Genomic DNA, 70,880 nt, shown 5'->3' on the forward strand with positions numbered 1-70,880 from the left:
AAAACCTGTCTCAAGCGACTAACCAAAGGACCAGCCAAAATCAATCAGCTAGTAAAAGTGAATCATTAGCTGGAAGTCAAGACCTCAGTAAATACTGGCAGGCCTGCTGTACTAGTGAGAGAACGGGAGGATTGTTTCGTAATCAGGTTGGATAGGCTGGTCTCCTGCACTGGTGCATACATATGTAGATATAAACATACACATGGTACATGATCACCATCCGTGGGGAGCGCTAAGAGATCATCGCCTCAGCTGAGCACCAACAGATTCGACACAGATTAAACCATCACCTCCCCTCCACCAGGAAGATGATGGGTGTTTTTGTGCTCCTTACTCTTACAACATGGTGCTGTTCAGGTGAGTAATTCTTTGCTGTACTGCAACAAGCCCTATGTCACAGTCAGAGTCCTGGCCAGCTTCAAAAATATTAAGGTGTCTTCAAAGTGGAACACAGTCTCATTCTTAGAAGAGCTGTTTTCTCTTCAAAAGATGGAACTGAAAAGACTTGACCTCCAGGGTCTAATGTCAGTACAGCCTTTAATGGGCTAACTATTTCTGCACCCTCAGTGTTGTGGGTAGAAGTAACTGCAGGTTCAGTTTCACACCTGTAATTAGTTGTGGGCACCGTGAAGGCCATTAAGGACATAAGGGCCTGATACGAGGGCCCAATCAGCTGTTAAGACATCTATTATTTATACTGAAGTACGTTTGCTGTGATATCCTGTAGCTCTCCATTTGGATCACGAAACACAGCGTGCAAAAAGGAAAAGAAAATCCCAACAAAACACAGTGTTACATTAAAAACAAGATTCCTTATCCTCAGTTACCAGCATGGCACCCAAATTTCACACATGGTTTGTTTAATTTAAGAATCTGTTCACAGATAGTCACCTGGTTAGAAACTGCATGGAATTATTCCACGAAAGAGATTCACACACTTAGAATCTGTTCCTGTCAATGGTTTGGCTTTGTTTCATGTTTCTATCTGTGATTTTCTTTCAGCTGTTGCCCTGGGCAGTGAGGTGAGTGGCAGATCTTTCTATTTATTCTCTGTCACTGTCTCCCGATCTCTGACCCAAGATAAATGGTTGGTGACCCCACTGTGGCTGAGTGAATGAAAAACACTGCAACCTGCAGCTGTTTGTACAATGGTCACCAAAGACATTGCTAGAGGATTATTGCCTTTTTATCAGATAATTTCAACAAATATTTTTGTCATCCCCAGACAATTCTAGAACTGAACGATATGTTACATAAACAATGTGATGAATCTAAGCAATAGACACATAAGTTAGTGAAAGAAGTGTTCTAGGTACTTGACCAGCTCTGTAACAGTGAGAATAATTGGGTGGTTCATCGAGCTGCATAGTTACCCCAGTGCTTTATATCTGAAGGAGGAAAGCCTTGAAATTCAGATATTCTGTTTCCAAACAGTCAGACTGATGGAATTTTATTCTTATTTTTATTATTTTACCTGCTACAACCTCTGCTTAGACCTTGTGAGGTACTTAGAACAACACGTAGCCGCAACGTTGGAGAAACGATGAAAAAAACACAATGAGGGACCAGATCTTCAGTAAATTGATGTCTATTGATGTTGTCAGGGACGGCTCTAGGTTTTTTGCTGCCCCAAGCAAAAAATGTTTTGGCTGCCCCCCTACCTGAGCCCTGGGCTCTCACTCCGCCACGCACCAGTTTCCTCCCCCACCCGCATGCCCTGCTGCCCCAGTCCTGGGCTCCCCCCCACCAGTGCTGACTCTGCCCGCTTCCCCCTCGCCTCCAGCCGGTCCGGCACTGGCAGGGTAGGGGTAAGCAGCGGGGCTCCCGGGCCACACCTCAGCCCAGGGTTCCTCCAGCCGGGGCTCTCGCCTCCAAGACTGGCCGGGACCCAGGACAGCAGAGCTGCGGGACCGCCATAGCAGGGGGCTCAGGAGCTGGGGCAGGGTAGCCCCAGAGGGAGCGGAGCTCTGGAGAGCGGAATGTGGGCCCCACTCAGCAGCGCCCCACCCTCTATGGCCCCACTGCTGCTGCTGCTGCTTCTGGCCGCCCTGCCGCAGTCCCTGGGCAGCTCAGGCCACTTCACCCAGCCCCGACTGTGGCGCTGGGGGGTGGCCACCCTGCAGCACCTGCAGGCAGCTCCTTGTGCCCCACGGGACGGCTCCCAGCCCCAGTGTGCCCCCCTAGGAGCCTGCCTGGCCCAGCCGCTGGTGCGGGCGCTGCTCCTCCACAGCGTGAACCACAGCGGCCCCAGAGCACCCCCGCACATGATGCCCTGCTACTGCCAGGGCTGCCTCTAGGCTTTTGCTGCCTGAAGCAAAATAGAAAAAAAAGGTGTACGGAATTCTTCCCCTGAAAATGTGCCATCCCAAGCACGTGCTTGGTTTCTGGGTGCCTAGAGCCGGCCCTGGCTTTTGTTACAGCTACATTGATTTACACAAGCAGGGAATCTGGACTAAGGGTTGTTTTTTTTATATTGCACACATTGGAACAATAAGATTTGGTAGCATCTCTCTCTGCACACGTTGCACATGCTGAAACATTTCTAGCCTCATTGAACCCTCTGGAGAGCATATTTCAAAAATTCATTAGATTTTGAAGCTTCAGGTTAAGGCTCCATTTGTAATAACTCCTTAGTTTCAGTAGGGCATGGTTGCTTCCCACAGAATGCAGGTCTGAGTGAATGATTCTTTGTCCAGCTGTGCATTCCTTCCGCCAGCATGAGAGAAATCTACCGCAGAACAGACTCATCCCATTTTTAATGGAAGAATAAGGTTAAAATATAACCCTACTTTGCCTTACGGCAGAAGCTAAAAAGGCTGGAGGCACAGAGCAGGGAGATTACTCATGGGCACTATTTCAAACTGAAACGGCTGCACCAATTCTATTGCTTGGCATTGTTGTTACAGGCGGATTGTAGTAAGTACCCCCGGGGTACTGCGGAGGATGGCAAAGTACTGACAGCCTGCCCACTCATCCTGGCTGAAGTCTGTGGCACAGATGGTATCACTTACCCCAGTGAATGTGGACTGTGTGCACACAATTTGTAAGTAATGCGCAGAGAACCTTCCTTTTGAGTAATTAACAATGGACAGAGGGTCTGATGGCAGCCTTTAGCAATCCCATTATTTCTTCAGGCCTGTTCCTGTGAGTCTCTTACGCTCTGTCCCTATCTTTTTGTCCTGCTAGACTACCATGAGTTTCCTCTCCTTCTCCCTATATGTGCTCAGCTGGGGGCTCATGGAAGAGCCAGACAACAGCATCCTCAGGGAGCTGTGTGGTGACAGAGCAGAGGAAAGAATGGGCCATGGTGTTATGCTAAATGATATACTATAAGAAGATGTCACATGTCCAGTAACTAAAAAAATGATACGGTGTGGTGGTGTTGTAACCGTGTCGGACCCAGGACATTAGAGAGACAAGGTGGGTGAGGTCGTGTCGTCTATTGGACCAATTTCTCTGGTGAGAGAGACAAGCTTTTGAGTTTAAGCAAAGAGCTGCTTCTTCTGCAGACCTGAAGAGCAGCTTGGTGCAGTGCGCAAGCTTGTCTCTCTCACCAACAGAAGTTGTTCCAATAAAAGATATTGCCACACCCACCTTGTCTCTAGAACTAGCCAGTGATGCTAATACTGCCCCACAGAAGGTACTAAATTAACTCAAAAAGACACCTCCTGTATCCCACGCAGTGCATGTGAATTTGGTCTGTTTTACCAGCACCTTGACTGTAATGTGGAGAGTTACTTACTGAGCTCCTTAACCCCAATCTCCCTCTTCCAGTGAGCATGGGACCAACGTTAGCAAAAAGCATGATGGAAAATGCCAACAGAAAATTGTGCCGGTAAGTGTAACCTGATGTACAGTAGGGGCCAGTTCCTACTCCCAGTAATGTCAACAGAAAGAGTCCTTTTGCCCTCAGTCAGTGCGAGATGGTTTGGGCACTAAACAGATGGACCTAAGTGGTACCTAGACTATGGTCTGTCCTTTTTCATAGGGGTGATCTTCAACCTAAATGTACAAAATGGCCATTTTCCATCTATTACACTCTAACGTCATAAGAAAGGGCGAGAGAAGAGGAACAGGGCACTAGACAAGAAGCAGAAATATCCCAGTGCTGCAGAATTGTGCACACAATTCCTGTTCCCATAGCTGTCTCTTCTCACAGTACCAGTAAAAGCCCCAAGCCACCTGACTTAGGGCTATAGGAAGAGGAGATACATGACTCCTGTATATATCAGCAGCAAAGAGTCCTGTGGCACCTTATAGACTAACAGACGTTTTGGAGCATGAGCTTTCGTGGGTGAATACCCACTTCGTCAGATGCATCCGACGAAGTGGGTATTCACCCACGAAAGCTCATGCTCCAAAACGTCTGTTAGTCTATAAGGAGCCACAGGACTCTTTGCTGCTTTTACAGATCCAGACTAACATGGCTACCCCTTTGATACTGCATATATCAGTGCATTGACTTCTTTGGATTCTGGAATTTTCCAAGATCATATATTGGGAAGGCTGGAAAACACCCCATTTTCTGATCACAGGCAGGGTGTTCAAAATACCCTTACTTCTCTCCCCGAACTCAGAAATAATTTCATGAAAATGAGTCATAAGCAGACATGTTATTTGGTTAATTTATTTGTTTGCATATTTGACTAGCTCTAAACCAATGGAAATAGTCTGGACCATCAAGAAGTAAAACTACCCCAGGGCCATATATTGGAGAAGGTAAAACCCTGGGATTCAGATGCTTCATTTCTATCCAGTCAGTCTGATAAAATTCAATCTTCAGTTCACCTGATACAATCTGTGCTTAGCCTGCGTGAGATACAGAAGGCACAACCCTGGAGAAACTATGCAAAAATAACTGAGGGGGCTTATCATGAGCTAGTGTAAATTGACCTCCATCGATATCGTAGAAGCACAAGTAATTACAGCAGCTGAGACTAGAGGGTCAGGTTTTTCATATTTTACACACAGATGGTACCAGACTGTGCGGCTTTGCCACATGGCTCAAGGAGTTACAGTGCTGCCCAGGTTTGGCCCTCTATCATGCTGGAGGGATGACTGGGCCAGACCAAAGCAGGACTGAGAGCCCCTGAGCCAGGCCCAGAGCCACAGGACCAGAGCCACTCCTGCGGAGTGAGCGTGGGTGGGCTCGCACTCAATGCCCTTCCCCCCCTGGTCATTTTTTGGAAGGGTGGGGGGCCTCAGTTTCACATTTTGCCCCAGGCCTACAAAAACCTCTGCGTGGCCCTGCAAGTCTGAGGACCTGATTCTTTCTCCCATCCATGCCTTCCTTCCCCTCCAGAATGAGAGAACACGAGGAAACTCCTGCAGAACAATTCCCCCCATGACCAAGGGAAGAAACATGTATGTTTAAAATAGAGGCCTTGTGCGTATGATGGCTGAAGGGATAGAGGGTGAAGGCCCTGGGTGGGGGAGTCACTCTTAAGCACTATTTCACGCAACAGCGGCTGCACCTGCGCTTTTTCTGTGTTGTTTTACAGCTTGATTGCAGTCTGTACCCCAGTACTGAAACTGAGGATGGCCAAGTCCTGACAGGCTGCCCAAGGATCCTGGCTGAGGTCTGTGGCACAGATGGCGTCACTTACCCCAATGATTGTATGCTGTGTGCCCATAACTCGTAAGTACTGTACATCACCCATTCTTTCTGAGTAATTAACAATGGGCAGAGCTGCTGATCACAGCCTTTATAAATATCCTCATTTCTCCATAGTCGTAGTTCTATAATTCCCTATACAAGGACCTCCTCTCTGCCCATCCGGTGTACTCTGAGTTTCCTCCCCTTCAGGGCTGGTGCAAGGAAGTTTCACGCCCTAGGCGAAACCTCCACCTTGCGCCATACCTGACCCAGCTAACCCCGCCCCCCCCATGGCAGCTAACCCAGCCCCCCACCTGGGAAGCCCACCACTCCCCCTGCCCAGGGAGACCCCCCCTCCCTCGTGGCAGCTAACCCCGACCGGGGAGACTCCCCTCTGCCCCTGCTGCAACAGCTAACCCCGCCCGGGGAGACCTCCCCAGCTCACCTTGGCTGCGCCTCCTCCACTGAGCACGCCGGCGCTGCTCTAATTCTCCTGCCCGCCCAGGCTTGTGGTGCTGATTGGAGGAGACTTAGAACGGGGGGCTGTGTGTTCAGCGGAGGAGGCAGAGTGGAGGTGAGCTGGGGCAGGGAGTTGTTCCCCTGTGCACCCCCACCCCCTTGCACCAGCTCACCTCCACTCCACCTCCTCACCTGAGCTGCTTTTTAGGTGCCCTCAACCACTGGGCACCCTACGTGGCCACCTAGTTTGCCTAAATGGTTGCACCGGCCCTGCTCCCCTTGTCCCTGTCTGTGCTCAGTGGGGCTATCATGGAAGGGCAAGACCACAACCCCCAGAATTCAGTAGCGGGCTGACTGGTGCTTGGCCATTCAGGAAAGAATGGGCCAGAATATTATTCCAAACGATATACCAATAGGAGGCATCATGTGTCTGCTAACCAATAGCATTACACCAGTCAGAGATGCAGGTACTGCCCTGTAGCCAGTGATAATCTAACGATGGCAAAGTGCTGGTAGTCTGCCCCAGGATCCTGCACACAGCATGTGGCACAGATGGTGTCACTTATGCCAGTGAATGTGAGATGTGTAGCCACAGCCTGTAAGTACTGTACAGAGAGCATTTCTGCTGAGTGATTAACAAAGGGCTGAGAGCCTGAAAACAGCCTTTATAAATATCTTTCATAGCCTGTTTCTGGAGGTCTTGTAGCCCTTGGCCCTACTTCTTTGCCCGTTTAGTCTTCTCCCCTGACCCTGCATTGGTTCACTGGGAAAACATGGAACAGCCAAATTACAGCCCCCAGAATGCAGCAGGGGGCTAAGTGATGATTGAACAAAGGAAAGAACGGGCCAGAATGTTCCTCCAAATGATACGATATAAAGAGACGTCACATGTCCGGTAAGGAACAGGATTATACTGGACTCAGTGCTGCTGGTACTGCCTTGTAGAAAGGATAAACTAATTCAATCAGATGCCTCCTGTACCCCCCACAATCTATGGGCGATGAATTCGTTCTACCACTGCCTGAGTGGAGCAGGGAGAGTTACCCACTGAGCTCCCTAATTCCAGTCTCTTTCTCTTCCAGAGAACATGGGACCAACGTCAGCAAAAAGCACGATGGAAGATGCAAACGGGAAGTTCTGCTGGTAAGCGTAACCTGATGCAAGACAAGGGCCAAACCCAACTCCCAGTAATGTCAGTGGAAATACACCTCCTAACCTCATGTGAGATGGTTCAGACACAATATGCATGGGTTCAAGTGGTGCCTAGAGCTTGTAGGGATCTTCTGCAAGGGGGTGAATTCACCCTAACTATATGCAATGGCCATTATTTATATATATCAACACACTGCCAGAAGAAAGAAAGAGGACTACAAGAGGAATGGGCTTTGAGACAAGTAGCAGAAATGACCCTCTGCTCTGGAAATATGAACAGATATCCCATTCCTATAGCAGTCTCTTCTCACAGTACCAGGTGAAGCACTGAGCTGCCAGTTTTAGGACTACAGGAAGGGGAGACACAAGTCCCCGGTATAGATCAGTGCATTCCTCTTTGGATACTGGGATTTCTAAGAAAATAAACTGGACAGGCAAAAAAGTCCCTGTGTTCTGATCAGTGTCATGGTATCCTACATGCAGGGGAATGAACAAATACAGAAATCATTTTATGAACTTGACCACTAATAATAAAAAATGATTGGACTGATTTATTTTGTGTGTCTGACCAGCTGTAAACATGGCAACAGTTTGGCCATCAAGAACCAAAACACCTCCAGTGCTATATATTTGACGAAGTAAAACCCTGGGATTCAGATACTCCATTTCTATACAGTCAGACTGATGGAATTTTTTTTCCTGGTACAGTCAGTGCCTAGATGGTGTGAGATACACAGAGTAACAGGCAGATACCTTGTTGGAGAAACTATGAAAATATAACAACAAAACACTCCATCAATTTACACTAGCTGAGGCTCTGCCCTGAGGGTTTTTTATATTTTACAGAATGAAACAAGATTGGGTAGCATATTTCTCTCTCCCTGTTTTACATGGGCAGAAGCAATTTCTTAGCCTCATTTAACCCTCTGGAGAATGGATCATCAATGAAAACTCATTAGATTTTTGAGGCTTTGGTTTAAAGCTGCACTTCTGATTCCTGTTTAAGTTCAACAGGGCCTGGGTGTAGGGTGCCCAGACAGTAAATGTGAAAAATCGGGATGGGGGTGGGGGGTTATAGGAGCCTATATAAGAAAAAAATCCAAAAATCAGGACTGTCCCTGTAAAATCAGGACATCTGGTCACCCTGCCTGGGTGTGAGACTGAGTGATCCTTTCTCCCAGCTGGGCATTCCTTACTCTCCAGCATGAGAGAAAGGGATAGAACTACTCACACCATGTCCAATGGAAGAAGAAGGTTAAAGCATAGCCCTAGTTTGTCGTTCAGTAGAAGCTACAACACCTGGAGGCTCAGAGGGGGGAGGTGACTCAAGGGCACTACTGTGATTGCTTGACTTTGTTGTTCCAGGTGGATTGTAGTAAGTACCGCCGGATAACGACTGAGGATGGCAAAGTTCTGACAGCCTGCCCATTAATCCTGGAGGAGGTCTGCGGCACAGATGGCATTACTTACCCCAGTGAATGTGGGCTGTGTGCCCATAACTTGTAAGTACTGTGCAGAGAATATTCCTTCTGAGTAACTCACAGTGAGCGGAGCTCTGGCTAGCAGCCTTAATAAAAACCAGAATTTCTTCATAGACCTATTTCTGCAGATCTCTTAGCCCCTGGTCCTCTTCTTTGCCTCTCCAGTCTATTCTGAGTTTTCTCCCCCACCCCTTGCATGCATTCAGTTGGGCTATCATGGAGGACACAGATTACCACCCCCAGAGATCAATGGGGGCGGGGGCGGGCTGAGTGGTGATTGAGCAGAGGAAAGAATGGGCCAGTGTGTTATTCAAATGATATACTGTAAGGAGACGTCACATGTCTAGTATCAGAGGGGTAGCTGTGTTAGTCTGGATCTGTAAAAGCAGCAAAGATTCCTGTGGCACTTTATAGACTAACAGACATTTTGGAGCATGAGCTTTCGTGGGTGAATACCCACTTCGTCAGATGCATGTAGTGGAAATTTCCAGGGGCAGGTATATATATGCAGGCAAGCTAGAGATAATGAGGTTAGTTCAATCAGGGAGGATGAGGCCCTGTTCTAGCAGTTGAGGTGTGAAAACCAAGGGAGGAAAAACTGGTAGAACTGGGCCTCATCCTCCCTGATTGAACTAACCTCATTATCTCTAGCTTGCCTGCATATATATACCTGCCCATGGAAATTTCCACTACATGCATCTGACGAAGTGGGTATTCACCCACGAAAGCTCATGCTCCAAAATGTCTGTTAGTCTATAAGGTGCCACAGGATTCTTTGCTGCTGTCAAATGTCTAGTAACAGATAGGAATATACTGGTAAGAGATGCTTATCCTTCCTTGTCACAGGTGATAAACTATCTCAGTCAGGTGCCTTCTGAATTCCAGACAGTCTATGTGAGTTTGTGTCATTTTATCAGCAGCAACTGTGTAACACGATGAGCCTAAGCTCCTAACTTCAGTCTCTCCCTCTTCCAGCAAACATGGAACCAATGTTACCAAGAAACACAATGGGAAATGCAAACCGGAAACTGAAGCAGTAAGTGAAACCAGATGCAAAAGAGGGGCCAGATCCTACTTCCATGGATGGTCCCCTTAACTTCAGTGAGAGATGGTTCAGTCACTATCCGCGTTGACCTTGTGTAGAGAAAGTAGATAAGTAGATGCCTCTGAGATGCTCATGCTATATGATGCAGGTTCGGAAGCATCTCTTAGACCAGTCTGTACCCCTATGATCACCCCTTTTCCAAGACTATGATACATTTTGTACAAAGTATGAAAACTCATAATGTGCTGAACATTGTTGTCCTGCTAAATATGTTAGGCAACATTGTATGTAAAGTTATAAGATTCTACTGTATAAGACATGTCTCCAGTCTGGGGAAACAACCCTAAACCAGTGTCAAAAGACAAACTGATGCCTCAGCCAGGTCTCAACATAATCAAACAGACCATCTCATGGTTACATGGCCATTCTTTGGCAGGAAAAAATTGTGAGCGAGAAATTTACTTGTTGGCAAAGGAACACCTGGTGGTTCCCGTCCCCACAAACTTTCTGTTGCATCAACCGCAGCTGGAGATGATGCTCAAAGAAGAGGGGAAAATATAAGAATGGGGAACAAATGGCCCACGTTACTCCTCCCTTTCTCTGTCCCCACGACATCACCAACACCTGAAGGACAAGGAAAGTAATGCGGGACTGGGAGAGGGGTCCTGGTGGAAAAGACAGCCAGTAAGATTGCTGAAGCATTTTGTGAGAGAGACCTTTCACTTTGAATTCACTTAGCTTGATAAGTCAGGCATTAGTGATGTTCTGCTTTTATTTTCTCATAGCCAATTCTGACTTTGATGCCTTGTTACTTGTAATCACTTAAAATCCATCTTTCTTTAGTTAAGAAACTTGTTTTATCTAAATCAGTGTGTTTGGATTGAAGTGTTTGGAAAACTCCATTTGCAACAATAGGATTTGTGCATTTCATTTTCTATTAATAAGACGACAGACTTTATATGAGCTTGTATTGTCCAGGAGGGGCTGGGCAGTACAAAACACACATTTCTGGGGGAAAGTCTGGGACTGGAAGTTTGCTGGTGTTTCACTGCAGTGTAATTCAAGAGTGGCTGGCTAAAGCACTCATACCATACAGCTCAGGGTAATTTACATGCTGGAAGCTGTGTGTGAGCAGGAACAGGAGTGGTTGCTTTCATAGCAAAGCAGTGTAAAAGGCATCCCAGGTTGGAGAACTGAGGAGACACAGCTGTTCTTCAGTCCAGATTGTACCCTGGGTAATGTCAGATTAGCATCTGATGCCTGTGGAGATGCCCCTTCGCTCACAGAGCATGTGCCGTGGGTTCAGAAACGTCTCTTACACTAGGGAGAAGGACTCAGCTCCTCCTGGCAGCAAGAGGGGAACTGGGAAGTCGGCTAATCAGAACGTCAGTAGAGACAAGGGACAGGATTAGGTACTGCGAGCTCCCAGGGTCCTCTGTGTTCAGAGAATGCCCAGCCCCTTGGACGAATGGGGGCGTCGGGGCACTACTGAAATGCAGACAATAACTCTAACAGCAATACTAATGTTCTTCGTAGGGTTTCTGCAGTGAGTACGAGGAGCCTCCAGAAATATGCATCATGGAATACGACCCTGTTTGTGGCACTGATGGGAAAACATACAGCAACAAATGTGAATTTTGCAAAGCAGTCTAGTAAGTAACAGAATAAATGACCCATTAACAAAAACTAAAATACAATTATGAGTTAATTAAAGGCCTTGCCTGTGCTCATGTCTTTACCTCCTAGAGTAGTGGTTCCCAAACTGGGGTTCATGGATCTCTGGGGGTTCATGAAATGTTACAGGGGTTTCTCAGGAAAAAAATCCCTAATGGCAGACAGAGCTGTCCCTAGGGACGCCAGGCAGCATGGTGCCAGCAGCCCGGAGCCCCCGGACTTCCAAGAGCTAAGCAGATCAAAGCAAGCATCTCTATCACCCTGAAGAGATTTAAATTTCAAGACTTCCTTGAAATGGAAAGGGAGGTGGATATTTTTTTCTGTTTTTTAAATTAAATAGGCAGCTAGTATTATTTTGAAAATTATTATGAAGAACAAGTTTAAACTTTGTTGTAACGTGTGTTGTTTGCCTGGACTCCTCAAGACCTGAATGCTTGTGGAGGAGGAACTCTTTGAGTTGGCTTCTTAAATCCCTTCATGCTGTTTGACATCTGATACTTCTTGGTGAAACACAGGAGCCTTGTCTTCTAACAGGTTTATTCAAAGTGATATAAGCTATGAAAGTGAGATCTTAGAAGAGTGTTGCCGTTTTCATAATGTAATAAAAATACTGTAAAGATAAATAATAATTAATAATAATGTGTAATAAGCATGTCATAAAAACAAATTATATATTTCCCAAATCACTGCTTTTATAATGTATACTCAGGTAAAGGAGAAAATCCCTGGAAATATTCATTTTTAGGAGGGGGTTCACGAGACTTGACATTTTATTGAAAGGGGTTCACAGGTCGTTAAAGTTAGGGAACCACTGTCCTAGAGGCTGGGTCAACTATCTCAGTGTATATTTTCCTGTCAGGGGATAAGCTCGGTTAATGTGACATACTGGGGCCTTGACAGATGCTTTGCTCTCATTAGCCATAAGGTTGCAGCACTGAGTTCTGTATCTCTCTCTTTCCCTCTAGTAAATACCTTGGAAGTCTTTGTTTTGAGCATGATGGAGAATGCAATTCGCATGACGAGGCCAAGCAAAAACAATTAGCATTTAGTTCCCACTAGCAAATCCCTTCATGGAGCCATCTTCTCATCTCATCTGCCAGTTTCAGGCCTCTAGGAGCATTGCTAACTACCCACCTGTCTGGGCAATAAAGCAAATTCAGCAGAATTCGTTACCTTGGTGAATTTTTTCCCCTTTCCACGGGGGAACTCTGCTCTCCCATGTCTCACATGGACTCTCCCCAGCTTACAGACCGGAGTTAAGGAGAACACAAAGTGAAGTACCAAGTCACAGACATTAAGGGAGCCACAGACTGGCAATTATTCTATCACCTCCTGCCATGGCTTTTCCTACAGGATAAATCAATACACAAACCCCAAACACGTGCCGTGTAGCTGACTCCCTTCCAGACCTGTGTGTTCTCCATGGACCAGATCATAAGACCATGAGCAAAGCCCCAGTAAAAAGCCTTTGCCTGGGAGAACACCAAGGGGTGAGGGGGATGGGCTCCCCAACCCAGACATGGGGCCCAGGGCTACTAGCCGGGGTGGGAGGTATAAAGGGCTTGTGGGCATGTGGATCCATGCTGTGTGCCACACCCTACACACCAGCAAACCCTTGATCCTTCCAATACACCCCCGTACCCCAGAGACTTACAAGTGCACCGTCCATCCATCTCCTCCAGGGCACACAGGGGACTTCTGACTCCCTCTGACTGGAGTCTGAGCTACACTGATGCCCTATGCAGCAAACCAATAACCTGCCACATTTGGCTCTTCACTTACATGGAAGCTACCTCACTTCTGGGCTGCCTTGGGGGAGCCTGACAGATCTCTGACCATGCTGGTGCTGGCTGTAAGGCAGCGACCTGTCCCAGTGACTCGGGATCATGTGGGAGTGGGGAGATGCCAGAGACAAATAACAGGGAGGTTGGTACAAAGGGGCAGTCTGAAAGGACTTGAGCTAGCAAACAGGAGCGGCTAACTGGGGAGATTTGTGAGGGAGTTACAGGGGGAGTGGGAGAGTGGGGGGCTAGATACACGTTACATTCCTTAAACTTAAACTTAAACTTCTTTAAACTTAAGCCCAAAACACCCCCTGATAAAAACAAAACCTCAAGAAAGGAACGAGCTGCAGGAGTAAAAAGAGAGTGCAGGCAGAAGTCCAGCAACAGAGTGGGAGCTACCCAGTTTATTGCACCCAATGCAGCATGTATGATTACCTGCCCTGTGGGCTAGTGGCATATGTGTGCATCTGGTGAAAGGAGCTCCTGGCCCTCAGAGACTGTGCATGGGCTTTGGAGACCAGAGTGGCTGAACTGGAGGAGCAAAGGGAGACAGAGAGGTACACAGCTGAGACTTTCAATGGACCCATCCCCGGTCTGACAGTCTGTGCGCTGTTGAGAAGTTGCCTCTGAGGAAGGGAACTTCAGTTATTAAGAAGAGACAGGTAATAGTAATGGGCAATTTGATCATTAGAAACATAGCTAGCTGGGTTTGTGATGATCGGGAGAACCACATGGTGACATGCCTGCCTGGTGCGAAGGTTGTGGATCTCTCAAGACATCTAGGTAGACTTATGCATAGTGCTGGGGAGGAGCCGGTGGTCGTGGTACAGGTAGGTACCAATGACATAGGGAAGGGTAGGAAAGATATCCTAGAGGCCAAATTTAGGCTGCTAGGTAAGAGATTAAAGTCCAGGACCTCCATGGTAGCATTCTCTGAGATGCTCCCAGTTCCACACGTAGGGCCTGTTAGACAGGCAGAGCTGCAGGGTCTCAATGCGTGGATGAGACAATGGTGTAGGGAGGAGGGGTTTAGATTTATTAGGAACTGGGGAAAATTTGGGGACAGGGGGAAACTATACAGGAAGGATGGGCTCCACCTAAACCAAAATGGAACCAGATTGCTGCCACTTAAAATTAGAAAGATCGTAGAGCAGTTTTTAAACTAAGAGCTGGGGGAAAGTGGACAGGTGAGGAGGAGCACATGGTTTGGACAGAGACATCCCTTATGGGAAGATCTACTAATGGAGATTGTTTATGTCATAGTAAGGAGGAGAGCACGGAAGATGATAAAATACAGGTAGGATCTGATGAGGAACAGTCTAATGAAAAAAGTCTCATTTAATTACATCACGTAAAGGGAGACAGCTACAAAATGACAAGTTTTTAAAGTGCTTATAAACCAATGCTAGAAGTCTAAATAATAAGATGGGTGAACTAGACTGCCTCGTATTAAATGAGGATATGGATATAATAGACATCACAGAAACTTGGTGAAATGAGGATAATCAATGAATGGGACACAGTAATACCAAGGAACAAAATATATTGAAAGGACAGAACAGGTCGTGCTGGTCGGGGAGTGACACTACATGTGAAAGAAAGTGTAGAATCAAAAGAAGTAAAAATCTTAAATGAACCAAACTGTATCATGGAATTCCTATGGATAGGAATTCCATGCTCGAATAATAATATAACAGTAGAAATATATAACCGACCACCTGACCAGGATGGTGATGGTGACTGTGAAATGCTCAGGGAGATTAGAGAGGCTATGAAAATAAAAAACTCAATAATAATGGGGGATTTCAACTCTTCCCCATATTGACTGGGCACATGTCACTTTAGGATGAGATGCAAAGGTAAAGTTTCTTGATGCCTTACATGACTGCTTCTTGGAGCAGATAGTCCTGGAACCCACAAGACGAGAAGCAATTCTTGATTTAGTCCTAAGTGGAGCACAGGATCAGGTCCAAGAGGTGAATATAATGGGACCGCTTGGTAACAGTGACCATAATATAATTAAATTTGACATCCCTGTGGTGGGGAAAACACCACAGCATCCCAACCCTGTAGCATTTAATTTCAGAAAAGGGAACTACACAAAAATGAGGGGGTTAGTTAAACAGAAATTAAAAGGTACAGCACCAAAAGTGAAATCCCTGCAAGCTGCATGGAAACTTTCTAAAGACACCATAATAGAGGCTCAACATAAATCTATACCTCAAATTAAAAAACATAGTTAGAGAACCAAAAAAGAGCCACCGTGGCTAAACAACAAAGTAAGAGAAGCAGTGACAGGTAAAAAGGCAACCTTCAAAAAGTGGAAGTTAAATCCTAGTGAGGAAAATAGAAAGGAGCATAAACTCTGGCAAATAAAGTGTAAAAATACAATTAGGAAGGCCAAAAAAGAATTTGAAGAACAGCCAGCCAAAGACTTAAAAAGTAATAGCAAACATTTTTCTAAGTACATCAGAAGTAGGAAGCCTGCTAAACAATCAGTGAGGCTACTCGATGATCGAGATGCTAAAGGAGCACTCAAGGACAATGAGGCCATTGCGGAGAAACTAAGTGAATTCTTTGCATCTGTCTTCACGGTTGTGGATGTGAGGGAGATTCCCAAACCTGAGCCATTCTTTTTAGGGACAAATCTGAGGAACTGTCTCAGATTGAGGTGTCATTAGAAGAGGTTTTGGAACAAATTGATAAACTAAACAGTAATAAGTCACCAGGACCAGACGGTATCACCCAAGAGTTCTGAAGGAATTCAGATGTGAAATTGCAGGACTACTAACTATGGTCTGTAACTTATTATTTAAATCAGCTTCTGTACCAAATGACTGGAGGATAGCTAATGTGGTGCCAATTTTTTAAAAGGGCTCGAGAGGTGATCCTGGCAATGACAGGCCTGTAAGCCTGACTTCAGTACCAGGCAAACTGGTTGAATCTACAGTAAAGAACAAAACTGTCAGAAACGTAGATGAACATAAGTTGCTGGGGAAGCATCAACATGGTTTTTGTAAAGGGAAATCATGCCTCACCAATCTACTAGAATTCTTTGACGGGGTCACCAACTATGTGGGCAAGGGGGATCCAGTGGATATAGTGAATTTAGATTTTTAGAAAACCTTTGACAAGGTTCCTCACCAAAGGCTCTTATGCAAAGTAAGCTGTCATGGGATAATAAGGAAGGTTCTCTCATGGATTGGTAACTGGCTAAAAGAGAGGAAACAAAGGGTAAGAATAAATGGTCAGTTTTCAAAATAGAGACAAGTAAATAGTGGTGTCCTCCAGGGGACTATACTGGGCCCAGTCCTATTCGACATGTTCATAAATGATCTGGAAAAAGGGATAAATAGTGAGGTGGCAAAATTTGCATATGATACAAAACTATTCAAGATAGTTAAGTCTCAGGCAGACTGCGAAGAGCTACAAAAGGGATCTCACAAAACTAAGTGATTGAGCAACAAAATGGCAGATGAAATTCAATGTTGATAAATGCACATTGGAAAACATAATCCCAACTATATATATAAAATGATGGCGTCTAAATTAGCTGTTACCACTCAAGAAAGAGATCTTGGGGTTATTGTGAATGGTTCTCTGAAAACATCCACTCAGTTTGCAGCGGCAGTCAAAAAAGCAAACAGAATGTTAGGAATCATTAGGAAAGGGATAGATAATAGGACAGAAAATATCATATTGCCTCTATGTAAATCCATGGTACGCCCACACCTTGAATACTGTGTGCAGATGTGGTCACCTCATCTCAAAAAAGATACAATGGAATTGGAAAAGGTTCAGAAAAGGACAACAAAAATGAAGAGAGATTTATAATACTTGGACTTTACAGGCTGGAAAAGAGACGGCTATGGGGAGATATGATTGAGGTCTATAAATCATGACTGGTGTAGAGAAAGTAGATCAAGAAGTGTTGTTTACTACTTCTCATAACACAAGAACTAGGGGTCACCAAATGAAATTAATAGGCAGCAGGTTTAAACAAATAAAAGGAAGTATATCTTCACTCAACACAGAGTCAACCTGTGGAATTCCTTGCAAGAGGATGTTGTGAAGGCCAAGACCATAACAGGGTTCAAAAAAGAACTAGATAAATTCTTGGAGAATAGGTCCATCAATGGCTATTAGCCAGGATGGGCAGGAATGGTGTACCTAGCCTCCATTTGCCAGAAGCTGGGAATGAGCGACAGGGGATGGATCACTTGATGATTCCCTGTTCTGTTCATTCCCTCTGGGGAACCTGGCACTGGCCACTGTCAGAAGACAGGAGACTGGGCTAGATGCACCTTTGGTCTGACCCAGTCTGGCCGCTCTTATGTTCTTAATTTTAGCACAGACTTAAATGAGTTATTAGTTTTGCACTCTCAGTTTTGTGGGTACAAATAACTGCAGGTGCAGTACCACACCTGTAATTAGTTGTTGGCACAATCATAGAGTTATAGGACTATAAGGGACCTCAAGAGGTCATCTAGTCCATTCCCTTGCACTCCTGGCAGGACTAAGTAGACCATCCCTGACAGGTGATTGTTTAACTTTCTCTTAAAAATTTCCAATGATGGAGATTCCACAACCTCTTTGGGCAATTTATTCCAGTACTTAACCACCCTGACAGGAACTGGGTATCTAGGTGCTGGAGACAGGAGCACTTCTTAAGCTGTTTTCAGTTTAGTCTGCAGCTTTGGAGGACAGGGTTCGGACCTGGGTCTGTGTTTGCAGCAGGCTAGCTTGTCTGGCTTAACAAGGCAGGATTCTGAAGTCCCAAGCTGGCAGGGAAAATGGGCTCAGAAGTAGTCTCAGCACATCAGGTGGCAGTCTCAAGGGGTCTCTGTGACTGAACCCATCGCAGCCTCATTTAACCATCTGGAGAGTGAAGAATAATGGAAAACTCATTAGATCTTGAGTTGTGATTTCAATCTAGCAAGTTTCAATAGTGTCTGGGTATCTCAGACAGAATACCAGTCTGAGGGAATGGTCCTTCCTCCCAGCGCAGCATTCGTTGCTCTCCCACAGGATAAAAGGAGAGAGTATGCTGCGTGTCCATAACTTGTAAATTCTGTTTATAGAATATCCTAAATCTACTGAGGCCCAGTCCTGTGCTTTCACTGCAAGACCCTCCTTCCTCATTAGGACCCAGAAAAATATTCATTCTATCCCTCCTCTCTGCCAGGCAATGAACCCTCACTTCCCCTTTCCTCAGAGCCCCAGGGAGCAATTTGCACACCTAGCCCATTGTCCTTACCAGATAGAAGTTAGAGCCTGGAGTAGTTTGCAGATAAACATTTCCTTGTCCGTCACTGAGCAGGAAGCATTCCTTAGCGCTTGGGGGCAGCCTCACCTCCAGCCATTGCTGCTCCCCAGCTCCAAAAACGACTGCAGAGGATGTCTTCACAATCACAGTGGCCGGTATATATGTGTGGGTGTGAGCTCGGTTGGTGTGCATTGTTAAGGCACATGCAACTCTAACAGACTGAACACTGGGCCAGCCAGCCACCTCCACCATGAAAATCGCAGGTGTCTTTGTCCTCCTCACTCTGGCACTTCCGTGCTGCTTCTCAGGTGAGTTGCTTTCACTGTAGCTGCTGGAAAGTCCTGTGCGACGCTCTGAACACTGGAAATCACCACTGATAAAGGCAAAGGCTCAGTGTCACCAGGGTATTCAATTATATTATTCATTAACCATCACTGACATCCTGGCAGCCTTTGCAAGGCACAGGCTTGAAACCAAGTATTTACCAGTCTTAATGGGCCCTGGTCCCTTGATAAGGATTGGGAAGTTAGTAGAATTGGAGAAGCGGCTCAGTCTAATGGGATCCAATTTCTTCTTAAGAGCTATTACTGCCAACCCCGGACAGATGACTCCCTGCACTGTAATGTCCCTGAGTTGTGCCCGTTGACCTAGTGGTGGGGGAACTCTGGTACTTGCACTTTGAAAGGAAATTCCAGCAGCATAAGCAGCTTTCCATGATTAGAGGGGACTGAGAAAGTGGGGATGGTGCTGGCTCTGTAGGCTCCCAGGGGCATTGTGGGGTAGCGCTGGGTCTGGCTGCTCCGACAGTCACTGTCCCCGATGGAGTAGGCAGAGTAAAGGAATGCCATCCCAGTTAGCGCACACTGCTCAGGAGGCCTCTCCATGATCCAGACCTCCCTGGCAGGCTGTTTCAGGGCGAGGAAGATGAGCAAGCTGGGGAGGAGGACACTTGAAGCCAGGCTGTCAGGGGAGTTGAAGGGCCTGGGAAGCAGGACAAAGGTGCAAGTATCCAAAGATCAGCACAGACCTCAAACTCCCCATGTCATTTCCACTGAGCAGGGCAAAGCATGGGGCAATTCCAATGAAAGTCTGTGAGTGGAAACTCCTGGGGCCGGATTTTGCTCTTCAGTCCCACGGTCTGTGCAGTTACCCAGCTGTCAATGAGAGCAGAGCCTGGCTCTCTGGAGGTTTCTCCCATAGGAGGGGTGACCTGCTCCTCAGATTTCAGACATGCCAATACTTTTTTGAAATGTCTTGTTTGAAATGCATTTTGTTTGCTGATCAATAAGACCTATGATATCTGCTTCACTAAATCATCAAAAGTTCTTTTGCTATTCACTAATCTAGCTCCCTCCAGAGCCACTAGCACAGGAAACGTTCTGTCTGTCTGGGCATTTTATGCCACAGTCATCACAATGCTAGCTTGTCTATCATTCCCTAATATTTCCCAAGTTAGAAAACTCCATTCAGTTATTCTGCGAACCAGTTAGCACATGATATGTAATTATCTCAGTCATTCTGCATCCTTTTATATTTCTGCTTCTGCTTTTGTTCCAGGTATTGCTAGCCAAAATAGGAATCAGGTTAGTCCAGTTCTTTCTGTTCATTTCTTGTCACTTTACTCCAGGGGTTCGCAACCTTTCAGAAGTGCTGTGCCGAGTCTTCATTTTCACTCTAATTTAAGGTTTGGCGTGCCAGTAATCCATGAACGTTTTTAGGAGGTCTCTTTCTACAAGTCTATAATATATAACTAAACTATTGTTGTATGTAAAGTAAATAAGGTTTTAAAAATGTTTAAGAAGCTTCATTTAAAATTAAATGAAAATGCAGAGCCCCCCAAACTGGTGGCCAGGATCCGGGCAGTGGGAGTGCCCCTGAAAATCAGCTCGTGTGCTTCCTTCGGTACACGTGCCATTGGTTGCCTACCCCTGCTTTATTCTGATGTTTTATTATGGATAAATGGTTCCTAACATTGCTCCCAAGATTTAGGTGTTGGAAAAATCAATGGCAAAAGGAAAATTGCTTCAAGCCCTTATGGTTAAGAGTCAGGCATAGCAAAAACCAGAGCCACTTCAGTAATACAGCACATAGAGAGTAAACCTCTGAGATTCAGACTGAGTCATGCTGATTTTACTGGCTGAGGATCTGGCCCCTGGTTTCCAGACAGCCAGACTAAACAACTCCAGACATCCTTGCATGATGTGGCATAGTCTGTGGTTAGATTGTGTGAGATACAGACAGCAACATGGCAGCTAAACGGTGCTGAACAAATATTGTGCAAAGGTGTGCTTGTGCAGCATTAAAATAGCTTTGACTTGCCCTATATTCTTAGTGAAGTTTCCCAAGACAAGGGTAGTTTTGCCCCCTAGTGCATATGTCCAGAGCACATTTCATCACATGATTTTGCAACCCTGCGCAATATGACATATTGTGCAGCAAATGCTACAGGGTAAGGTACTGGAAAGGAAATGCATTTTGTAAAATACACACAGTTTACAAAGTACACTGGTGTGCAGCACTTTGTAAGTCACTTGCTGACTGTGCTGTGTTATGTTATCATATCGTCTAGAAGCACTGTCAGAAATATTGGCATTGGAATATTATAGGCTGGCAATGTACGGCCATGCAATCATCGCTATTATTTCAAACCTGCTTTTATTTCCAGACATCTCAAAAGCATATATCTTCTCTGAGGGGTGTGAGTCTCTTGCAACTTTGAAATTTTAAAATGAGGAGGGTTGAGTTTTCCAAGAGCAAATAAAGTGTTTGAAAAATTTCTTATTGGGTGAAAAATGCTTATTTTTACCTTCTGAGAACTTAAATGAGCTGTACAGGTTTCTATGAAACTTTCAAAAACTAAACAATTCCTTTCTGCTGTGAGATCGGCCATGAAAAAGTCAGTTGCCAAAGGTATTTTATTTAGAAATGTATTATACACCTGAAAATAAGGGGTTGGAGTGAAAATGATACCAAAAATGTAGACATCGTAGAATTCAGAAATGGTGGGTACTTTTACAGCCACAATTAGCTGGGATGGTTCTCCCAGTATCTACCTCACATCTTCACTTAACCCTCCAGAAGTTGCCACATAATGGTGTTGAGCTCCTAGCGCTCCAGGATGCAGATCTAATACTCAGTAATGCTCAGTATGGAATATCTCTGTCCCGACGACTGCTGTGTCCCAGATTACTTGGTGCTACTTATGGAGTGAATAGATTTAAGGTGAAAAATGTTGAAATTTTTCAATGTCAGTGACCGATCTGTGCAAGTCACGGGCTTCTCCTCCCCATGGCACATATGGGCAGTGCTAACCCGTATCAACACCCGACATGGAAAATGCCCATATTCACTCCATAGATGGAAAGTGAGGGAGCAACCAAACTGCGACTATGACGTAGTGCTAACTGCTGGACACAACACAGATGAATGCCCACTCCATGCTCATCCTGGAGATGTCACAGCCATTCACATGCTATGGACTAGACAAGAGACCTTAAGAGGCAACTGTAGTCACACTGTTGCTTTTCCTGTTCCAGTATTGCCATACAAAAGAAGAATGCTAAAAAAGGACGTATTTTGCAAAAGTGCTTCCCAATTTCCACCAGCTCTAATAGCAAGACACATAACTGTGGAACTTAACAGCCACATCTGGCTGTGTGAGAATTCACACAGCGCTGACACAGCTCCCAGCATGCACTGGACTCAGTGAAACACCTGGGATGGCTTCTCACAGCACTCACTCTCCTTCAGGCGACCTGAATTGCTGGTCAGGAATCTGGAGGGGACATCTTGAAGACATGATGCTGACCACAGCAAGGAATGGTTGTAAGGGAGTCTCCCATGCCTGACGATTGCTGCATTGTCCTTTCCCATCAACCCCGAAGAACGGGAGAAGACTCCTGCTGACCACCTCCCCATTCAGACTGCAGCAAACTATTGTAGATGTAGGCCCCAAGTGACTTATCCTCTATGATAGAGAGAAGAGTCCAGGTGAGGAATGTAGGGGCGGGACGATTACTCCCTACAATAAAGGCCATACTCATTTTATTTGATTACTTCTGCAGCTTGACTGCACCCAGTACAACCAAGAACCGTTTGTGTATGATGGCGAGTTACTATGCCCAGAAGTGGTTATCTTTGTCTGCGACACGGATGGTGTCACCTACTGGCACGAATGCGAGATCTGTAGGCTAATCTACACCTCCCTCCTCAGGGCCGAGCTGCAAACAGATTTTGCAGGAAGCATTTTTCTCAAAGAAGGAGAATAATGGGCTAGTTTTCCTTAGAATCACAGCCTCTCACTATCCTCTGAGATCCTCCCACATCCCTCAACACCCTTGCAGAGCCCCTCACAACACTTCAGTTCACAGGGGTGCACTCTCCAAAAAGAGCCAGACTACACATCCCAGCATGTCCAGTTCAGACAGACGAGGCAGCTTTATCGGGGGGAATGAGCACCACTTAGCCAATACTAATTGCTCAGGAATGCTGGTACCAGCGGGTAGTTGGCAGCAAATATTCCCTACCAGATAGATCCCTTCCCTATTGGATGTACAGGGATTTTTGATTAAACATGTTGGTAGTTTCTAAACAATGTACTGAAGTGAACTGATCTCCTATAGCAATCAGTGGTTTTCACTAACTGCTCTCTCTCTTTTTCTCTCTTTCTCTAGAAAAGGAGTTGATGTTAACAAGGAACATGAGGGAACGTGCGGGGTAAATCCAGTTTTTATTAATTAGATAGATTTTAAGGCCAGAAGGGACCATCATGATCAACTAGTCAGACCCATGCACATCGCAAGCCACTGAACCTGGCCCACCCACTCCTGCAATAGACCCCTAACCTCCGACTGAGTTACTAACATCCTCAAATCATGATTTAAAGACTTCAAGTTACTGATAATCTGCCATTTACACCAGTTTAAACCTGCAAGTGAGCTGCAGAGGAAGGTGAACCCTCCCCATACCCTTCCACCACCAGGGTTTCTGCCAATCTGACCTTAGGGAAAATTCCTTCCCAACCCCCAATATGGCTCTCAGATAGACCCTAAGCATGTGGGCAAGACCCACCAGCCCAGATACCTTTATTTATTTCAATTTTGGCACAGAAAGACAGAAGGATGTTCCAATCCTAGGCTTCCTTGCCATCATAATTCATCACACACAGTCCAGCTTGAACTCAAATACTAGCAGCAAATTGACAAGCATTCTCCCCGTAAAAGAAGCCAGTCTTCAAACGAACATTTTCCCCATCTCAGTCCCTAAAAAAACCTAATCCCCTAAATAAAAATCAAAAGTGTTCTGAGGATGGCTCTGCCTTACGCTCCGTGCTCAGGAGTGAGTGTGGGCTACCTAACGGCTATATATGTTTTTTCTTCTCAGATGTCCACGTTGGTGCCTTTCTCTCCAGCTGAGGTTATAGACCCAGAAACATAGACTGGAATGGTTCTTTCAGCTCTGTGTCCATGGAAACATTGATATCACTCATTCTGGCAGAGGAGACCAGGAAATCTGTACCTCAGTTTCCTCAAGATGGGAGAAAGATGATACCTGGCTGACCTGCTGACATACACAGCGTATTCGCCTCCCTGCACATTTCTTCAGCTTTGAGGTCTTTCCAGTTGGTTCTAAAATTAGAGGAAATCCTTCCCAAGAAATCCCAGGGTCATCGCCTTACCGTCATCCAAACTGCATCCCAAAGTGAACCTCAGTCACTGTAAAACTACTCACTCATGGTCCCAAAGAGTGAGGGCTGGAGACCGTTGTAATGATAGTCATTGCAAATGTTTTCACTTTTACCTCCACTAATTATCTGGGAATCATTTTCTCTGGGGTGTGATTGAAGGGTGATGAATAGCCCTATAGGAGAATTAGGTATTATGATCATTATGCATTGATTTTAAGACAGAAGGGGCCACTGTCCATGTCTGCTCTGACCTCTTATTAGCACAAGCCATAAAAAGTCACCCAGGAAATCCTGTAGTGGAGGGAATTTCTCCTGCCTGGATTTAGTCCCCAAACGGGGGTCAGCTCACCCTGTTGGGTTGTTGTATCATGACGCTATGCTACCCCACACCCTGCAGGCTCCGCCCACTGGCACAGGCTGCCTGGCTCTCTCATAGACTTGCACAATGCCTGTCCCTCAGCTGCTGAATGGTTTAGACACTCAGACTAGTGCACTTGGCTTGCTTGTCTGGGTAGATGCAATCACAAGACAATATACTCCCTACTCTGAAACACTGGTGTCTTACTGGGCCGGAGTCTGCCTTGCATGAAGTGTCTTAGCCTCAAAAATAAACATCATAAAACCCTTTGTGATTATTTTTTGGCTTCCTGTTTCACGAATGCAAGTCCTTTCCAGCGAGCTCAGGAGAGATTATGCCAGACAGTGATATTTCCAACAAAACTACAGATAAAAGGACCAAATCCAGAATAGGTTCCTCATTCTGACTCAGGCAAAACTCTTGCTGGAGCCAGTGAGTCAAAGCCTGAAGTCTTTACCCGGCAGCTAGAATCATTCTGCCCTTTCAGGGTATGTCTGCACTGCTGAGTGAGGTGCATTTGCAGTTCGGGTTGACATTCCCCTGCTGGCATGGCCAGGGGCGGCTCCAGGCACCAGCATGCCAAGCGCGTGCCTGGGGCAGCAAGCCACGGAGGGTGCTCTGCCGGTCACCGTGAGGGCAGCAAGCAGGTTGCCTTCAGCAGCATGCCTGCGGAGGGTCCGCTGGTCCCGCAGCTTTGGCGGACCTCCTGCAGGCTGCTGCCAAATCCGCAGGTCCGGGGACCTCCCACAGGCAAGCCGCTGAAGACAGCCTGCCTGCCACGTTTTGGGCAGCAAAATACCTACAGCCGCCCCTGGGCATGGCTAAAAGTAGCAGGATAGAATGCAGCACAGTCTTTAGCAGGGGCTGCCTCTGCCCCCCAGGACCCTAGGTAAGTACCCGCATTGCTAGTCGGTGTTGAAGCCTGTCCTGCCCCATCTACACTGTCATTATTAGCAATGGGACAGACTACTGTGGGTATGCTACCCACGCAGCAGTCACCCCTCGGATTGCCATGGGACACCCGCAGTGACCAGCAATGATAACCTGCCCACCTAGGTCAAGCGTCAGCAGCATCTCCCAGGATAATAAGAAAGATGTTTCCGATTTTCTGTTTAAAACCTCAGGGTCCCTTTAATTCACTCCCTGCCCATTTGCAGGTGGGATGTGGTCTCTAAAGATGAAATAGGCTGTATTGTCTCTCATTTGCCTACATGACCTCCTTAGTACAAAGGATCTCTTGTATGCTGTGTCTATATTTGCTTTTCAGTCTTCATGGCAGTACATGTGACATTTAATTATGGCTTATTCTGTTGCAAGGGCCCTACCCTCATCATTAACACTTTAAGGAAGCTTATACTTGACTCACAGACTTCAAGGCCAGATGAGACCGTCATAATCATCTAGTCTGAGCTCCCACACATCGCAGGCCACAGAATCTCACCCACCCACGCTTGCAGTGGGTCCACAACCTCTGGCTAATTTATTGACATCCTCAAATCGTCATTTAAGGACCTGATGTTACAGAAAATGTAGCTCAAACCAGCAAGTAACTTGTGCCCCACAGTGCAAAGGAAGGCAAAACCTCCCAGGGTCTCTGCCAATCTGACGTGGGGAAAAATGCCTTCCCAACCCCAGATATGGTGATCAGCTCAACCCTGAGCATGTGGGGGAGACCCATTAGCCAGACATCTGAGAAAGAATTCTCTGTAGTAGCTCATAACCCTCCCCATCTAGTGTCCCAACTCCAGCTGTTGGAAATACAGCAGAACCCCTTTATCCAATCTAACTGAGACCATGGCTAGACAGAATAATGAAAAAATTGGATAATCCAGAGAATGGGACAATGCAAGGCTGCATCGCCATCTAGTGGCCACAAGAGAGATTGGCCACTTCTGGACCCGGAATCCTGATTGTTCGGTTAATATAGAGAGTCAGAAAATGGAGGGTTGGATAAATGGAGTTCTACTGTATTTCCTAATAGAAGTTGTGTCCTATGCCATTGTAGGCAATCTCGGTAAGCATCCCCTCCATAAACTTCTCAAATTCAGTCTTGAAACAAGACTGTTCCCCTTGGAAGGCTGTTTCAGAATTTCACTCCTCTGATTATTAGAAAATTGCATATTCTTTGGCACAGAATTCACCCCACCAAACATATGTTAAACTGTACGCATTGTTTTCAAACCCAGACTTCCAGCTGAGGTCCTAGCTGATCATCTGTCAGTGAGAAACTAGCACTGCACGAAAACCCTGGAGAGGATGGAGAAGGACAGTATGGCAAGTCCCCAAACCTCCCTAAGCGTCCGTAGAATGCGTGGGTAATCTGCAGAGGTCCAGCTTCAGGCCTCTTTAAAGTCCCATGTAAACCCTATATTTGTCACCCCAAACAACTGATTCAAAAGCTGCTGCACCCTGGAATATCTTACAACATACGTAATGCAGTATGCAATCTGAATACCAGTGAATGTAACAACTTAACAGCTAGTCCCATCCACATTATCAGGTTCCTCCCTGCAATTTCATAGCTTCCACTGCACACACAATGTGCTCATTGTCCAGAAAAAGCAAAGGGCCGACTGTATAGCAAGCACCTTTGTTAACAAACTGGGTGCCGCCTGTATGTTTATTGCATTCTCCTGGGCATCTCGCTGATAAGAAAATATTCTTTACAGCTCAGTACAAGCCTCAATACAAATCCGCCAGCTTCCAGAGCAAACAATGACTTTAGGGTGATGATGTCAGAGTCAAGTTTGGGGACACCTGCACATTATATATACAGTGAGCGCTGGCAGTGGAGTCTGAGAAACATCATCTTCTCGGCAGAGCACCTCCAGACTTGACTCTCACGCAACCATCACCTCCACCATGAAGATAAGTGGTGTCTTTGGGCTGCTCGGTCTGGCGCTTTTCAGCTATTTTTCCGGTGAGTTAATTTTGTTGTAGGCTATGTGATGCCCTTGGGCAGATATCTCTAGCCCTCTTGAAGCCAAGCCTATGTATGGATGAAGTCAGTGATATATGCACATCCTTGAAGAGGTATCCCTGAGCTAGTGGCTTGTGCTGGGAAAAGTTCCAAGACAGTGGGGTTGGTATGGGATTTCTCCTTGGATGAAATCCATTCCTGTGCAGAGAGCTCCTACAAGACCTCTATACCACCTCAGTCCTACTTGAACCTATAGGATGTTACCAGGACTCCTGAGTCACAGCAGCGAAGTTCACATTGAATTTCATCATTAAGAAGCAACTAAAAATTCTGTTTTTATTTAAAAAACTCAAAAAATTCCAGCCATGAACATTATCTGATGTTTGCTCAGAGAAGATGTAATATTATCTGTGGCCATCAATACAGCAAAGAACAGTTGGTTTCCAGGGTTAAGATAGTGTATTTGGTTGTTCTTTAGGATTAATGTTTCCTAATGGATGTTTATCAAAGATGCTGCTTTGTTTTTATCTTTTTTGTCTCTGCTTTTTGTTTCAGGTGTTGCCACTGAGGCAGGTCAGGTGAGTTTCAGATCTTCTTTGTCATTTTCCCGTGATCCCTAGGTCAATCACAGATAGGTACATATGGAAAAACACTAAACAGCAATGAAAGAATAGAGGTGCCTCAAAAAGTGAAATGACTCCCTTGCCGTAGAATTGAGACAATGAATCTCTGGGAGTTGGAGCCATTGTTTCGACATGGGTGCAACTGATAAAAATAAACAATAACTACTAATAATACAGGGTGAAATTTACCCTAGCATGGAGGGCCAATGCAAGGCCAATGTACCCCTTAAAGCCCACTTAAGCCCTAGTGCAGAGGGGTCAATTTCATCCATAATGCATTTGTCAAGGTGCCTTGTTAATATAATATACTCCATGTGCTTTTTAGTTCAAATACAATTCCATAATAGTGTCACATGTGATCAAGTATTCCTTACATTTTGTTTTAAAAGCTACACAAAATTTCAGCCATCTGAATATAATTAAAGGAGTTCAGTGAATAAAAGTGACTGATTCCAAGAAAATCTCTTCATTTTCTAGTTTCTAATTTTCCACCGCAGAATACATTTTACCTGAATGTTTTGGCTATGTGAGAATATTTGCTGCATGAGGGTGATAGCCATCATAGAAACCTACACAAATCTATAGGTGGTGATTTTCAAAAGAGCCTAAGGAGGTTTTCTCCCAAAACCTGCAGAGGCATAGGCAGTTCCTTAGTCACCCCCAGCTTTAACTTAGGGCTCTGGTAGGGTTTAGTCCTTCAAAACCCATGACTGGGTTTTCCCCATGGTTATGCATTCATCTATATGAGATCCAGAACCATCACCCAGACTGGGCAGATCAGCCCTTTCTTTATAGCTCAGGTCTTTGATCCTTGCTGTCTGTAACAGGTAATCAGCAGACAATGACCCTCTCCTTGGGGCATAATTTCAGAAGGCTGTATTTTTGCATAACCAGAGTTGGGGAATTTGCATTAATGTCTCCCTGTGGCTTCCCTAGGAAATCCATTTCACTCTTATCATCCCAAAAGTCCATCCTTGTCTGACACATTTTCCATACAGTCTTTAGAACTCCCAGATCTTACATCTGGCACATCTGCCCCCAGAGACGTTACATACAATCCTGGCCCACAACAACACAGAAACTTAATACAATAATGTCTTTGAAGGATATAGCAGGAAACTGAGATCTGAAATCCTGGCCTATTTTTTGGCTCAATCTTTACTGTCTGCCGGAAGGCGACCAGTGTCAGCATAAAGACAACACAGAGAACATGCTACATGCTGAACTTGCAGCTTGGCAACATTTTTCAACTGAAACATTTTTTGCTAAAAAATGCAGATTCAGGACACAAACATTCAATGACCTTGTGTCTGTTTTGTTGAATTTTTTATTTAAAAGAAATCAGAAAAAAATCAGAACATTTCATTCCAACATTTTTTGAGCAAAATATTTTCAGCTTGAAATGGCTTTTTGCTTCAAATTTCCCTCTAACTGTATTTTTTTAAACGTCAAAAATGTTTTAAAATGCTTAAAATCAAAACAAAATATTTAGTTCCCTTTTCCATTTTCTAAAAATGTTGAAGATTTGGGAGTTTGAGCCAAACTGAAGCTATATACAGGTATAAGAGCTCTGTGAAGCTTGAAAGCTGTTCCTTGCAACTCATCTCCCCTTTTCACTTATATATAACTTTTTGAAATGACCAACGAACCAGAAAAAAAATCATTATTCACCCTGCTGTAGTGAGATCTCCTTCCCCTCCAGAGCAGGAGAGATTGAGAAATCTAGAACAATTGTCAGAGCATTATGATTGGAAAACAATATCATAACCTGAAGTCCAGTTTCAGAGTGGTAGCCGTGTTAGTCTTTATCAGCAAAAAGAATGAGGAGTCCTTGGGGCACCTTAGAGACTAACAAATTTATTTGGGCATAAGCCTCATTCTTTTTGCTGAACCAGTCTGGTGTTCTCTTTCCTTTACTGGCAAAATTACAATGTGGGATCCCTCCCAGGGAGAGGAAGTGAAAAGAGGGGATGGGCTGCAGAGGAACAAGCTTTCAAGCTTCACAGAGCCCTTCTTCAGGTCTGGACATTGTTCTGATAGGGCAGCTGGGTCACAATGAAGACAGCTTGGAAAGGGCTGTGAGAATCCCCCTCTCCCCGCCACTCCCATGGTATCCACTGCCCTCTCCTTCCCCTCCATAGCAGGAGATCTAGAGGAACCTAGGACAATTACCACCCCTTCCCATCCCGTTCAGGATGGGGGGAAACATTCTCGTATGTCCTATAAGTCTCTGTTAAAGGAACTACAAGGGGGAGGCCCATGCAAAGAGATGGGGGAGGACCACAATGCAAAATGGATACACAGAAAAGCACATAGCTATCAGGTGTAATGTTATAGTAAAGGACATACCCAAATGACATTGTTGCTTTTGCAGCCTCTTTGCAGTCTCTACAAAGTGCTTCCCAAAAGACTAGTTCCTTGTCCCAGGATGGTTGACCCAGTCTGTGGCAGTGATGGCATCACATACTCCAATGAGTGTTTGTTCTGCAGAGAAATCTTGTAAGTTCTTAAGTAACTTCTTCTGATTAACAAAAGCAGCAAAGCTGCACAGAAAAGCCCATAGGATATTAGGAAACACTATTTCACTAGGACCGTGGTGAAGCACTGGAATGGGTTCCCTAGGAAGATGGTGGAATCTCCATCCCTAGAGGTTTTTAAGGCCCGATTTGACAAAGCCCAGGCTGGGATGATTTAGTTGGGGTTGGTCCTGCTCTGAGCAGGGGGTTGGACTAGATACCTCCTGAGGTCTCTTCCAATCCTGATATTCTATGATTCTATAAGCACCACTGGGGTGGGGATGGACGAGATGGCTTGATGTGATTCTGTGACTCATTTTTGTGAGTCTGTTATTCACTGATCGGGGGTTCCAACCAGAGATCACTTGGGAGCTATCTGATTTAAAGGAGTTTGGTTAATTGTGTCAGCATCGTAGAACTGAAGAGTGAGTTTAATGAGTCAGATTTCTGCAAAGTGCTCACAAACTAACCTCTCTCACACACACTCTTTTCTCTTTCTCTCTCAAGTCGTGGCAACAACATTGTCAAAAAGCATGATGGAAGATGTGTTCAGGTATAGCCAAATATCTGCTCTGTTCGTTGTTATAACCTACTTCCTGATACATTAGCAATGGCTTGTCCTCATGATAGAGTCAGTATGAATGTGTAACCCACACACCTCCTGGGTGTGGTATACTGTCCCCTCTAGTGGCAACAAGACCCACTTAGAGGTTAATGAGTCTGCTACAGCCTTAGTTAAGGGGCATGTGGCTTTTATTTCATGCAGTAGAGTCCCATGCATTTAGCTCCAAAGGTCCCAGGTTAAATTAATAGGCAGCAGGTTTAAAACAAACAAAAGGAAGTATTTCTTCACACAATGCACAGTCAACCTGTGCAACTCCTTGCCAGAGGATGTTGTGAAGGCCAAGACCATAACAAGGTTCAAAAAAGAACCAGATAAATTCCTGGAGGATAGGTCCAGCAATAGCTATTAGCCAGGATGGGCAGGGATGGTGTCCCTAGCCTCTGTTTGCCAGAAGCTGGGAATGGGCTACAGGGGATGGATCGCTTGATGATTCCCTGTTCTGTTCATTCCCTCTGGGACACCTGACATTGGCCACTGTCAGAAGACAGGATACTGGGCTAGATGAACCTTTGGTCTGACCCAGTAGGGCCATTCTTTTGTTCTTATGTTAGGTTCGATGACTGGGGTCTATCGGTGTTACAAATGCACTAGCAACAGAGCTGGGAGCAACAAGAATTTCCATTTTGCAGGAAATTCTGTAGTTTTGAAATTTTTTTTTGTTCCAAACTGGAATGAAAACAAAGAATTTAGAAATTTCCCATAAAATAAAATTTTCCAAGAACTCCCACAACATTGTTTCAGGTCAATTAAAACATTTTGTTTCAATTTTGAGGTTTGATTTTCTATTTTATTCTAATATATAATAGAATATAAACTTTGAAACAAAATGTCATTCTAAACAAAAAATCCCAACGTGAAGTTTCAATAATTTTTGCCTTGAATGGTACACTCTGTTCACACCAGAACTGTACACCTTATTACTGGGGATTGTATCTTGCATGTGATATTAACACTACTGACCTCAGCTTTGCCTTTCACGCAGTCTTTTCTGCTTCCTCCAATTGGCCTTGTTCTCCTTTACTTGTACCTCCTCCCGGCAGACAGGGGAGAGAGACAGCAAGTCAGTTACAATCAGATCCCTAGAAGGAGAGGGAGGGTATAGGTCAGTGGTTCTCAAACGTTTGTACTTGTGACCCCTTTCACATAGCAAGACAGAGTGTGACCCCCCCACTTAAATATATAAAAAAGTATTTTTAATTTATAACACTATTATAAATGCTGGAGGCAAAGCGGGGTTTGGGGTGGAGGGTGACAGCTCGTGACCCTCCAGGTAATAACCTCGCAACCCCCTGAGTTTGAGAACCCCTGGTATAGGTTGAAAATGTTGCCTTGTGACTGTTGCAGGTTGACTGCACTGGCTACGTGAAAACACCCACAGGTCAGGAAGCTGCCTGCACCCTGGAGTACAGCCCGATCTGTGGCACTGACGGCGTTACCTATGGCAACAAGTGTGCTTTTTGCTCTGCTGTCGCGTAAGTGCCACAAGAGCTTCTGGGCCATTAAAGTGATGTGTGGACATTTAGATAATCATGTTGGTTCCCAGAGTGTGCCGAGGTGATCGAATTCCTGACAGGCTGCCCAGTGTTCATCCACTCTGACCTTGCTTTCTTTCTGAAGGAATGGAGCAGACATTGACCAGAACAATGATGAAGAATGTCCCCAGGTAAAGGCCAGACATCAGCCTTATTAACTGTTTATAGATGACATAAATTAAATTCAGTGCATCAGCCTGGCCACCTGAAGGAAAATAGCTGTGATGTGTTGATATTGCTTTCATCACACCTGGGCTACAAGGCTGGGAATATGATAGGAGACACGCGTTAAGAGTAGCCCAGAGCTGTAGAATGTTATGGGGTAACCCCTGGGACTCTAACACACCCCTCCGTGTGCAGACAAAAACTCCAAATCCACAAACACTGGGATTGGCTGGTATCGGCTGCTCCTCCAACTGGGAAAATGGGCTTTGCTGCAGATGTTGTCTCACCCCCTCCTGCACAAAGAAAGCTGGCGAGTCAGTTATTATCAGAGGCATTGATTAGCAATGAGCAATAATTCCTTGGTCCTCCCCAGTCTGATTTGCAAGGTCTCTTCCTCCTTTCTCAAAACCTCCTTCTGCTGCATACCAAACCCAACCATGAACTGGCCCAGGAACGATGGTGAGGCTTAAGGGCAGCTGGGGAAAGTAGCTATTTATGTAATGTGTCAGTTTGTTTCTCTTCTCCACTTTCCCCATGTTTGCTTGACAAAGACCTGGCTGGGATGATTTAGTTGGGGATTGGTCCTGCTTTGAGCAAGGGGTTGAGCTAGATGACCTCCTGAGGTCCCTTCCAACCCTGATATTCTATGATTCTATGACCTGTCCTCCATGAACTTATCTAGTTCCTTTCTGAACCCCGTTATTGTCTTAACCTTCACAATATCCTCTGGCAAGGACTTCCACAGGTTGACTGCATGTTGTGTGAAGAAAGACTTCCTTTTGTTTGTTTGGGCATGACAGCATGCTGATGTTTGTCCTGCATCCCCCCAACTCTGCTTGCATTCCAGAGCACCCCAATCACCCCTCACAAATCTAGCATCCTCTTGAAACCTGGTTCTCTCTCTTCAGGTCCACCTGCATTCTACATAACCCCCTAGCTGAGACAAACACTGCAGCTGCTTAGCCCAGATGAGTCTCATTTCTCTTCCACTTCCATTTGAATTCAGTCCAGGTCCCCAGTTACTGACGCACGGTCCTCCTGGGCCCCTCACCTGTTGAGGTTTAAACTGGGTTTGTAGCAGAAGCATTGAAAAGTTATCAGTCCCTTTCTAAACCCCTCACACTGGCTGGCATGAAATGACTGTCACAAGCAGCAAGGAAAAGGGACCAAGCATCAGAGAAGTGCTCTGTATTTCAGCTGGTTAGCAGAGTAATGGGGAGACTATTCCTCCATGGCTACTCCTTGCTAATCAATCTCTCTCTCGTCTCTCCAGAATAAGTAACAGAAAACGTCACCTCAAGCAGTATGGAGAATGCCGAATCCCCAGTGGTGCCAAGCTGAGAGTGGCCCTTTTGCTTGCACTTTCTGCTAGCAGAGCCCTGCAATGAAATACGTTCTCCCTTCACCCCAGGCTCTGGCAGCTCACAGGGCTTCTCGGTCTCTCTGTTGGCTGGATCAATAAAGTGAACTCAGCAGCATTCTTTGCCTCAGTTTGTTCTTTGGGCAAGGTGTTATGGCCTCCAGGGTCCTGACCCTTAGGTACCGTATGACTGTAATAAACATGATTAGTAATACTAACACCTGGGGGTGGGGAGGAAGGGGAATGGGATGCAAGGGAGGATGCCAGTAACTCCGCCGGAGGTTAGGGGCTATGACAGGAGTGGGTGGGTGAGGCTCTGTGGCCTGAGATGTGCAGGAGATGAGACTAGATGAGACGCTGGTCTCTTCGGGGCTTGGAATCCCAGTCTGTCTCCATGAGAACAGAAAGTGTAACGCCAGGAACATGCACTAGGTGGCCTCTTACTAGAGTTCATACAGCAACTCGCCTTCCGCTTTGATGTGAACCAGGGGTTCTCAAACTGGGGGTCCCGAGCTGTCAACCTCCACCCCCAAACCCCACCTCGCCTCCAGCATTTGTTCTAGTGTTCAATATATTAAAAAGGGTTTTTAATGTATAAGCGGGGGGCGGGAGGGATCGCACTCAGAGGCTCGCTGTGTGAAAGGGGTCACCAGTACAAATGTTTGAGAACCACTGATATAAATCATAGGCACAGACAGTGTCGGTGCTCCGGGGTTGGAGCACCCACAGGGGGAAAAATGGTGGATGCTACACCTTCCTAGTGCCTCCCACCTGTTGCAATCAGCTGTTTCACGTTGAGCAGGAGGCTCTTGGGGGGAATGGGGAGAAGCGAGGATGCAGCATGCTCGGAGGACGGGGTGGAACTGGGTGGGAAGAGGGGGGTGGGGATGGGGCCTTGGAAGAGGGAGTGGAGTGGGGCCAGGGCCTGGAGCAGAGCCAGGGATCAAGCACCCCCCGGCACATTGTAAAGTTGGCACCTGTGATATAAACTGTTACTAAAACTGTAGTTTCTCCTCCCCGCCTCTGGCTTGTGGGGGTTAACTGTAGCCCGTAGACCTCGGGCTTTTTGCTGAACTGATGCCTCTGTCTTACAATGGCACTCCAGGATGAGGCTGTGAGTCGTGTGTGCCTTGTACCATTTTGCCTGACTGAGAGCGTGAAAACAATGAAAACATCTGTCAGTGAGTGTGTGTGACAGATGCAGTGGCATGAATTTTGACCTGCATGAGTGAGAGTGACACGTATCAACCTGCCATCTCAGTGCACCCGAGTCGGCTAAAGAGCATGCAAAGAAAAGAACCCCCTCCTCCATCCCCCAGGAGGTAACAAATGTGACATTCTATATGATTTTATGAAAATATGCTAACATAACTGGAATATGCTTCATGCAAAAGATCTCTTGTAAGGTATCATTACAAAGCTTATAATCTACTGAGTGTGGTCATCCTATTTGTATAAATGTATCACTCTTGTATCTGAAACTAGAAATATGAAATGTAACTCTGAGGGCCTATTGTAATTATGCAAAGGGTGGGCCATTAATGGTGGTTTGGATTCTTAATGATTCCCATCAGCCAGGACAGTTGACTGCAGATGGCTCTGTTTTACAGTACTTGCAAGTCTTCCTGTATACGTGTGTGCTGGCAAGAGGGTAATGAAGTCTTACAGTGACATGTGATCATGTCACCTGAACTGGAATCCATCTTTAACCTGGTGTCTTTCCATTGAGAAGGAGGGGTGGGAACCCAGAGAGGGACAAAGAATTCCCGCCTTATGCAAAAGATATACAAGTAGGTGGAACAGAACAAAGGGGGCAGCCATCATGAGGAATCCCCTAGCTACCACCAGAGCTGCAACAAGGGCTGTACCAGGGGAAAGGATTGTGCCCAGACTAGGAAGGCATCCAGTCTGTGAAAGAGACTTATTGAAACATCTTTCAGGGTGAGATTTTATCTGTACTCAGTTTTGTTACTGTATTAGGCTTAGATTTGCATGTTTTATTTTATTTTGCTTGGTAACTCACTTTATTCTGTCTGTTACTACTTGGAACCACTTAAATCCTACTTTCTGTATTTTATAAAATCACTTTTTATGTATTAATTAACTCAGAGTATGTATTAATACCTGGGGGAGCAAACAGCTGTGTATATCTCTATCAGTGTTATAGAAGGCAAACAATTTATGAGTTTACCCTGTATAAGCTTTATACAGGATAAACCAGATTTATTTGGGTTTAGACCCCATTGGGAGTTGGACATCTGAGTGTTAAAGACAGGAACGCTTCTGTAAAGTGCTTTCAGTTAAGTCTGCAGCTTTGGGGCACGTGGTTCAGACCCTGGGTCTGTGCTGGAGGAGAAGGAAGTGTCTGGCTCAGCAAGACAGGGTGCTGGGGTCCCGAACTGGCTGGGAAAGCAGGGGCAGAAGTAGTCTTGGCACAGCATTTGGCAGTTCCCGAGGGGGTTTATGTGATTCAACCCATCACAACAACATCCTGCCTGGTCTGATGCCTTCTCACCTCTCTTTCCTTTCTCCACCTTCCACTCACTTGCTGTGCAGCTGATGCATGCACTGGAGAGTCCAATCTGGGACTTCCAATCCCCATTCCTGGCCTTGCTTACTCCATTCCTTGGCATAGCAACAGTCCAACCTCCTCCCTCCATGGGCTAGGCTGCTGTCTCCCTCCTTCCAGAATTAAAACGATGCAATTTTCAGTAGAAGACCTAGTAACTCGGCACTTTCCATATTTCCAGTTTATCAGTAATTCAATGCAATATAAAATGTGGTTTTGGGAGCAGTCATACCCTTCCTTCACCCCGGGTGATGGGAACAGATAGAGCTGTCATGTCAGAATGGACAGAAGGAGCCATTGCCAGTGGGGGAAATGAGGAATCGGTGTCTGCTCAGGGCTCTGCTGCCAGCATCCCGCAGGCTGCTTGGGAAAGCACTGTACCGTGCTCTGCCTCATGTGCTTGGCAGCACCATCACCAAGTCTACAGGGGAGAGGTGGGCTGTGGGTTACCATGGCTCCTGATCGGCTAACAGGGGTGTAGCTTCCTTGGGGAAGAGCGGAGACATGAGCATGGCAGGGACCTCTCTCCAACTGTGAATCATGTTGGATCTGTGAATCTGAATCACAAACCTGCCACTCTGGGGGTGCCCCCACTGATTCTGCTGTGTCACAGGTTCTGAGGGAGGCAGGCGTCCAGTTCAGTGTTTGCCCGTGGCCCCATGCGGCCTGCGAGAGGCTCAGGGAAGAGCTGTGCGTGAGTCAGCAGAGCGGTGGTGCACGGGCCCCCAGCTAGTCTGTGCAGGTTACACGGCTGTGACACCACAAGGCAGTTCAGAGACCTGTGCTACCATCGTCCACGTGACTGGCTGACTCTGTAGGGACTTGCCCACAGCGCGGTAAGAACTCAGGGCCAGACATACTTCAGTGGGGCTACACCCATTTCCCCTGCTGAGAGTCTGGCCCTCAATCTTCAAACCTTCCCTCTCAGGTCAGAAGCTCCCAAACAAATTAGGGAGTTAGGAATTTTTATGCCAGAGCAAAGCAGCCAGTGGCCAGTTCCAGATGCTGCTGGGAAAGGTGAAAAAAACCATCATTCAGCTGGCAAGACTTGGTTGGTCCTTAGTCTAGTCCTCCACTCAGCCCATGCAGGATTGTTCCCTAGGGCACATTTCTTAATGTTCTCCTCAATCCAGGCATGCTCCATTATAGGATAAACGCTGATCCGGGTGTGTTGTAAGGAACTGAGCTGCTCAGATGCCATGGTGATGGGTGACCTAGAAGGACAGAACACATGGCTGCTGTAGTTTTCCTCAAGTATGCGAGTGTCTTAATGCAAATATTCCCCTTGTTTACCTCCTACTGTCCTCATGTAATGTCTTGTTTCATAGACATTATCACAACACACTCAACAAACATCACGTGTGATTGACACTAGGGTAATTTACCAGTCCTAGCCAGCTCCACTTTGATGACATTTTTATAGGCTTTGGCAAAGTTTCCTCTGCCACTGTCCAGCGTCTCTGCAAATGTTTAAGAGGCATCTGCACTGGCAGAGGAGTAATAATTACATTTCAAAAGACTTAACCAACCCAGTTTTTTTTAATCTGCACCGAAACCAGATGCATTTCAAACCTGTCTTGGATTTTTTTAGGGAATGTTTGTGTTGTGATGCACTCTTCACTTCAGCTTCTACCCCCAAATCCCATTGGGTGGGATCATGGACTGACTTATGTTTGAGCAGCTCTTTGCTTTATTGTAAGAAGACCTGGCTGGTGCTAAGGAAACAAAAAAAACCTTTTGTCCTCATGCAGATAGTTATACTAACGACTTGGCGCCAATATTATCTGTCAGTGTACAACACCATTGCCTGGTAGTTCAAAGGTGGCTTAGCAGTTCACATGTGACATATTTAACTGTGACTTACTCTATGGTAAATACTCTGCCCTTATTTTAGGAGTGCTGGCACCTGAGGTTTGGATCCAGCCCACCTCTGATTTCAGTGGCAGGTTTATACACTGTGAAATCCTTTCCCCGTCATTGTAATTCTTGGAGGGCTTTCAGAGCTGTTAGCAATGGTGGCACTGCATGAACCACTTCCCATTCTTGGTTGAAGTGACCTGACAATAGCTCTTCCTTGCTAATGTGATTCTTCTAACCGCTTGTATCCAAAGGCACCATGTGACAATACAGGTGCCAGGAACCAGAAGACTAGATCTCACTCTGCTATGTCCTTACGCAAGAAGCCCCATTGTCTTCAATAAAACTGTCTGTCTGAGACGGGCAAATGAAATCGATACATAACATTTCTTGTCTCAAAAGACTTGTTATCCCCTTTGGACAGATGGGCAAACTGAATGTCTTGTTGGGTCCCAGGTTACACAGAGAGTAAGTGCCCAGCTCATCTGATTCTCCAGCAGGTGCCTTCATGCTGACACTTAAGGTAGGACTGGGGCCAGGATGTGCTCTCATGTTTTAGAACAACTGAAAAACAAAGTATAGCCCTAGTTTAAATAGCTGAAGGAGGAGCATCATGTCACTTTACGCTGCCTCTCTCCACCCCAGCTGAATAAATGTAGTCTTGACTTCCAAAATAGAAAGGGTGCACCAAATAACTGGTTTCACACCCACTCCATTCTCCTGGTGTGAGTCACTTTCTACATGTCCCTGAAGAGCCAGCGTGCTGCGCTGCAAAACCCCACTGCGGGTACTCAGGAATGGCCCCCGTAGCGGGACAATTACCAGCCTCCCTCCTGAGTCACTGCTTTGAAAGTTCTCCCTTGTGAGAATCCTGTGATTATTGGAGAAAGGGAGATTACCATTGGTGGATCCATTTACAAGCCATAGCGTGTGACTTGCATACTTAACCCTGTTCTCAGGGTTTGATGTGGATAGGGCAACATTCCTAACGCCTGGGATAGAGCCTCATAAATGGCAGCTGGTTCCTAGGGCCAATGATTACTTGAGAAACCTTGAGAAACGAGAGGGAGAAAGTTTTCATAATGCAAGTGAGGAATGTGAACGTGCCCGTGTGTATATAAAGAGTTGGAGAGGCAGGTACATAAGCACTCTCTGTGGGTTTATTACTGAGAGAGCATTTACTGAGCAGCCTGTTGGCCTTGCATTAAGCAGCCATGAAGACAACAGGTTTCTTTGTGCTACTTGGCCTGTCTCTTTTCTTCTTCTTCTCTGGTGAGTAACTCTTCCTGCCGCTTGTACATAGCCCTGGCTAACATTTCTAGCCCTAGGGAGCCTTGATTACTGGATATCAGGGGTGAGATAAAATTGAAACTGAGCAAATAATGCAACACGAATTTCTGCTAATATAGGCTGTGCATGGACAAACAGAGGAGAAAGGCATGGAATAAGGGATTGATCATGGCTTATTCACCCACCTCAAAGTGAAACTTAGTCAGGGCAGAGATCTACTAGATCCAGAGGAGGAGGACACCAGAAGGCCCTGTGCTCTTATACAAGCCAAACAGGCGTCTAAGGGCACCGCTGATGAGTCTCGTCACTCTCCACCTGTGACATTTTATGCAAAGTATTTCTTGAGCTAATTTCCAAAAGATTTGCACAGAGACATAAACTGCACTTTATGGTCAACCCAGCCTGTGGTGTTCAGTGATCAGCTGGGACTTACGCTGCTCTCCAGAGCTCTGCTTTATTCTGTGTCCAGCTGACCCAGCATGACAACAAGGCTGTCACCATGCCCTGCCCAGTCTCTGTCTCTGGGAAGCTCAGCCCTTAAAGCACAGGCCCCAGTACCACACAGCCTGCCCAAAGCAGCAGTGATAAAACATAGATAGGCATAAAAATTGCTAGCGCAGGTTGGATTGGGTGGATGGGTAACTGAGATTTCTGAGGGGAGTGGGCTAGGATTTCTAGGGAGTGCTGAGTGGGTGGTGGAGAAGCAGGGATGGATATTTAGGGGGCAGTTGGGTGGGGAGGGGAGGTAGTGTGGCTGCCTGGCTGGTACCTGCAGAACAGGGGCACCAGTGGCTCCTGGAAGCCAGGAGTGACTGGCTGGATGTCTGAGGCTCCAGCCAAGCTGCCTGTGCCAAGCCTGGGTGTCATGAGATGCTGAGTCTTGGCAGCCCGGGGAGGAGGGGTGTTAGGGCAGTGCCCGTGTCATGTCAGCACAATAGTTTTCTGGTACTTCTGATTGCCAAGCCGCTGTCTCTCCTTCTGTAGTGGAGAGCTGGGTCTAGGGGTTGGGGGGGTCTTCCTGGGGACAGGAGAACCCCCCAGAGTCCAGATCTGGGCTCAGTGCCATCCCTCCTTCCGGAGCAGAGAGCCGCCGTATCTCCTGCTCACACTGGGCACCTTCCAGCCAGGCTGAGCCCCTTCCACAGGGACCTGCTCCTCCGGGTACAGAAACCCCGAGAGGGGCGAGGTGAGCCTACACTGCATCGTCCGCCCCAAAGAAGCATCCCGCAGCTGAGTTCTCCGGGGCCGGCAGCCGGGAGCAGCCTGGGGCTACCTCCCCACCAGAGGGAATGGGGACCCTCCAGATGCCCCTCACAGAGCCCACCTGCCCTCTCTCCAGGCACCCTCCATTCCCCCTCCTCTAACTGACCACGAGTCCCTCTCCCCACCAATCACAGACCCACCTGCTCCCCCGACAACCAAAATGCCCTCTGCCCTCTCCCTACCCAACACCCCCTTGCTCTCTCCTGTGCCCTCCTCTCCTACTCCAGCCCCTCTTGGCATCATCCCTGCTCCCCCAGGCACCCCTCCCTGCCCCCCCAGCTCTCACCTCCTCAGCCCTGCCTTCCCCAGTGTTGCTGACATAGTGACTCTGTCACAAGATCCAGCCAAAGTCGCCCAGTTTCATTACAAGCGGCAGTTTCATGACGTGTCGCAGCAAAGCTGGAAGACGCTCAAGCAGGCCCAAAAGTCACCAGAGCTAACAACAAAATCTCTAACCTGGCAACAGCGGGGAAGCAGCAGTGAGAGGCGATGGCGGCCCTGTCTCGTGGGAGGCGAAACTGGAGCCGCCCTGAGTCCGAGCCCTTCTTTTATGCAGGTTCAAGCACCAAGTGCATGACCTGGGCCCCCAGGATCCTCCTTAAACCCATTGCAATGTCCCCTAGCTGAAAATAAGGATTCAGGTCTAGAGTTTGACTGCAGGCTGTCTGGGGCTGAGGAAACAGAAAGGGGATTGATTGTTTGTTGAGGCTGATGGAAACAGACAGCTGCTATGGTTCCTCCTGGCTGGCTCAGGGAGAATCTAAGCACAGCGAGTCCTGCTCAGTAATCCTGCACAGGGTCTCCCTGTGTCCTGACCCGGATGAAGCAGTCATGGGATGAACTGCTGGCTACAGGACTGACCAGGAGTCTAAAGCTGACCACCTGGACTGGCTAATTTTCCATCCCCCTACAAGGAACCTTGTCTCCGCTCCACACACTCAGAAGCCACAGACAACACCAGCCATCTTCAGTCATTCAGACCTACTGCAACCTAAAATGCTCACAGAGCTTAAAATATATTTTTTAATTTCCCTTTTAACCCTTTGCCTGCTGAGTGCTGCTGCAATCATTGTCTTGCCACAGGGGTTAGCTAGCACCCCAAGGAGTTTGCTGAATGTACCCATGATGCAATGCAACAGCAGAGTAGTTATAATAAGTCACTTAATATTTTTGGTCAATTAACAAAATACTGTACAACAATTCCAATCACTGACTGACTAACTCTCCCCTCCCCCCACACGCAGTCTGTACTGCAGGAGGTCATATTAAGAAAAATACTGTAATTTCAAGATTTTTGTAAATTAACTCAGCTTCTCTCAGATAGTTGGTGGCTTTGTAAAATCTTGTCTCTCTGTATTTTTGTTTCAGATGTGGCCAGTAAAGACAGGAGCCAGGTTAGTGCAACTGTTTCTGCTTCTGACTTTGCACTTTCTCCCAGTTCCGGAGACATGGCTTTGTAAGGAAAAGCTCAGGCCTTGGAAAAGCCTAAAAAAAAGAGGGAACCGATGGGTGCTTCCAGGATCCCCCAGCGCTCATGGCAATGTAGCCTTATGTATGGGATGCAATTATATAGCTGGGCTGTGGGACACAGGCAGACCCACAAGATGGCCTGTCCATGTGATGAGACCTGAGCAGGCTCAGCACACCACAGTGTCAGCAGAATGTACTCCAGGGCAGTCACGCTGCTCCTTTTCACTCTAGCCCCACTGCCCAGTCTTCTCCCAGGAGAGCGACACTGCTGAGAGGTACTACAACAGCTATTTATGGCCCAAGAGCAGAGTCAGTTACTGGAACGTGACCAAAGCCAGACCAGCTGTACAACATGATTAGAATCCAATTGACTCACTGTCATGTTGGAGACATTCACAAACTCTAATTTGCTTGTCCATCCGGTGGGAAGGTACCGAGAGTTATGTTATACCAATTCCGGTCTTAACCTTTCCTAATAAATGGAAGCTGCATGACTTGAGCTTGTTCACCCAGTTTCTGAATGCCTAGGAAAGGTTGGCGCACTCACCTGGGCCAGTCTGGCTCTGATCCGCAGGGAGCTAGCCACACTGGAGGCTGATTGGTTTTAAGAGTGTTGATATCTATTTGCTTCTGACATGACGGGGCCAACCTGTTTGGGAAACCAGAATTTCTTCTTCATAAGTAGGTGGTTACAGCCTTGCAGAGATGCTCCTTCTGATGCCATATCTTTTGGTCGTGGAAGGATCTCTCTTTCCAGGGAGTGGACAGCGCCCTTGCTGCTGTTTTAACTCCTCTCAGTAGAAAGACTAGAGTAAGTGAGTCAATTGATTATCAGAGCCTTGGAAGAAAACGAAGGGGGAGGGAGTTTTAATGGGTTTTATCATTACTTTTGCAGGTTGACTGCAAGGAGTTCATGGATGACAGCGTGTACTGCACAAGGGAGTCCAACCCCCACTGTGGCACAGATGGCATGACGTACGGCAACAAATGTTCCTTCTGCAAGGCCGTCAAGTAAGTGGACGCAACAGTCACTAAAATGAGTAGAGCTGCTCTGACTTCCTGATTTTCTTCCCATGAGGGAGGCCCTCTCTCCATTTTGCTTCTGCTTCCATAGACCAGTCTATAATTCTGGCCCAGCGAGAGGCTTTCTCAGTGAAGCGCTTCACCCAGAGCAGACTTGGAGGAATCAAAATTCACTGGAAGCAGTTTCTGCTCCCTGAATGAAATCCAGGCATGCAGGGATTTGGCACACAGCCTGTGCCCCCAGTTCAGTCCCTTCTGAGCCTTCTTTTGTGAACTGCCTTGGTGCCCAGCATCTTCTGCCACACCTCCGCAAGGGGTGAACGGCACCTCTGAGAACATCAGCAGAGGGGTCTACAGGGTTTCCAGGGCTGTTGGAGCCACCTGCCCCACAGCAAAAATGTTAATTCAAAGTTTGAATGGGTTCAGACTGACTGTCTTTGTGAAACAAGGTCTAAAACCCTATAGGAAAAGCCAGAGCCCCCTCCTGTCCAGACCGCTCTGCCTCAGGCAAGAAGTTAAAAGGGGGCTTGAACCTTCCTCTGACACATCAGGAATTGGTTAGTGTCTGAGACAGACAAGCTGGGCTGTTCCCAGGTGCCAGGTCGTAGCCTGTGTCTGTGGCACTGAGTTAAACATCTCTTATCTCCAGCAGCGCCTGAGTCTGTTTTGCTCCTTTTATAGGAAAAGTCTGGGAAGTATTCGTTTGGAGCGTCTTGGAAAGTGTTGAAAGCTGCCCTTCTGTTTTCACTCTCCACCAACTGCTGCAGATCCCTGCTCCCAGCCACGGTCTCCACACGCCCTTCCCCAGGAGCTGCCGGTGACGAGAGTGTCTCCAATTTGCTTGTCCAATAAAGTAAACTCAGCAGAATTTTTGACTGTTTCCTTTTTCCATCACAAACACAGAAGAGCTGAAGTGAGACAGTGCCTGAGACTAGAGTGTGTAATACTAGCAATGTGCACCAGGGGGCCCAATTTATGGGAGAGTACTGTACTACAGCATCATATTTCCTTTTCCCGAGAAGAAATGACAAGTCCATCAAAAACAGAGCAGGAACCACGCCCAGGGCTGTAGCACCAGTTGATTAAGTCCTACATCAGTGTCTAGGACCCAGCTGGACAGGTGTTAATAATTCTCAACTTTGCCACATATTCTCTGTGTGACCTTGGCCAAGTCACTTTGTGGCTCGGTTCCCCATCTGTACCAGGGGTGTCTTGTCTTACCACTGAAGATTGTTAGCAGATACAATGGTAACGAGAGAGAGAGAGACCTTGGCTCAATTGCCTCCACTGCTTGATGAGCAAAAGGGATTTGAACCGGGGTTCCCCACTTCTCAGGCCAGGGCAGGTGCTAACTACAGGGTCAGTCTCTCTCACTCTGGTCCAATTCATAGTTAACGCAAAGTGGAGCAACTTAAACAGGGGAGACTGAGACACCCTCACATAAGACCAGACCATAGTCCAGAGACTAAGGGCCTATCTCAAAAGTGGGAACCCCCTGCAGTTCAGCTTGTTTCCCCCACATCCCAGGTGAGACCCTCACACCTGGGCTAGCGGTTACGAGGGAGGTCCCCTTCACCCCAGCTGTTTTGTATGGAGTTAGGCATGCTGAGCCATGCCCCACAAGGGAGACAGGCCTCCCCACAGCTCGGGGATCACACCAGGGGCTAGGCAGGACATAGGGGCACAGGCACCTGTCTGAGGCTGCAGGATGTGCCCAGGCACAGAAACATAGGTGCCTAGGGAAATAGAGGTGCCCCATGAGTTTAGGCACCTGCAAAAGTAGGCAACGGCTGAGTAGGGGGTTGTGGATCACAGTGGGGCCAAAATCTGGGCATTAATTGCCCACGTGCTCAGGGTTTAGCTGATCACCATATCTGGGGCTGGGAAGGAATTTTCCTCCAGGGCAGATTGGCAGAAGCCCTGGGGGTTTTTCGCCTTCCTCTGCAGTGTGGGGCACGGGTCACTTGCTGAAAGATTCTCTGCACTTTGAAGTCTTTAAACCATGATTTGAGGACTTCAGTGGCTCAGACACAGGTCTGATACAGGAGTAGGGGGTGAGATTCTGTGTCCTGCATTGTGCAGGAGGTCAGTCTAGATGATCATAATGGTCCTTTCTGACCTTAAAGTCCATGAGTCTATGGGCAAGAGCCTCGTGGGAATTTTGGTGGGAGTTAGGGGCCTTTATGCTTTTGAAAATCTGGGACCAAAAGCCTTGTAGGGAGAGAGGGCAAAGCTCCCCTCCCTTGGCAGTGCAGACAGGTGCTTGGGGCTGTTACACTCAGCTGGGTAGAATCAAGCAGCTGAGGAGCTAACGGTGGGGGAAAGGTAACTCAGAAAGAGGTTCTAAGCTTATTAAAGGAGGCAGCTGCTGAGCCCCTTTTCTCTCTCAGGAAGAACAACTCAGCTAGGGCATAACCCAAGATGGAGGGCTGTGAAACCCTGAATTTAACAGGGGAGCTAGTTAATCAGAATAAGCTCGTCCCTGAAAGAGGGGAACTATTGTTCTTAAAGACTCTGGATGTAGGTGGATTATTTTTGGAATGGTGGGAAACTGAGGCAGGATGCCTGCAGGACTGTCCCATGCCATGAGGGGCTACTCTGGGACAGCACCCATTTACAGCTGCAAGAAGGGGTTGGCACAGCTTTGGGTGGTATATGCAACTCATTAGGCCAGGGACAGGGAGCGGACAGCTTTGTACCTTGGGCAAGATTAGGAACCTCTTTACTACAAAGAGGTAAACAAGCTGGGGGAAGGGAGGGATATGTGTGCTGCTGTTCCTTTAAATCTGTAGTGGGAAGGCAGGAAGGTGCTAGGGCTGGTTCTGGGCAGAAGCTTGCCAGGGAAGCAGAAGGAGACAGTGGCTGTCAGGGTAATCTCTTTACTCACCGTGCCTTGTTCAGTGATAGAAGAAAGAGACGCTGGCAGCAATCATTTTCCACTATCACACCACTTTTTGAGCCCCTAATTCAGATAAGCATCCAAACCTTTGGGACATTTAGCAGGATGCAATCTGACTGACTTGCTGTCCATAACTTGCTGGCTGCTTGTCCATAACACTCACTCTGACAATATTCCTTCTGTTCGGGCATCGCTGTTACAATTCAGAACAAAGATGATTTTTTTTGGCAATACACTCAGCACATCGAATGGCAGCTTGTTTTATGGCAAGTCCCATCTGCTCTGAGATTTGTATAGACTTTGCCATTTCACGCAGTCTTAAGCATCCAGCCAGTGACTGCAGTGATCCTGATATGTCAAGCAAAGCCAGCAAACCCAAATGTAAGCAGATCGACAGTATTTTGTCCCAGAAACTGTGTTTAAACTTGCCAGACTTTTCCAACTCACTGTAATGGGTTCTTCCCAAATTTGCCAACTCCTCTCAAATAAGCCTCACCCTTTATATGCCTCCAGATAGACAGCCAGCCAAGGTGCACTTAGGGGGATCCTAAGTTCAAATGCTGTATGCTCTATTGTACCACTGACATTAACATCTCCTAATGAGATCCCTTCCCAGAAATATCTGTGCATTCTCTCCTCCCGCACAAGCATATCTTTCAGGCTGGAATATCCGGTTGCACCACACAGAGAACCTTGTTCTAGTATGCTTTGGAATTTGATAATTATTCTGTATTTGGCTCTTGTTAGTGCAATTTTTAAAAGCCAAAATGAATCTCAGAGCAGCAATAAATGTAAATGAACATCATGCATGCCATGTTTGTTAGAGTAGAAGGAAGAAATTATGGGATGGACTTTCCCTAGAAGTATAGTTAGTGAGGTAAAGCAGGAAAACACATTTTAGCCTAGGATTTTTGTTGACACTCATCATGAGGGTCTCCAAAATGGTTGCCCACTATAACTAGGGCTTACTTAACACAGGATCATTCAGATAGCTTTCCCTTGTGTGCTACTGATGTGCTCAAACTTTTACTTTGCTGTAAGCAAGTTTGAGAACATGAGAAAAACAAATAAAAGCAAATAAGCACTAACTTTCCAGTCCTAGCTCAATGTTCAGCAACTTGACTGAACATTCTCCATGTTTGGAAAGACTCCCTGCCCCTGAAGCTTTTTGGCAGCTTTCCAGAGTGATTGCAATGCAGTTTGCACAGCTGGGGAAGCCTGCCTCTGGCCAAATCCATGTCAGGCATCCAGTGGGCGTTAATAGGCAATCTTGCAGGGTCTGGGATTGCACCAGAGTCCCACAGGTGACAGGAGGTGATTGTAAGTGTGGGTTACCCTAAGTGGTTGATCTTATCACTTAACACCATTCCCTATTTAGTTAAGCAGCGTTTAGACTCATTATGGGCCAGACTGATTCCTGGTGTGAGTGCAGCATTAAAGACACACCTGGTTACCCCAGGGCTCAATTAACCTCAAGTAGGTGGGATGGATGGTGAAAATCTACAGCACTAAAAGAAGCTGAGGGAACTGGGGTGTGGTGGTTTGTGATTCCGTGAAGCTCTGTTCTACACACACATCCACTCTCCTCCCTGCTTGCAGGAATATGGCAGGTTCCCTATTGCGTGTTAACTCTGACACATCACAGAAAGTGGGGAACATGTCCCATTGTGATATCTATCAGCTGGCTGGTACCAGTCCATCTCTTCTAACTGGTCACCAGCAGCTGGTGTTTTCCAATCCCCGGCTGCAGAGAGCACAGAAGGTGAATTTTGTTGAGTGCCTCTCTGAGTTTTCTCACTGTAATGTGCCACCAGACAACCTACCAGAACAGATATTGCTCACTTCCCATTGCTCTGCAGGTATTAGATTTGGGCATGGGTTGAATTATACCTGGGGTAAATGCAGCATATACATGGGATGAATTTGACCCCATGACACTGATATTGATTAGCATTTTTCTACGTTCCAAGCACTAGCTAAAGCACTCTCAAAGCATCCATGTTAGATCGGTGGGTTACTGTTGTCCCTGTTACACAAATGGGGAAACTGAGACAGAAAGAAGTGACTCATCCAAGGGCACACAGTGCATGAGTGGAAGAGCCTGATTTGAACTCAGGAGCTCTGTGTTCTTGCCGCTAGACCATGTCTCACTTTATACGTCTGGTGGTTTCAAAAGGACACTACACGTAGACTTGCATGTTCTTTTCTTAGGGAGTGAGCAAGTTTTTAGTCTTTGAAGAACTACAGTTACATTGTCACTTTTTTTTAGGAAGTGACCCTTTGTGAGAAGCTCTGGCAGACAGCACAGAGTTTGATCTCTGCTTTATTTGTTCTATATTTAGAGGCATCAATCTCAAACATTTACACTTAGTTGAGGGCAGAGACGCTGGCCAGGGTGATTCACTTTGGACCATAGGGTTCGGCAATTCACACATGCTAAGCATGAGCCTCCACTGGTTTCAGTTAGAGCGTGTCTAACTGGTGTGTTTTTAAGCAATTTCAAAACCTGTTAGTTTTTCAACATTTTTTTCAAGTTAGAGAATTCATCTACACTGCCCCTTTCCCCTGAAAAAATTTGTTTTTGACAAATTGGCATTTTCCAATTAAAAAAATATATTTAATTTAAAAATTCCCAACCAGTCCTAATCTCATCCCCACGAGCCTCTGGAGGTTTGCCTGACCTCACTCCTAATGGCAATATTCCATTTGCTCCTGCCATATCATTATAAATGATTCCAAAGGCATCTTCCCACAGGCAATGGGGCTATATTCTGGGATAAATCTCCTCCTCGGCTTTGAGTATGTTTTTATAAATATTAGACATGCTTCCCTGTCATCATACAATCTCCCAGCAAAGATTTGAGCGGCAGCTCATCTCCTCTGAATAGGAATCATTATATTTCAAAGGAGACAGGCAACACCCAACTTTTGTCTGGCTTCCCAGACTCAGTGAAATGTGCCATGGTGAGTCACTGCTCCCTGTTCTCTGTTTACAAAACTTTCTCTCTCTCTCTTTCCCTTTCGAACATCCACACCTATTCGCCCTTCTGATGATACTGATCTAGAGCAGTGGTTTTCAACCTTTTTTCTTTTGCTGACCCCTAAAAATTTTCAAATTGGGGTGAGGACCCCTTTGCTAACCTTAGACATAGTCTGCCAATCCCCAGGGGTTCACAGACCACAGATGGAAAAGCACTGATCCAGATTCTTCTCAGACTCATTGACCTTTCAAGAGATGCTGGATTTCTGCTGTCTCAGAATTTACCGCTTCCTTTATGATCTGAGTGGTTAACCAATATTTGGGGCCTTGGCAGGTTGTTTCTGTTTAGGTGGAGAAATTGATTATATTAGTCAGCTATTTCTTTGGTGCGATCCTGTTTGTTTTTAATCTACAGAGTCCTTATTAGCTCAGTAGAAACAAACAGCAACAGGAAGATTCCTTGTTCACTTTCCAAGCCTGCCCCTCCATCCAGCCGTGTACCCTAAGGAGCTCTGTCGTCTGCTTCCACTCAGAGCCATTCTCAATACTGCTTCCCTCGCTGGCTTCTGTTTTTCTGTCTCACACATACACAGAGCTACAACCAATCCATCCCCTCGCCCCTGCATTTGCAACCAGTCATAGGGAAACCCCTCAACCCACATGGCTTAGCACTGATCAGATCTTGCCATGTGGCCCAGTGCCTTGGGCAGCGGCCTCCTACTATTTCATGGCCTCAAGGGGCTTAATTGCTCCTTCCATGGAACCTGAAAGAAGCGTGGTTAGCACACCCACTGGTTTTAACCAGCTCTGTGATTGATGGCTGCTATTAACATCTTCCAGCATAACATCACCCCCATCTCCGCTCTGATCATCGTTCCAATGGAGTATAATATACTGACACACTGAATGACTTATTTGAAAAAAAGAAATGACAAATGATACCAGGTTAGCTGTTTACATATATTCCATGTGTTTTTCTGTCTAGCCATTTCACATCACCAACCCAAATCAGTGTTACCCCCATCCAAATCTCTTTGGAGCTTTTCTCCCCCGACCCCTGATTTCCACTCAGCTAAGTAGGCAGGGCAGAGTTCAATGGGCTCCTGAAATGTGTCCATTGTTTCTGTGAAGTCTGCTAGTTGGGACAGGCTTGGCTCTTTCTGTTCTAATGAGGAATTCATCACGGTCGCAACTCTTCCAGCCTCTGCAGAAGCTACAGAAGGAGTCTTTTCCAGCGCCGTCTCCTTGGTTCTGTGGGAAGGGTTGAAGGAATCAGTCGGAGGATGAGGATGAGATGGGGACAGTGAGTGAGCCTGCTGGAGAACAGGTGAAGGAACTTCCCGCTGCATTGCACTACAGACTGAGTTCTGGGGATCAGCAAAGATACACGGTATGACACTCAGCCATTGTCTCTGCCTGAGATAGCAGGATGTGGCTTCCCCTCTGCTGAAGGCGGGGAAAAGCAGAGGAGACCAGGAGCCTTAACCCCTCCCTTCTCCGCCTCAGTGCGTTCCTGCTCCTTTGCTTAGCATTTAGGCACAGTAGAAATGAAGTCACTGCTAGAAGGAGCATGAGTCAGTGCAGACCCCAGGACGCTATTATCAGAGGCAGAGGTGTGGATGTGGTTGCCAGAGGGATGACAGCGTGAGGAGCAGCAAAGCACCACACCCCTGGAGTTTGGCTGGATTACCCAGTGTCACACATCTCTCCTCGCCTTTGATGGGAAACTCTGGCAGGGTTTTTAATTGAATCTGGTGCCTTTTAAAAGTTGGGGTTTGCTTGTCTTCCTTGAAATGTAATTATTGCTGCTAATGGAGCCAAGAATGCTCTTAACCTTTGCTGAAATGGTCTCCCATGGTAGGGGAACTTTTCCCAAAGTTTATAAAAACTTCCCCAGAGCAGAACAGGCTAGGAGAGGAGGCATCATGACAAAAACGTGCACTGCAGGAAAACATGCCCATTTTTCTACTGAGCATGACCAAAGCACTCTAACCACAAGGAGCGAGCATGTGCAGGGGTGCACGCAGTACGTTGGGAACTGAGGTCTCAGTCAGGCCTTGGTCCTCCCTCTGCACTTTGCTGTCTGTTTCCACAGGCATTTCCCACTTACTCAAGCACAAGGCACCAGTGCAGGGGATAGTGCCATGAGCTGAGATATGGGAGCGGTGGGAGATGGAAGTGAAACCCCCAGGAAGCCCCTCTCATCCAGACCCCAGACAATTTGTCCACACCATGGAACCAAGAATTTATCTGGATGCCGGCTCTCTGACGCAGGGTAAGGGCAGGTAGGGTTTTAGAAAGAAGAACCTTATTCAACAGAACTTGAGTCTTTCTGTGTCCTTGTTAGCCAGCAGAGAAAGCAGTTAATGCTGGCTCCTTCCGTTCTCTGGGGCAGCATGTGAATGCCTTTTAGAGCTGTTAAGAAGAGGAATACAACAGTGTTTTGTCATACACCTCACCTGTAATGTTCTCTTGAGTTCATCTGAACCCAAGGCACAGCAAAGGGCACAGGGAATGGGTTTTGCTAGCCGGGAAATGTTTGTGTTGTGTCTCAGAAGATCTTTGAGCAGGGCGGAGCTGTAAAGAAGGGATGGTTGGGCTACATTCTCTGGGGCCCATGGTGTTGATGCTCGCAGTGAGGCCTGTGTCGCTGGGTAGAGGAGTGGGGAGAGGGGTGTGTTGCTTGCCCTCACTTTCCATTTCCTCATTTTAAAAAGCGTGTGAGGCACATTGATGTCTCGTCCAGCCTTCACAGGCAGCCGGTTCTGCTTTTATGGATTCATTGAAACAGCACAAATCTCTTCCATGTTTTCTCCTAATTTCCAAATGTCCTCGGCAAGGGCAATTGAAGCCGAAGATCTCTGGCTCAGTAAATGCACCCGACTCTGCCCTGTTGGAGCGGAGAGTGAAAACCAGAGCAGGACATATTTGGACAGGCTTCCTGTGTCTGTCAAAATGTACCCCGAGGGAGTCAAGGCAGGACATACTTTAATAGGTTTGTCATACACATCAAAACAGAGGCTCAAATCCAGAGGTCCTGCACATTTTGAGGAGCTGCCCGATACCGTCAAGCATGCAAGGCTCCATCACATGGCCAAAAGCTGAGATGGCACACAGCTCCATCTTGATGCCATGCACATTTTGACATGACAGTGTCTACAATGGCTTTACAATTTGGCCTCTGTGAAGGCAAGAATCTTGAGTACAGGAAGCATCTGCTATGCTAGTACTTAACCACCAGCTGCCCTCCCTTGCTCCTCTTGGCTGGAAATAAGCAAGCAGGGCAGCTCACAAGAACATCCTTCAACTTGCTGTACTGATGGAGACACCATGTGTGGAGGAGCTCTCCCAACTAGTTCCATATCACCAAGAGACCATCATCTGTAGCCTCCGATGCAAAGCGGCAGGTTATATGGGGTGTCTAAGAGCCACCAGTTACTCACCATGATGAACTCTTCCTCTTTCGCCTTCTGTTCTGGACACCATCTTGATTTTTTTCCCGGAAAAATTGTCTCTCTATCTGTCCATCTGTCTATCAAGCCTAGGCATTTGCTTCCTGCCCATCACCATGGTATTGGAGTCCACTGGGTCTTGAGCTTCTAATGGGAGACAAGCAGGAATTCCCTCCCCATTCTTCAAGATTTATGCCCCAAGAACTACTGGTAGTTGTGCCATGTGCACAGACACACTGCTGGTACCTCAGCATCTCCTAGGAAGCCCTGCTTCAATTCCTGGAAGAGAGTGATGTTAAGATCTCTCTACAGTTCCTATACCACCTCTAGGATGGTGTGAACACAAACTTTGACACCCAAAGTATGTCTCCTCCCAACTCTGAGGAAAGGAAGTTGTGCAGTCAAACTACAACATACAGAGAGGAGGAATTACATGCAAAAGACACTTTCATCTCCAAAGAATTGCTATCCATTGGGTTGCTGGACACTGAGGACTCAAGGGGCATCAACATGGAAAGATAGAACATTGGACTGGAAAATGCTGAAAAAAAATCTCTGGTCATGTCCTTCCACTTGCACTGGGGGACTCAGATAGCCCCAGCTGGTAAGTCCCAACCTTTAAGGTAGCATTCATGCTGCCATGGTGAAGGTGAACAGGATCAGTTCAGGGAGATGTAGTCATTCATAGTAGTATGGTTGGTTTCGTCCTAAATAGCTCTCAGCTGCATGCGAGGTTGCCCAGCACCATTCAGGGCTGGGCCCTAAGTCAACACTGGGCTACACCTGTCCCACAAAGTGGCCCAGCAGACTGGAGCACAGGGCTGAGTCGCTGGGTTGCTCAGGAGGTGCAGACCCAAAGGCAAGAGCATCTCCCGAAAGCCGGCTGGCTCGAGAGAAGATGCTGATGGGATTTTCTCACGTCTGGCTGAGCAGGGAGCTGGGCACAGAGTCAGAGCCTCCCCTGAGTTCTGGCAGCTTAAAGGCGCGGCACCATCGCAAAGCCGCCTTAACAATGGATTCGCTGGGCACAGTAAAATCTCCCCTGTGCTCGGGGATCTCCAGCTGCCAAATCAACTCCTGGGTCCCCCAGCACTGCAGCTGCCACAGGGCGCACAGCTGGGGAAAGGGACAGAACCAAGATCCTGGAATCTCACGACTTTGGAAACGGCTGCTTGGGGTCACAGGCCAGTGGAATGAGTTAGACCTTCCCTCTTGCTCCTCTAAGCTAAGCCAGGCACTGACTGAGGGCAGAACAGTTTCAAGATCAGGACAGCATGGCAGTCGCTTACGGTCAGCTTTACCCCCTGCTGCTGGGACCCACTGCAGAGTCTGGCCGAAAGAGGCTGGTAACACGGTAAATGTCAGGTGCTTCCTTGGGTCAGTGCTGTTAACGTGCAGCATGACCAATATGTTCTGCACTTGCAGTCATGACAATCAGGAATATCCAGGTTTGGGTGCCCATGTGCCCCATGGTGAGCATTCAGGCCATATAACTGCTCAATCATTCACCAGATCGAGGGTGTGACTTGTAACCTCCTCCAACTTATCCTGGAATCTTATTGAGGAGGAAAAATTGTTCACAGCTTGGCATTCCCCTTGAGAGCTTTGCGTCCAGTTGCTGGAATTGTGAATGACTATTTAGGATGATGTCACAATGAAGGTGGGTTCTCCGACACCCTATATATAGTGGGGCTCTGTCTGTGGGTTTACTGAGGGAGCAGAGCACCAAGAGCCCAGTGCAGACCAGACAGACACCTCCGCCATGAAGATAACAGGGGCCGTCCTGCTCTTCTCTCTGGCGCTTTGCTGCTTCTACTCGGGTGAGTCATTTTGGCTGTAGCCTGTGCTGAGACCTGCCCAAATACCTCTGCCCTCCCAAAAGGTTGGGGCCAGTCTCACTCTGATCTATACAGGGGTTCGCACATCCCCACAGGGGTTGATTCCAGGAGCTCTAACCTCCCTGCACGGATCCCAGAGCTTGGAAGGGCTGTTCCCGGGGTTGTCTCTGGGATGGGATGTCACTGACTGCCAGAAACTGAGGCAGCTGAAAAGAGTCACAGCCCCTAGAAACCAAACATCCATGGACTCCCCGTTCTTTTTTAATTTCTTCTCATCTATGGTTCTGGCTGAAAGAGAAGCTGTGAAAAGCTGTCCTCAGGAAAAGTTTCTTTTTAACTTCTGTTACTTAGGAGTTGCTTTATGCCCTGAATTAATTCAATTCAATGATACTTAATTAGCATGACAAGAAGTACAGCATTGCCAAAGTAGAAAACAGGAGGGTTTAGATCCTTTCCAAATACTTTTTTTTTAATCCTTACTTTGTAGTCTGAATGACCTTGTTATCCATATCTCATTAATTCAGATAATCTTCATGTGAGGGGTTGATATCTTAGTGAACAGGATACAGTTTCATTAAAAGACAGAGACAGATGTTCAGAACGAAACATCTCATTACACTGGAGAAATTGTTGATGCAATTCTTTGCTCTGACTTAATTTTGAAGACACACTCATATAAAGGAGAGAGATAGGAGATAGCTGCCTAGGGTTTTTGGCTGTTGGTGAGGTCACATATCCTGCAAAACAGCTACTGAAACACATTTAGTTTTTTTGAAATTTTTCAGACAGTGTCAATGAATGAACCAGACAGCCTTGATGGGGTACATGGCGGAGTGTGCAGTGTTATGTTCACAGCATCCAAACAGATGTTTGATAAAAATATAAGTTTCTCTTTCTGGAAGCTTGCAATGTAATATGAATTTATATCTTAGAATCCAAAACCCAAATGTACAAGAACCCAAAAACCAGAGAGTGACAAAGCAGGCTGCTCCCAAAGGCAATGAGGCACAGTGCAACCTATATTGTGCTAGGCTGCCTCTTTGCAGTGTGACTGCTGAAGATCCAGATCACATGTTTCCCAATAGAGCCACTAATGAGCAGGGCCAGGAAGCAGGGCCAGGAAACCCCTCAAATTTAAAGAGAGATCAGGGAACAACAAAGATACCTGAAGTGGAGTCCAGTGTCGGAGCCCAGCACCAGAGCAGCCCAGGATAAATGAATGGTAGAAAGGTGGCTGTGGTATGAAATACTGCTGAAATGCACTACTCCGTAGCAGGCTTTTTAAAGCAAAGCCATTAACCATTTTTGTTATGAATAGTTTTGGGTCTAATCCTGCTTCCACTGATGTCAATGAACATTTTTTGGCCTCTGATGGCTGGGTTGACCTTTGAAAGAACATCAGGATATTATTAGAGCAGGCATCTAAGAGTCCTTAGACTGAAGTGGCAGGGGCCTGCGTTTCAAAAGCTAAAGGTGAGGCCAACATGTGGTGTTGTTTTATGATGGGTGGCTTAAGACAACCGAGGAATTACAGATCAGTTAGCTTAACATCAGTATCCAGAAAGATAATGAAGGAAATAATTAAGCAATCAATTTGCCAACACCTAGCAGATGATAAGGTGATAAATAACAGTCAGCATGGATTTGTCAAGAACAAATCATGTCAAACCAACCTGATAGGTTTCTGTGACAGGGTAACAAGCCTTGTGGATGGGGGCAAGCGGTAGACATGGTATATTTTGACTTTAGTAAGGCTTTAGATACTGTCTTGCATGACCTTCTCATAAACAAACTAGGGAAATACAACCTAGATGGAGCTACTATAATGTGGGTTCATAACTGGTTGGAAAATTGTTCTAAGAGAGTAGTTATCAGTGGTTCACAGTCATGCTGGAAGGGCAAATTGAGTGGGGTCCCGCAGGGATTGGTCCTGGGTCTGGTTCTGCTCAGTATCTTCAGCAATGATTTCAATAATGGCATAGAGGGAAGACTTATAAAGTTTGCAGACAATTCCAAGGTGGGAAGGGTTGCAAGTGCCTTGGAGGATAGGATGAAAATTCAAAACGATCTGGACAAACTGGAGAAATGGTCTGAAGTACATAGGATGAAATTCAATAAGGACAAATGCAAAGTGCTCCACATAGGAAGGAACAATCAGTTGCACACATACAAAATGGGAAATGACTGCCTAGGAAGGAGCACTGTGGAAAGGGATCTGGGGGTCATAGTGGATCACAAGCTAAATATGACTCAACAGTGTAACACTGTTGCAAAAAAAGAGAACATCATTCTGGGATGTATTGTCAGGACTGTGGTAAGCATGACACTTCTTGCTAATACTTCCTGCTGGTTAGGAAGCTGCATGCATTGTCCTACACAGGAATGAATGTTCTTAACTGACTCCAGCATTTCCCTTCATTGTGTCTTTTTTGTCTGGGTTTTGTTCCAGATGCTGCTGGCCAGGCTGGTAAGGTAAGTCAAACTCTCTCTGTTCGTTAATAGTCACTTTCCCCAGTCTCTATTTTTCAGCATCACAGATACCACGATCTCTGGGTTAGAAACATGCTAGAACTCATGACTCAAAGCAGGATCAGACTCTACCCTGTGCCCTAGCCAGGGGAGAGTGTATCTCTGGGGCTGAGAACCTATGGGTACGTCTACAATGGAACAAAAGAGCCAGGGCCTGGGATGGCTGGACCGGATCAGCTGACTCAAGCTTGGGGCTTGGGCTGCAGGGCTAAAAATGGCTATGTAGGTGTTCGGGATCTGGGACCCTCCCCCCTCATGGGGTAGCAAAGCTCAGGCTCCAGCCCAAGCCCGAATGTCTACACAGCAATTGCACAGTCTGAGCCCAAGTCAGGTGACCTGAGCTAGCCAGGGGTGTCTCACTGCCGAGTAGACGTAAGCCATTTGGTCAGGGTGATGGATTCCATACGCTATTGTACGGGGCAGTCTGTGATGGGCCTAGGGGAGACACAGGGAGCAACTGAGACAGAACAGAGGTGGTGATGGTGTGACAAGAGCATGAGGAGTTTTATATTTGAGCATCAGCTGCCTGTGGAGATGCCCCTTCGCTCACACACCATATGCTGTGGTTTCAGAAACATCTGGGGAGACGTCCTCGGCTCCTCCTGGCAGTGAGAGAGGGATTGGAAAGTCAGTTAATGAGAACGTCAGTGGAGATAAGGGACAGGATTAGGTACTGTGAGCTCTCAGGGTCCTCTTGTGTTCAGAGAGTGCCCAGCCTGGCTCGGGGGAGTTGGCGTCAGGCCACTTGTGAAATGCAGACACTAACACTAATTGCAATTTTAATGTTCTTTGTAGGGTTTCTGCACTGAGTATAAGAAGCCTCCAGGAAGCTGCACTGAGGAGTACAAACCTATCTGTGGCACTGATGGGAAAACATACAGCAACAAATGCTACTTTTGCAAAGCAGTCTAGTAAGTAAGAGAATAAATGGCCCATTAATAAAAAAGAAAATACAACTGTGATGTAATTCGAGCTCCTGCCTGCACCCATCTGTCTTTATCTTCTAGAGGCTGGGCTGACTTCCTCAGTTTAATTTTTAATGTCAGCAGCTCTGCTTATTTGACATAATGGGGCCTTGACAGAAGCTTTGCCCTCGTTGTCCATATGGGTTGCAGCCCTCAGTTCTGTGTGTCTCTCTTTTTCCCCTAGTGAAAACCTTGGAAGTCTTTGCTTTGCACAACATGGAGAATGCTGAATCCTCGGGATGCTGAATCCTATTTGCTTCTAGTTCCCACCAGCAGATCCCCGCATGGAGCCACGTTTTCATCTCATCCTCCATTTCCAAGGCTCCTGACAGCGTCACTGACTATCACTCTGCCTGTGCAATAAAGCAAACTCAGCAGAATTTGTTACCTCTGTGGTTTTTTCCCCTTTCCACAGGGCGAGGGGGGAGGGGGGCTCTGCTCTCCCGTGTCTCACACAGGCTTGCCCCAGCTTACAGACGGGAGTTAACGAGAACACAAAGTGCAGTAGCCAGTCACAGACATTAAGGGAGCCACAGACTGGTAATTATTCTATCACCTCCTGCCATGGCTTTTCCTACAAGAGAAATTAACACACAAATCCCAGACACGTGCCGTGTAGCTGACTCCCTTCCAGACCTGCGTGTTCTCCATGGAGCAGAACATGAGACCATGAGCGAAGCCCCAGTAAAAAGCCTTTGCCTGGGAGAACACGAAGGGATGGGAGGATATAGAATCAACAACCCAAACGCAGGTCACAGGGCCACTTGTCAGGGTGTAAAGGGCTTGTCCTTCTTCTTGACCGGGTGTGTGTGCGGCCATGTCGATCCACACTGGGGAGTGCGTCCTTCCCCAACAACCACCTCACACTGCCCAACCTTGTCCCCTCCGCCCCCCCCCGAGACCCACGAGCTGCACAATCCATCTGTATCCTCAATGATGTACAGGGGACTGCGGAGTCCCTCTGGCCAGGGTCCGGCTGCCCTCATCCCCCTGTGCAGCAGACCAACAACCTGCCAACCTTGTACCCTGGGTACAAGATCTTCAAAATTACCACAAACCACTGCTAAACGCCACAGTTCCCAGCCCAGGTCCTCGAGGCCGTCTGACACAGCAGGATGTGGGGGGTTCCTCAGCCCAGTGCCAGGAATAGCCCCCTCCATCGCAGAGACCATCACACATGAGCCTGCAGGTCCCCCAGCCGGGGTCTGGCCTCACCCTTGCAGCCGCTCCCAGCCTGCTGACCCGCCGTGCCCCGTGATTCCCCTGATAAGCCTCGCCATGGTTGCTGCTCTGAAAGCCCCAGCTCCTGGACCCAGCTGCACATGGGGAGTCTCGGCTTTTCTTTAAAAACGTGAGTTTCTGCCCTTGTGATTTCAGAGACAATCTGGGAAATGTCACGACTAAGGGATCAAGCACCAGCAGGCAAATCAAAATCCCCCCTGCCCCGTTTATCATCCTTATCCCAATCCTGTGATTGCAGTGTCCGGAATCATGAAATTAAAGCCTGGGGTTGGTTATGCTGTGCTCCAGAGCAGAGAAGGGAACATCCCATCACTTCCCCCCAGCAGCACTGGGGCCATGTGGTGCCCCACTGTGCCATAACCCACAGTGGCCCCACGTCCCTCCCAATCACCACGGCAGAGACCTGTACCCTGAACCCAGCCATGATCTTCCTGGTGCACAAGGGGCAGAGGGGTCCCTCTGCACGAGGTCTGTGCTGTCTTCCTCCCCATACAGCACAACCACCGCTCGTCCCGCTCCTCTGGATCCCAGCAGACTATCGGCTGCCTTAGTTCGGGGCTGCCTGAGGGAGCTCTCCCTGTGCCTGTTTACGTATGGACACGGGGCTACTGGCTGCACGCTGGTGCCACGTGGCCGCTTCCCCTCCCTCCTGGGTCAGATTGAATTTTCAAGCTGCTTTTACAAAGAGATTGGCAGGGGCTTGAGGGGTTGGACGTGTGGACCCTGGAATATGCTGGTTTCTGGTGTAGAACAGCACAGCTGAATGTGACTGGGACACAAGGTGGCGGTTCTCCGCAACCAACAGAGCCCCGGATACACCTGGTAGAACGTAAATAACCTGCTTGCTTTCCTCTGCAGGTGCGACACGATTGACAAAGGCTTACGTTGAATTCACCCAGATGTCAGGGTACTTTAACCTTCCCCACTAATATTTATTGCAGTCCCCAAAGGGTATTTGATACAACCACATTCTTGTCCTACTTACGAGTATCCAGTAATGTGGGATTGTTTACATTAGGGCTGGGGAACTGCTGTTCTTCATGCCAACACCTGTGATCATGTGACAATGACGAGTGTCGTTCGTAACAAGAGTATTTGTTAGTTGGCACACGCCATCCTCCTTTTGCAAAAGTTTCAATGAACCAATCAGGGGGCTCCAAATGTACATCTGACTTAGATGACCAACCAGATATGATGAATTAGGAATAGGGAATGACCATTCGCTGTACTGGTTCATAGCCTCAGTGACCATTTCAATGGGGATTTCATAATCCATGTGGAGAGCTCAACCCCTTGTCCATATACACGACATCTCCTCCCTTGGGCTACATTGAGAGAGCATCTGCGGAGCTCAGCACTCACAGACTCCAGCAGACCCACGAACCACGGCCACCATGAAGACAGAGAGTGTGAGCTCTGAGGGCAGGGACTGTCCCTTCCCATGTGTTCCCAGCACGCCCAGCACCCGGGAACGTCGGGACACTAGTGCAACACAGACAATAACACTGACATTGATATTAATATGATTGTAGGGTGTTTGCAGAGGCCTCTGTCTGCCTGCATTCGGGAGTACAGCCCTGTTTGTGGCACTGATGGCAGAACATACAGCAACAAATGCTTCTTTTGCAAAGCAGTCTTGTAAGTAACAAAATAAATAGATTATTCATAAAAATGAATTATGCTGTAGTTCAAGCCCTCGCCTGTGCCCCTCTGTCTTTACCTCCTGGAGGCTGGGTAAACTCAGTCTGATTTTTCCTGTCAGCAAAAGGGCTCTGGTTATTTGACATAATGGGGCCTTGACAGAAGCTTTGCCCTCGTTGTCCATATGGGTTGCAGCCCTCAGTTCTGTGTGTCTCTCTTTTTCCCTTGTTGAAAACCTTGGAAGTCTTTGCTTTACATGACATGAAGAATGCTGAATCCTCGGGGTGCTGAGCGCTGATATGGAGCTGAACCCCATTTGCTTCTAGTTCCCACCAGCAGATCCCCTCATGGAACCACGTTCTCATCTCATCCTCCATTTCCAAGGCTCCTGACAGTGTTGCTGACTATCCCCCTGCATGTCCAATAAAGCAAACTCAGCAGAATTCGTTACCTCCGTGGTTTTTTCCCCTTTCCCAGGAGAGACTCTGCTCTCCTGTATCTCACACGGGCTCTCCCCAGCTTACAGACTGGAGTTAATGAGAACACAAAGTGCCCTAACCAGTCACAGGCATTAAATGAGACAGTCACCTCCTGCCACGCCCTGTCCTCCCAGAGAAATCCCTACGCAAACGGCAGACACGTTCCCTGTATCTGACTCACTTCCAGCTGAGTGTTCGCAGTGAAGCCACTTAAGACCTTGCGCAAAGCTGAAGGAAAAGGTCTTTGCCTGGGAGAACAGCAAGGAATTGGTGGAGACGGGCTCCTGGGATGAGATGAACAAACCGCACACTGGGATGGAAGGGGTTAAAGGACTATACTGGGCCCAGCTAGCCCTGCTTCTCCAACCCTGCAACTCCCAGGAGCTGGGCACAGAGTCAGAGCCTCCCCTGAGTTCTGGCAGCTTAAAGGCGCGGCACCATCGCAAAGCTGCCTTAACAATGGATTCGCTGGGCACAGCAGCATCTCCCCTGTGCTCGGGGATCTCCAGCTGCCAAATCAAATCCTGGGTCCCCCCAGCACTGCAGCTGCTGCAGGGCGCACAGCTGGGGAAAGGGACAGAATCAAGATCCTGGAATCTCACAACTTTGGAAACAGCTGCTTGGGGTCACAGGCCAGTGGAATGAGTTAGACCTTCCCTCTCGCTCCTCTAAGCTAAGCCAGGCACTGACTGAGGGCAGAACAGTTTCAAGATCAGGACAGCATGGCAGTCGCTTACAGTCAGCTTTGCCCCCTTGTAGCAGGGTGGTCACCCCACTTCTGCCCTGAAGGGCTTAAAACAGCCCAGGGAGAGTGCTGGGGCGGGGGAAAAGCTGGGCTGATTGGGGGAAGCAGCCACAGGTGGGACCACACCTCAATTAGACCACAGTTGGCCTGGCCCTGTAAGAGGTTGAGGGCCAGAGACTGAGACAGACTCTCTCTAGGCTCTTGAGAGAGCTGGACCTTGCTGCCTGGGAGCTGAGCAGGGGACCTGAGGTGGAGCAGTGCTGGGGAAGGGCAGAGGGAGCTGGGGAGCTCCAGCCTAGCAAAGCCCCAGGCTGCAGGCTGAGTTAAGTGCCCACAAAAGATACTGGGGCTGCAGAGGGGCAACCCAGAGATAGGCAGAGGCAGCTGGTCAACCCCCCTGGCTGATGATGAGTGGTTCACAGGCTGCCGTCTGCCCCAGGGAGCGGGGGCTTAATGGAGACTGGCAGTAGCCACTGAGGCAAGGTGGGGATGGGGGTCGGGGGTTCTCCTGGGTGGGGAGACCCAGATTGTGGGTTGCTGCGGTGGACAGAACCCCTGAGCAAGGGGCACCGGGGTCTGGGAGGGACACGGGGGCCAGCGGCACGTGAGACATTAGCAGGCAGAGGGCGCTCTGGGCCTGAAGAGCTAATTCCCAAGACAACCAGCAGGAGACGCTGTGCTGGCGAGGCTTACTGCACCACACTCCTTCTGCTGGGACCCACTGGCCGAAAGAGGCTGGTAACACGGTAAATATCAGGTGCTTGGTTGGGTCACTGCTGTTAACGTGCAGCATGACCAATATGTTCTGCACTTGCAGTCATGACAATCAGGAATATCCAGGTTTGGGTGCCCATGTGCCCCATGGTGAGCACTCAGCCCGCATAACTACTCCATTATTAACCAAATCAAGGGTGTGACTTGTAACCTCTTTCAACTTATCCTGGAATCTTGTTGAGGAGGAAACATTGTCCACAGCTTGGCATTCCCCTTGAGAGCTTTGCGTCCAGTTGCTGGAATTGTGAGTGACTATTTCGGATGATGTCACATCTCCGACACCCTATATATAGTGGGGCTCTGTCTGTGGGTTTTCTGACGGAGCAGAGCACCAAGAGCCCAGTGCAGACCAGAGAGACGCCTCCGCCATGAAGATAACAGGGGCCATTCTGCTCTTCGCTCTGGCACTTTGCTGCTTCTACTCGGGTGAGTCATTTTGGCTATAGCCTGTGCTGAGCCCTGCCCAAATACCTCTGCCCCCCCGAAAGGTTGGGGCCAGCCTCACTCTGATCTATACAGGGGTTCGCACATCCCCACAGGGGCTGATTCCAGGAGCTCTAACCTTCCTGCACAGATCCCAGAGCTCGGAAGGGCTGTTCCCGGGGTTCTCTCTGGGCTGGGATGTCACTGACTTTGCCAGAAACCAAGGCAGCTGAAAAGAGTCACAGCCCCTAGAAACCAAACATCCATGGACTCCTCGTTCTTTTTGAATTTCCTCTCATCTACGGTTCTGGTTGTTTTCTGATTATTTTGTTGGGGACGAGGGGGTTGGCAGTAAAATTCTTGATCTAATTGCTTAAATAATTTTAATCCTGTCATTGTTTATTATGAAACTCCACAAAGATCCCATCAGCTAGGGTGACCAGAGGTACCAATTTTTTAGGGACAATCTCAATATTCGGGGCTTATTCTTATAACATGCTTATTAGCCCCCACCCCATCCCGATTTTTCACACTTTTTCTCTGATCATTCTACCATCAGGAGTCAAATATCTTAGTCAATTGGATACAGTTTCATTAACAGAGTCAGACCTATTCAGAATGAAACATCTCATTAGAACTGAGTAATTGCTAATGTAATTCTGTGCTATGGCTTAACTCTGAAGAGACGCTCAAATAATAGAGAGACGGAGTCAAAAGCTGCTGAGGTTTTTATGGCTGCCCATGAGCTCTTGGATCCTGCAAAACAGCTGCTGAGACAGAACCTTTAGTGTTCTGGGATCTTTCAGACAGTCAGTGAATGGACCAGGCAGCCTGTTGTGGGGTACATGGCGGAGTGTGCCGTGTTATGTTCACACCATCCAAACGGATGTTAGAGTAAAATGTAAGACTCTCTTTCTGGATGCTTGTAATATAATATGACATGATTTCTCAGAATTCAGAACCCTAACATACAAGACCCCGAAACACAGAGAGAGACCAAGCAGGCTGCTCCCAAAGACAGCGAGGCACAATTCAATCCCTATTGTTGTAGGTTGGCTCTTTGAAAATTAACTGCTGAAGACCCAGATCACAAGTTTTCCAACAGAGCCCCTAATGAGCAGGATCCAGAAGCAGAACCAGGAAACCCCTCACACTTAAAGAGATCTCAGGGAACAAAAAAGACACCTGAAGTGGAGTCCAGTGTCAGAGGCCAGCACCAGACAGACAGTGTCAATGAATGGACCAGACAGCCTGTTGAGAACAGGTGAACCGAATGACAGAAAAGTGTCTGTGGTATAAATGCCTCTGAAATGCAGTACTCCATAACTGGCTTTTTAAAGCAAAGCCATTAACCACTTTTGTTGTGAATAGTTTTGGGGCTAATCCTGCTTCCACTGATGTCAATGGACATTTTTTGGCCTCTTTTGGCTGGGTGTAGCTTTGAAAGAACAGCAGGATATTATGGAGCTGGCAGCTAACAGAGCGATTTTTTCAGCTCAAGTGACAGGGGCCTGTGTTTCAAACGCTTAAGATGAGATCAACATGTGGGCGTTGTTTTATTATAGGTGGCTTAAGACAGCCATGATCCCACTATACAGTTGAGCTGATCCCCAATGAAACTCGAAAGAAAGAAAGAAAGAAAGAAAGAAAGAAAGGAAGAGACATTTCATTGCATTTTTATGATTAAGTCTTGCTGACAACATGAATGTTTTCTGAACCCTTTCACTGAATTGAGTGGATAGATATAATCTTACCCTTCATTCAGAAGAAGCATTAAAACAAACAGCACTGAGATTTTGTCAGAATTTCCTGGAAAAGTAGGAAACTCCCCATCTCCCCCAAAGGCGAGGGTGAGATCCTGTAGAGAAGACACCTGCCTAGAGTAGGATCACTATGGAAAGTCTCAAGAACGTTTGCCTCTTCCTCCGTTCCTCCTTTGCGATCTCAGCTCAGTTAATATAGTTGGTGCAAGAGCTGACATCCCCAGTGGCACAACCCCGTACCAGACCATTTGAAAAGGCTCAGTATAAAAATAGAGAGAGAGACTTGGTCAGACCTAGGGACATCAATAACCCCAGCACCAGGATGGGAGAGAGAATCTGAAACAGTCTCATTCTGTCTGTATGTTTTGTTCCAGATGCTGCTGGCCAGGCTGGTACAGTAAGTCAAACTCTCCCTGTTAGTTAATAGTCACTTTCCGCAGTTTCTGGTTCGTAGCATCACAGAGACCATGATCTCTGGGTTAGAAACATACGAGAGCACATGACTCAGAGCAGAAACCGACTCTACCCCGTGCCCTAGCAAGGGAAAGTAAATTGCCGGGGCTGAGAACCCCTGGGTACGTCTACATTGGAACAAAAGACCCAGGGATGGCTGGACTGGATCAGCTGACTCGAGCTTGGAGTCTTGGGCTGCAGGGCTAAAAATTGCTGTGTAGATGTTCAGGCTCTGGGACCCTCCCGGCTCGTGAGGTACCAAAGGTCAGGCTCCAGCCCAAGCCCAAATATCTACACAGCAATTGCACAGCCCGAGCCCAAGTCAGCTGACCTGAGCTAGCCAGGGGTGTCTCATTGCTGAGTAGACGTAAACCATGTGGTCAGGGTGATGGACTGGGGGAGACACAGGGAGCAACTGAGACAGAACAGAGGAGGTGACAATGTGACAAGAGCATGAGAAGTTTTTATTTATGAGCATCTGCTGCCTGTGGAGATGCTCTTTCACTCACATTCTATATGATGCAGGTTCAGAAGCATCTCTTAGACCAGGGTGTGACAGTCTGTACCCATATGTTCACCCCTTTTACAAGACTATGATACATTTTGTACAAAGTATGCCTTGTGAGGTATCATTTGAAAACTCATAACGTGCTGAACATTATAGTCCTGTTAAATATGTGAGGCAACTTTGTATGTAAAGTTATAAGACATGTTCCCTGTTTGGGGAAACAGGCCTAAACCAGTGACAAAAGACAAACTGATGCCTCAGCCAGGTCTCAACATAATCAGACGGACCATCACATCGTTACATGGCCAATCTTTGATAGGAAAAAAGGTTGGGAGCGAGAAATTTACTTGTTGGCAAAGGAACAGCTGGTGGTTCCCGTCCCCACAAATTTTCTGTTACATCAACCCCAGCTGGAGATGATGCTCAAAGAAGAGGGGAAAATATAAGAATGGGGAACAAATGGCCCAAATTACTCCTACCTTTCTCTCTACCCACGACATCACCAACATCTGAAGGACAAGGAAAGTAATGCGGGACTGGGGGAGGGGTCCTGGTGGAAAGGACAGCCAGTAAGTTTGCTGAAGCATTTGGTGAGGGAGATCTTTGGCTTTGAATTCACTTAGCTTGATAAATCAGGCATTAGGGGCATTTTGATTTTATTTTCTCATAGCCAGTTCTGACTTTGATGCTTCGTTACTTATAATCTCTTACAATCTATCTTTCTGTAGTTAAGAAACTTGTTTTATCTAAATCAGTGTGTTTGGACTGAAGTGTTTGGAAAACTCCATTTGCAACAATAGGATTTGTGCATTTCATTTTCTATTAATAAGATGACAGACTTTATATGAGCTTGTATTGTCCAGGAGGGTGGTGGGCAGTACAAGACACACATTTCTGGGGGAAAGTCTGGGACTGGGAATTTTCTGATGTTTCACTGCAGTGTAATTCAAGAGTGGCTGGCCAAAACACTCATGCCTTACAGCTCAGAGTAATTTACATGCTGGAAGCTGTGTATGAGCAGGAACAGGAGTGGTTGCTTTCATAGCAAAGCAGTGTAAAAGGCACCCCAGGTTGGAGAACTGAGGAGACACAGCTGTTCTTCAGTCCAGATTGTACCCTGGGTAATGTCAGATTAGCATCTGATGCCTACGGAGATGCCCCTTCGCTCACACACCATGTGCTGTGGGTTCAGAAACATCTCTTACACCAGGTAAACGGACTCAGCTCCTCCTGGCAGTGAGAGGGGAACTGGGAAGTCAGTTAATCAGAACATCACTAGAGACAAGGGACAGGATTAGGTACTGCGAGCTCCCAGAGTCCTCTGTGTTCAGAGAATGCCCAGCCCCCTGGGCGAGTGGGGGCATTAGGGCACTACTGAAATGCAGACAATAACTCTAACAACAATATTAATGTTCTTCGTAGGGTTTCTGCAGTGAGTACAAGAAGCCTCCAGAAGCCTGCACCAGGGAGTACTTCCCTATCTGTGGCACTGATGGCATCACATATGCAAACAAATGTGAATTTTGCAAAGCAGTCTAGTAAGTAACAGAATAAACAGCCCACTAACAACAACTAAAATACAATTGTGAGGTAACTCAAGGCCCTGCCGGCACCCATGTCTTTACCGCTTAGAGGCTGGGTTGACTTCCTCAGTGTATATTTTCCTGTCAGCAGATAAGCTCTGGTTAATGTGACATACTGGGGCCTTGACAGATGCTTTGCTCTCATTAGCCATAAGGTTGCAGTACTGAGTTCTGTGTCTCTGTCTTTCCCTCTAGTAAATACCTTGGAAGTCTTTGCTTTGAGCATTATGGAGAATGCAGGTGGCACGATGAGGCCAAGCAGAGAGAAGACCTTTAGCATTTAGTTCCCATCAGCAGATTCCCACATGGAGCCACGGTCTCATCTCAGCCTCCATTTGCAGGGCTCCCGACAGCATCACTGACTGTCCCCCTGCATGTCCAATAAAGCAAACTCAGCAGAATTTGTTACCTTGTGGTTTTTTTCCCCTTTCCAAGGAGGGACTCTGCTCTCCCGTGTCTCACACGGGCTCTCCCCAGCTTACAGACGGGAGTTAATGAGACCATAAAGTGCAATAAACAATCACAGGCATTAAGGGAGCCACAGACTGGCAATTATTCTATCACCTCCTGCCATGGCTTTTCCTACAGGATAATTCAATACACAAACCCCAGACACATTCCCTGTAGCTGACTCTCTTCCAGACCTGAGAGTTCTCCATGGACCAGATCTTGAGACCATGAGCGAAGCCCCAGTAAAAGGCCTTTGCCTGGGAGAATACCAAGGGATGGGGGGGGATGGGGTCCTCAACCCAGATATAGGGCCCAGGGCTACTTGTTGGGGTGGGAGTTGTAAAGGGCTTGTGGGCATGTGGATCCATGCTGTGCGCCACACCCTACATACCAGCAAACCCTTGATCCTGCCGATACACACACACACACGCTGAGACCCATAAGTGCATTGTCCATCTGTCTCCTCCATGGTGCACAGGGGACTGTGGACTCCCTCTGACTGGGGTCTGAGCTGCGCTGATGCCCTGTGCAGCAAACAACAACCTGCCACATTTGGCTCTTCACGTGCTTGGAAGCTGCCTCACTTCTGGGCTGCCTTGGGGGAGCCTGACAGATCTCTGACCATGCTGGTGCTGGCTGTAAGGCAGCGACCTGTCCCAGTGACTTGGGAGCCTCCGGGAGTGGGGAGATGCCAGAGACAAATAACAGGGAGGTTGGTACAAAGGGGCAGTCTGAAAGGACTTGAGCTAGCAAACAGGTGCGGCTAACAGGGGAGCTTTGTGAGGGAGTTACTGGGGGAGTGGGAGAGTGGGGGGCTAGATACACGTTACATTCCTTAAACTTCTTTAAACTTAAGCCCAAAACACCCCCTGATAAAAACAAAACCTCAAGAAAGGAATGAGCTGCAGGAGTAAAAAGAGAGTGCAGGCAGAAGTCCAGCAACGTTGTGGGGGTTACCCAGTTTATTGCACCCAATGCAGCATGTATGATTACCTGCCCTGTGGGCTAGTGGCATATGTGTGCATCTGGTGAAAGGAGCCCCTGGCCCTCAGAGACTGTGCATGGGCTTTGGAGACCAGAGTGGCTGAACTGGAGGAGCAAAGGGAGACAGAGAGGTACACAGCTGAGACTTTCAAGGACACAGTAGAATGGACCCATCCCCGGTCTGACAGTTTGTGCGCTGTTGAGAAGAATGAAAGTCTTGGGGAAGGAGAACATCCAACTGGAGCAGAGGGAAACGATCACATAGTTGGGACCCTCCTTTCAGATGATGATGTGGTATCCTCTCGCACTGAGGATACCTCTCTAGGAGAGGGAACTTCAGTAATTAGGAAGAGACAGGTTTTAGTAACGGGAGATTCGATCATTAGAAACATAGCTAGCTGGGTTTGTGATGACTGGGAGAACTGCATGGTGACTTGCCTGCCTGGTGCAAAGGCTGTGGATCTCTCGAGACATCTAGGTAGACTTATGTGCAGTGCTGGGGAGGAGCCAGTGGTGGTGGTTCATGTAGGTACCAATGACATAGGGAAGGATAGGAGAGAGGTCCTGGAGGGCAAATTTAGGCTACTAGGTAAATCCAGGACCTTCTTGGTAGCATTCTCAGAAATGCTTCTAGTTCCACGTGCAGAGGTGGTTAGACAGGCAGAACTGCAGGGTCTCAATGCAAGGATGAGACGATGGTGTAGGGAGGAGAGATTTAGATTTATTAGGAACTGACGAAATGTTTGGGAAAGGGAGAGCCTATACAAGAAGGGTGAGATCCACTGAAACCAAAATGGAACCAGATTGTTGCCACTTAAAATTAAAAAGCTCGTAGAGCAGTTTTTAAACTAAGGGCTGAGGGAAAGCCAACAGGTCCAGAGAAGCATGTGGTTCGCACAGGAGGAAGATCTGCTAATGGAGATTGTCTGTGTCCTAGTAAGGAGGAGAGGATGGAAGATGATAAAATACAGGTAGGATCTGATTGGAAACAGTCAAATGAAAAAAAAGTCTCATTTAATTACATCATGAAATGGGAGATAGCTAAAAAGTGACAAGTTGGAGCAGCTAGTCCTGGAGCCCACAAAAGGAGAAGCAATTCTTGATTTAGTCCTAAGTGGAGCACAGGATCAGGTCCAAGACGTGAAAACAGCTGGACCACTTGGTAATAGTGACCATAGGATAATTAAATTTAACATCCCTGTGGCAGGGAAAACACCACAGCAGCCCAACACTGTAGCATTTAATTTCAGAAAGGGGAACTACACAAAAATGTGGAGGTTAGTTAAAGAGAAATTAAAAGGTCTGGTGCCAAAAGTCAAATCCCTGCAAGCTGCATGGAAACTGTTTAAAGACACCATAATAGAGGTTCAACTTAAATGTATACCCCAAATTAAAAAACATAGTAAGAGAACCAAAAAAGAGCCACTGTGGTTAAACAACAAAGTAAGAGAAGCAGTG

General features: G+C 47.1%; 3 protein-coding genes across 3 annotated transcripts; all 3 read left to right on the top strand.

Moving 5' to 3' along the window:
• Positions 1–308: 308 nt before the first annotated feature.
• LOC127055211 (ovoinhibitor-like) lies at positions 309–32,875 on the top strand. Its single transcript, XM_050961923.1, has 15 exons — positions 309–357; positions 1,003–1,022; positions 2,907–3,043; positions 3,775–3,835; positions 5,502–5,638; positions 6,549–6,653; positions 7,138–7,198; positions 8,573–8,709; positions 9,664–9,724; positions 27,322–27,421; positions 27,977–27,999; positions 30,419–30,543; positions 31,068–31,113; positions 32,530–32,657; positions 32,803–32,875. The coding sequence occupies exons 1-15, from the start codon at positions 309–311 to the stop codon at positions 32,873–32,875; spliced, it is 1,263 nt and encodes a 420-aa protein (XP_050817880.1).
• A 6,987-nt stretch (positions 32,876–39,862) lies between these two features.
• LOC127054930 (serine protease inhibitor Kazal-type 6-like) lies at positions 39,863–44,489 on the top strand. The gene is made up of 4 exons (XM_050961343.1): positions 39,863–39,940; positions 42,590–42,615; positions 43,587–43,702; positions 44,396–44,489. The coding sequence occupies exons 1-4, from the start codon at positions 39,883–39,885 to the stop codon at positions 44,439–44,441; spliced, it is 246 nt and encodes an 81-aa protein (XP_050817300.1). The 5' UTR covers positions 39,863–39,882; the 3' UTR covers positions 44,442–44,489.
• A 10,318-nt stretch (positions 44,490–54,807) lies between these two features.
• Positions 54,808–58,607, top strand: LOC127054932 (ovomucoid-like). The gene is made up of 4 exons (XM_050961346.1): positions 54,808–54,865; positions 57,333–57,355; positions 58,208–58,323; positions 58,562–58,607. The coding sequence occupies exons 1-4, from the start codon at positions 54,808–54,810 to the stop codon at positions 58,605–58,607; spliced, it is 243 nt and encodes an 80-aa protein (XP_050817303.1).
• Positions 58,608–70,880: the final 12,273 nt, after the last annotated feature.

Source organism: Gopherus flavomarginatus, chromosome 7 (genome assembly GCF_025201925.1).
Source record: "Gopherus flavomarginatus isolate rGopFla2 chromosome 7, rGopFla2.mat.asm, whole genome shotgun sequence".
Lineage (NCBI taxonomy): Eukaryota > Metazoa > Chordata > Testudines > Testudinidae > Gopherus > Gopherus flavomarginatus.

Coding starts and splice junctions, on each gene's coding strand:
- LOC127055211 (XM_050961923.1), top strand. CDS start 309: ATGATGGGTGTTTTTGTGCTCCTTACTCTTACAACATGGTGCTGTTCA. Junction 7,199..8,572: donor GCAAACGGGAAGTTCTGCTG/GTAAGCGTAACC, acceptor TTGTTGTTCCAG/GTGGATTGTAGTAAGTACCG. Junction 31,114..32,529: donor ATGATGGAAGATGTGTTCAG/GTATAGCCAAAT, acceptor TGACTGTTGCAG/GTTGACTGCACTGGCTACGT.
- LOC127054930 (XM_050961343.1), top strand. CDS start 39,883: ATGAAGACAACAGGTTTCTTTGTGCTACTTGGCCTGTCTCTTTTCTTC. Junction 42,616..43,586: donor CCAGTAAAGACAGGAGCCAG/GTTAGTGCAACT, acceptor TTACTTTTGCAG/GTTGACTGCAAGGAGTTCAT. Junction 43,703..44,395: donor TCCTTCTGCAAGGCCGTCAA/GTAAGTGGACGC, acceptor CTCCTTTTATAG/GAAAAGTCTGGGAAGTATTC.
- LOC127054932 (XM_050961346.1), top strand. CDS start 54,808: ATGAAGATAACAGGGGCCGTCCTGCTCTTCTCTCTGGCGCTTTGCTGC. Junction 54,866..57,332: donor GCTTTGCTGCTTCTACTCGG/GTGAGTCATTTT, acceptor GTTTTGTTCCAG/ATGCTGCTGGCCAGGCTGGT. Junction 57,356..58,207: donor CTGCTGGCCAGGCTGGTAAG/GTAAGTCAAACT, acceptor TGTTCTTTGTAG/GGTTTCTGCACTGAGTATAA.